At 35.7% G+C, this 72,089-nt stretch overlaps 2 protein-coding genes and 1 long non-coding RNA gene across 3 annotated transcripts; all 3 read right to left on the minus strand.

The window, feature by feature from the left end:
* Window positions 1-2,470: 2,470 nt before the first annotated feature.
* On the minus strand, window positions 2,471-3,603 carry LOC140761060 (uncharacterized). Its single transcript, XR_012104542.1, has 2 exons — window positions 3,220-3,603; window positions 2,471-2,656 (listed from the first exon to the last, which is right to left on the minus strand). It is a non-coding gene; the product is annotated as an uncharacterized lncRNA (long non-coding RNA).
* A 28,865-nt stretch (window positions 3,604-32,468) lies between these two features.
* LOC140762150 (uncharacterized) lies at window positions 32,469-36,385 on the minus strand. Its single transcript, XM_073099777.1, has 2 exons — window positions 33,257-36,385; window positions 32,469-32,968 (listed from the first exon to the last, which is right to left on the minus strand). The coding sequence occupies exons 1-2, from the start codon at window positions 36,354-36,356 to the stop codon at window positions 32,655-32,657; spliced, it is 3,414 nt and encodes a 1,137-aa protein (XP_072955878.1). The 5' UTR covers window positions 36,357-36,385; the 3' UTR covers window positions 32,469-32,654.
* A 17,016-nt stretch (window positions 36,386-53,401) lies between these two features.
* On the minus strand, window positions 53,402-56,391 carry LOC140760351 (uncharacterized). The gene has a single exon (XM_073097286.1). The coding sequence runs from the start codon at window positions 56,337-56,339 to the stop codon at window positions 54,180-54,182; it is 2,160 nt and encodes a 719-aa protein (XP_072953387.1). The 5' UTR covers window positions 56,340-56,391; the 3' UTR covers window positions 53,402-54,179.
* Between the last annotated feature and the right edge of the window lie 15,698 nt (window positions 56,392-72,089).

A 72,089-nucleotide genomic window follows, 5' to 3' on the forward strand; every position in this document is an offset into this window, starting at 1 on the left:
ATGGAGTAGATGCAGTTGTAAATAGGGCTGTCAAAATAATCGAGCTGGCTTGAGCTCTGCTCGAGTTCGGCTCGATAATGCTCGATCAAGCTCGGCTCGAAAATAGACTGAGCTAAGCTTGATCATTAAAACTAGGCTTGAAATTAAATTTGAGCCTTGATCCCGAGCCGGATCGATCGAGTCGGCTCGATAAGGCTCGAATGTATATATATATATAATATGAGTAATATCAAACTAATATGAACCATCAGATCAAAACTCTTTCACCCATTTAGAATTTCAGCAATTATTTTCTAACACAATTATTTTTATTGTTTGTAATTTATATTTTGGTTGCTTGTAGTTTTTTGACACAATTATCTTTGTTATTTGTAATTTATATTTTGGTTGCTTCTCGTTTTCTAACCCATTTATTTTTATTGCTTGTAATTTATATTTTAGTAATATTTATATCTTTATAGTTGAATTAGGTTTTATTTCAAGTTTGATTCAAGCCTAAATTAATTCAAGCTTGCTCATGCTTGAAAATGATTTGAAACTGATAAGGCTTAAAATTACTAATTGAGCAGCTCATTTAAATTCGAAATTGGCTCAAGTTCGAAATTAGCTCGGATTGAAATTGTTTCAATTCAAGTTTAATCATAGAGACAGGCTCGAAATTAATTTCAATCCAAGCTTGATTAGAACCAGGCTCGATCAAGCTCGGCTCGTTTACACCCCTAGTTGTAAATGGCTCAAGCAAGCAATGCATGGAGCAGATGGACATTTCTGATGAGTATCATCAAATTTCTCTAGAGGTTAGCTGTGACCTGAGAAAATTTGCTTGTAATTCTCACGGTTACCATTAATTGCAGCTCCGACTGCATTTTATAAGACTTTTGTTAATTACCTTTGGACTCTCTATTTTCCTTCCTTTCTCTATGAGGCATGTCCTCCAGCCATTGGAGGTTTTGCTTACTTTGCTGGTGTTCATGCTGCTCCACAATGAAGACCCCATGCAGTCTGGATATCTGAAAATTATTTCTCTTCCTCTCATGGCATCAAATTTGGAGACCTATTCCCTCTTAAAATACCCATTCTGATTACATCATATTTGTTAAGGACATGGTGTTTATTGTCTTCTAGTAATCCATTTACTTTATTATGGCAAATATAATTTTGGAGTTGCAGTGTTTTGAAAGTTTGAATGCTTGTTGTCTTCTAGCAAATATAATTTACTTTATTTTATGGCATTTGTCTAGGTATAAGTAGACAAATGATAATGTAATTTCTATTATTTGGTGCTTATTTCTCACTCTTGACTTATTTTCAGTAGAATATTTATGCTGAATTTAAGAATATGTCATTGAAATATAGTAAGTATAACTTGTTGAATTAATATAAAGATGTTTAGATTAGAAATTATTGGTTTTCTTACCTATTATAAATTCTTCCACGAGTTGGATTACTTTGTTTTTTTATATTATTTTTCAAGAATTTTGGTTTAAATGTTTACTAAAGATGTTTTCATTTGTGTTTACATTAAATATATATATATATATATATATATATATATATATACATAATTTGAAATATAGCAGTTTGATTTAATGGCCTAGACCTAGGCATTGTACAGGTATCAACATACAATGCATATTTAGGACAGTTTCTATATATTGGAATTTTAGCTGTTTTTAAGTTGCAATAGTAATGCGTTAACTACCTACCAGCAAGGAATGCATACGTGATCGACCGTCATAGTAATGTAAGCTACTAGGTGCGTAAAGTATGGTAATGCATAACTTACCTATCAACGGACAATGCATATGTAAGCGATCACTATAATAATACGTATTGTTAGGTGCATTAAACATGATAATATATAATAATTATAATTTTTGATACATGCATTGCATACAAAGAATTTAGTACTCTTCTCTTTATCAATCCTATTAATCTAATTTAGATCAAATCGAAGAGTATTTCAATAATTTTTCTTACACTTTATATCACATCAAAAGTAATTATTACACTCTTATTTCAGAACACAAATAAACATAGTCATAGTTATTTATAAAATAAATTTCTCATTTTGCTAATAACAAATAGGAATACTATTTCTATTTCACCTCTATTCCATGTGTGAATAAAGCCCAATATAAAAATCATCCCTCTAGCTCAAGACTATCCCATTACAGTTGTAATGCTAACTTGTGCATGGTTGGAAAACTAATAACTTACAAATCCTTCAATCTAGTGCTTAAATATGCATTGTATATGAATTTGTGTTGTTTGATTTATGATTGAATACTTAAAATTATTATCTTTGTGTTGTATAAGTTTTGAGTTGAAAAATGATGCCTAATTGTTTAAGTTCTTTCATACTTTATGTTGTTAAATCAAAATATTTGATCCCAATTCAAAAGTCTACCAAAAATATAAGAGTAAATTATAAAAGCCAATTTTACTATCTAAAATAGACATAAGGAATAACACTAAAGTACACTGAGCAATTTAATTATAAAATATTATTATAATTAGGAGGTAAATATATTTGCTCACAATATTGACATAATGTGCTCACTTATTCTTTGTAAAGCTAGCAACCAAGAGAACTACGGTGGGAGACCAATGGAAGCATAATAGACTTTTGATCTTTAACACCAAGGAGTGCTACCTGAAAATTAAAATCATAGAGGATATGATTAGAAAAGTTAGAACATTTTAAAAGTAAAAAACTGAGGTGCTGTTTAACTTTAAAATGTTAGGCCATCTGAAAACCTTAGGCCCATCTAATTAAAATCATTAAATTGGGTCCTACTATCATATTTGGCCTTTTGGGTGTAAATATTTTAAAAGTTCTTTACTTTCCTGTATGCATGCCTTCTGAACTATATATTTATGTTAAATGAATCAAATTTTAACTCCCAAGGATATCAACTTTGCTATTAGGGGAGTGAGTAGAGAAGAAATTATAAAATATATTAGAATATAAAAGTCATGGTTCTTTTATAATTTAAAGTTTTAGAGTAGTTAGTAAATTAACATAGTTTTAGTGCCAAAAATCATAAGTTCAAATCATGTTGTACCTATCTTTGCATGAATATGTAAAGTTTTACCAAGCTCTAAGTGTGAGTGTTTGTGTTAAAAGTTATTATTTCTCTACTCGATTAAAATTTAGAGTAATTAATAAGTTAATATAATAAAATGAGTGTGCATCTATGTGTTTGTACTACTGACCTATCGTAGAGATTTTCTTCTTCTCCTTAGCGGTTGTCTAAGGAGGAGGAGGAGGAGGAGGCGCGGTTGTCTGACGAGGAGGACGACCATAACGAGGACGCCGAGTGTATGGTTCGCCCCTAGGGTTTGAGTATCGCACCCCAGGTTGAGTGTATGGTCCACCCCTAGCATGCCATGGTGGTGGCCCCGGACTGTATGGGAGTCCCGAATTAGCAACGGATGGACGCGGAGCTCTCACAGGAGTGACGAGGTCTCCGATGACAGCCAAGAGAAGGATCACAAAAGTAAGGAGGATCTTCTTGAGAGCCATTAAAATTCTATGGAAGAGAGGGTGTGGTGATAAATTTTACATGCTCGAGTACACACCACTATTTATAAGCACAAGGGATAACTGTTGCTTTGCTGAAAAATATCTACACGTCCAATCCGATTTCATAATTAAATTTATATGTGCTCATCTCTTTTTTAGTGAAGCTGGAGAGAAACACTATAAATTGTCTGTCATTTTCTATGACTAGTAGAAGATTCGTTATGCGTACCAACAAGACTTTGAGCAAGTCGTTTGTTCTACAATCAAGTCTAGATCTGATTTGTTTCACAATATTTTCTACGGTTGACCAAGACTTCTAAGCAGTGCAACTCCAACAAGTCAACATCATATTTAGACATAGGACCTCAATTAGATAACTAGTAATCTAAGAGGTACAGGAAGAAATAAATGAGGAAAAGTTAGTTAATAGGAGACTGGTTAGGAAAGAAAGAAACCGAATTATCACAAACTTTAAACATATCCGAGATTAGACCAGATGAAGTTTGTTTACTCACTTGAAAACTATGTTTTTTATTTTTTCAGATCATCCACCAGATTATTGCTGAGAGAAAATCTGGGATATAAAAGTTTTCGTCAAGAAGATCTGCGAGTAAGAACACTAGGCCAAGAGATGAGAGGTAGATTCGGTAGATTCTTCGGAACTAAAATTCTAAGTTATTAACTTATGGTTGTCTATACTATTACTAGTGATGGATAATGATATTTGGAAGAACAAAACTGCTACTTATATACAACTACACAATGAATACTATTTAGTGTTCAAATAGTTTTTGCCACCATCCAATTTGTATCCTAATTTATTTGGATAATTCCGGTGGAGTTTTATATTTTTCAAGCAAAGATAGCTATAACAGGATTTAAGCTTATGATCTCTCATACACTTTGTTAGAGCCTTCTCTTATTACATTAATTGTTTATTTTTATTAAAATAAAATTCTTATAGGTCGCATTCGAACACAGAAGGGGTCGCATTCGCACATATAAAGAACGTCTTTTGTGCGTTCGAACGCGATTGGACGCATTCGAACTCGATCGGCGGGATTCCACTAGGATTAGGGTTATTTATTATTATTAGGGCTTGTGGGCTAATCTCCTAGAGCAGTATTTAAAATTTTTAATTGGTATCATTGCTGGCTCTCTTATTTAAAGAGCGACTTTTAAGATATGGACTTTTTGAGAGAAAGTCAATCATCACTAAGACCTCTCTTATTAATTAGATGGAGGCAAAGATCCTTATTGGAAAGCTAAGATGAATGATTTTTTAGAGACCGATGATGACAATGATATGGGTCCTAAGTTGATGGGGTTCTTTATGAAAATAATTAAGAATTTTATTTATCTAAAAGTGGTTCAAGCAACAAGTCTAAGAGCAGAAATGAAGGGAACTTATCCAAAGTTATGAAGACAATGTTTTTTGGCATATGGATCATTTTAAGAGGAAAGGCATAACTGTAAAGGATACTTGAGATGACTCGGATTAATCTTCTAATAATGATGACTCCGAGATTAAACAAGGAACCTCTGTGGCATTTACCACTTCCATTTTGTCTCTTGAACTTTCTAATAATTCTTTCAGTGTAGGTGAGATAGAACTTGAATAGGTCAAACTCCAAAGATGATCCAAAAATTCTCAGAGCCTACAATAAATTGTATCAAGAATCCTACAAACTCTAGTTTGCAAGTTACCGTAATCTCAAACTAAAAATAGTTTTCGACTTACAAAATTATGGAGAGTCCAAACCTAGTCTTAGAAAGGGATTCCAAGGAGCATTTGGGGTCCCGAAAGTATTTGCGGATGTCGGGGTTATGAGCTAAATAGTGATTCGACCGTTGGAATTGGATGCTATTTGGGGATTTGGTAGAACAGGGATGGAGGAACTAATCTACTAGAATGGATTGTGATGGTGGTAGCCGAGTGGTGGATGTGGTGGAGCTCGGCTAGGGTTAGTGGAGGTGAAGTAATGGTGGTGTATGTATGCTTTGCAGATCTAGCAATGAGATATGTACTTGCCATGGCCAAGACTAGAGAATCCTCCTCTACGACGGCAACCACGCTTGGAACCTCCTCGACTCGACTGTACAAATGCAGCTCCTTTTTTGGCAGTGTATGCAGTGAGCAAACCCACAGATTGATCAAGAGATTTGATAAAGATTTCAAAGCTTTCAGCTTTGGAAACAAGATCTTAAAGGTAGGAAACAGAGTAAGCGACATTTGGGTAGTAGAAAAAATTGTGAAATCTAGACCAAAACCACAAAGATACCAATTAACTTTGTCGTTATCATCAATAGGTCTCTCGATGGCGGCGAGTTGATCGCATAAAGCCTTGACGGAGTGGGAATACTCAGTGACAGTACGAGTTCCACGCTTCTATAGATCATCCTTAAGACATATTTCACGAGTCCTAGATTTGTGACTAAAGAAGTTTTCTAACGAGACTATAGACTAGTAAAGTCTTCCACGTAGTGGTGCCCAAGTATGCGTGCATAGAGATCTCTACTTGAATGTCCTCCTCCATTCTCTAGCATATAGAGGCCCTTTTTACATTGACCAATTGCCACCACCTTTCCAATTTTGTGATTTGGGATAGTGAATGCAGAGTTAGTAAATTGAACAGAGAGTGGAAAATCAGAGGTCAATTTAATAATGGATAATAAGTTTTTGGTTAGGCAAGGCACAACCAAAACATCTAAGAGTTCAAGAGAAGGCTATATGAGCTCCATTACCTACAACCACACAGTCCTTATCATCAAATGTTTCAGCTTTTGAAAGTTGTCCGATGTCATGTAGGCTAAAGATCCGCTATCAACATACCAAACTGAACTTTGTCCATCAGTAAGAGAACAAGAACACAATGCCTCAGTAAGGTTAGCACAAGGATCAGCCCGGGCATAGCAATCGGCGGTATGCTTTGCAGATCTAGCAACGAGATATGTACTTACTGTCGCCACGACTAGAGGATCCTCCTCTACGACGGCAACCACGCTTGGAACCTCGTCGACACGACTGTACAAATGCAGCTCCTTTTTTGGCAGTGTATGCAGTGAGCAAACCCACAGATTGATCAAGAGATTTGATAAAGATTTCAAAGCTTTCAGCTTTGGGAACAAGATCTTAAAAGTAGGCAACAGAGTAAGCGACATTTGGGTAATAGAAAAAATTGTGAAATCTAGACCAAGACCACGAAGATACTAATTAACTTTGTCGTTATCATCAATAGGTCTCCCGATGGTGGCGAGTTGATAGCATAAAGCCTTGACGGAGTGGGAATACTCAATGACAGTACGAGTTCCACGCTTCTATAGATCATCCTTAAAAACATATTTCACGTGTCTTAGACTTGTGACTGACGGAGTTTTCTAAGGTGACCCAGACATCATGGGAGGATGTAAGCCCAGCAACCTCAGCCAGTGCTTCTTCCGTGAGGATAGAATGAGACTGAATATATGATTTTGTGTTTCTATTCAGCATATTTGAGATTTGGGACAAAGAACTCACCAGAGATAATGGTTGCAGCAGGCATAGGAATGGTGCCATCAACATAGCAAAGAAGTTCATGGCATTGTAATAATGGTGTAAGCTAAGAATGCCAAAGCTGAAAGTTGAAGGAAGAGAGTTTAATGGTGATGATGTGCACCATTGTATTGAAGGAGAGGACGAAATAGGTTTTGGAGGCCATGTGGATCAGGAGATGCTAATACTATGATACCATAATAATGTTTTGGAAATCTCAGACCAATTGGTGTTTAGGCATTCACCATATTCCACATATAAAGAGATTACACGTACACAATTTTTGTAACAAAGTTTGTTATATGTCCTATGAGCTAGTGAAACTTGTTTAGTTTGTTACTATAAACTAGGGAAGCTTTTTAGGCTTGTTACAGATCCTACAAGCTAGGATAACTGATGAAGGCTGTTATCCTTGAGTACCCTTGACAAGCTCCAAGAGAAAGATGTATAGGCTATTCTGGATGAAAAAATAAACTAAACCCTAGTCCCGATTTTCAAACACTTTGCTTAAGTAAATAAAAATATAGAATAATAATCAAAGAAACAAGCAAAGATGAACACTAAGTTTTTACGTGGAAAAATCTTAAACTCGGATCGAAACAATATTAATAAACTGTAGCAGTTTACAAGACTGACTTATAAACTCCCCATTGATCCTCATGACTCTATTTGAAACAGTGTTAATTGCTCGACCCCACGATTTATTGTTTTTCGTAAATGATTTTCAATCTCAATAACCTTCGAAATTGGTCTTTCTTAACCCTTAAGATTAATAGTTTTGTGTGATGAAGATGGTTAAAGCCTCTGTCATTGAAAATTAATTTCTATTCAATAATGTCTTCTCAATGTAATAACCAATACACTAGGGTTAGGACATACTAAAACTTTTATACCTTTTTAAGATAAGTCCAAATAAGGTCTCACAGATTTCCAAAATTTTCAAAGATTCATGATCCCATTCGAGTGAAAGATTGCCCCCAATCGAATGACCTAATATGTGTCTTTATATCTTCAAATGACTTCGAACGGCCGCCAAGGTGCATTCAGACAACTAAATATGCTCATCTCATCTTCGAACTGCTTCGAACACCTACCAGGGTGTGTTCGAACAATAAAAAATAAACCTTTGTATCTTTTAATGACTGTTAGGGTGCATTCGAATGCCCATTAAGTGGCTTGACTTATTTGTTTCAAAATTCAAGAAATTTCAAACCAAATCTTAACAACGCTTATGTATATGCTCATTTATATAGATAAAAATACTTAGAATATTTTGTATATATTTGCTAATACTAAAAATCTAACACTGAACTTTATGACCATCATTTGAACTTTAATTCATTACCTCAATTTTATGTCTATTTTAGTCCATACAAAGGGCGATGCTTAAATGATAGTGAAGCTCCATATTTCTCAAGACCATGAATTCATATGATAACATGTACTTCAGTTCTAAGATTATGACATGTATTTAAGCATCACTTGTATTATTGTTTTGCTTTTATTTCTTATACTAAATTTAAAGCACGCAAAGAGGGAACTCGTATTTGGTGTTCACTTTCCACCTAGCAAGAGAAGTCAAGGAAAATGAGTTTGCTCCTCATTTACTTCAGCTAGTTCAGTAATAAACGCAAAACAAGTCTTTCTCACTCCCACCAAAAAATAAATTAAGTGTATTTTGGTCTAAAAAGAGTGTCATCCTACAAGAGAAACCAAAAGTTAAAAGTAAATATAAGCAAAATAATTTTGGTCCTTGGTGCAAATTGTTAAAATGAAAAAGACCGTCTCCCTCCAGCCTCGGCTGAGAAAAGAAAATAAGAAAAAGATTAGATAGTCATTAGATGCAAAAGCTTATTGAATTGATAACCGATTATGATTCCCAAATCGAGTTTCCACACCTTGCATTATCAACAAGATCTTTCTTTTGTTTTTATACTACTTAGAAGAATAAAGTTAAAATATATAAGCACAGCTATAGAGAGAAATAATTCGTACTCCTAAATTGATGTACAAGTATGTTTTCCATGCGGTACATTAGGATACAATATGACAAGATCAAAGTAATTAATATCAATTGAGGATAGGAGGCATCCGGAGAGCAGATAGCTGTTGAGATACATGTTGCATTGTTGGTCGACATAGCGGATTAGCTTCTAAACATTGAAGGGTTATCTTGACTACTGTTAAAATTTGACTTGCAACTTCAATTGTAGGGAGTGATAGACGTGGATCCAAGATATCATTCAGTAGTGTGAGTTTGATAGTAGTAGATGATAAGGATGTAATCAAATCTCCTAGATGAGCTCCCATGAGCACTTCAAGTGCCACCACTCCAAAACTATATACGTCGCATTTCTCGGTCACTACCATTATATAGGCAAGCTCTGCAAAGTATCAAAAGAAAAGGTTTCGGCAAACTAAGCTTAATTATATTAAAACTCATAAGAAAATACTAAAAAGTTATGAAATATGATAGATAAATAGTTATGCCCAACTGTTATTATGGCACTACCCTAAAAATCTGGTTATGGCATGCAATTATATCTTAATATTTTTGACCTAAGATAGGGGTCAAATAAATAATATATTAGGTGTATCTTCGTACTATTGAAAGCAAGTATATGACACATGTATGAAAATACACTTTAAGAAGTATCAACACAAACTTTCTGAATTCGAATAAATAAAGGCATTTACCTAGTGCGATATAGCCCCTTGTTCCTACAACCATTGTCCAATTGGATGAGTCAGTCTTCAAAATTCTAGCTATTCCAAAGTTTGACGCACAAGCCCTAAATTTTGAATCAAGTAAAACATTGTTGCTTGTGATATCTCGATGAACTATGGGAGGAGAACAATCGTGATGCAGGTAAGATAAAGCATGAGCAACATCTCCAATAACATTCAACCTTTTGATCCAATCTAACTCAATGGCATATGCATCATGTGTAAGAATGGCTGCTAAACTTCCTCTCTCCAAGTACTCACAAACAATAAGCCTATGCTGATCAGTTGAACAGTAGCCATAAAGCTTCATGATATTCCGATGTCGTATTTCAGATAGTGTTTGTATCTCACAATAAAAAAGGTGGTTGTCTATCAATCTTTCTTTTTCCGTTTGATGAATTTTCTTCATAGCAATTATATTTTCTTTTGGTAGTTGAACTTCTCCTATTCTTACTCCTCTTGGTAAGGTAATTTTGTAAACACTTCCATATGCACCTGTGCCAATGCAAAACTTTTCATCAAAATTCTCTGTTATTTCAATGATATCCTTATATAAATCTTTTCCATCAATGTTTCCTAACAAGAACCCACTTTTATCAATCTCACTTATATTGTGTTTAGAGCTTTGCTTCCTTTTCCGTAAGAATACGACAAACCCTACGAAGAGAACCAAGGATCCAAGAATAGATAGATCAACCAATGTAATAACCTGACTTTGTTTACTTCTAGAACTTCTACTTGAAGGGCTAGAACCACATAGAGCCAAGCCTGACGCCTCACCGCAAAGATCTTTATTATGGGTAAACCACTCCATCGGCGCTGTCTTGAAAACTTGGCTAGCAGGAAGAGGCCCCTCCAGTTCATTATAGGATAAGTCTATATTTGTTAAGCTAGCCATATCTTGAAAGGATGTGGGGATAGATCCACTCAATGCATTGTGTGAGAGAGTCAAAACTTCTAGCATAACTAGTTCACTTAGTTGGGATGGTATGCTTCCAGAAAATGAATTATGACTAAAATCTAGTAATTCTTGTAGGTTTACTAGACCTCCAATTTGAATGGGGATGCTTCCATTTAAATGGTTGCTGCTCAACTTTAAAAATAGAAGTTCACGACAACCCCCAAAATTGCCTTGAATCGATCCACTCAGGTTGTTAGCTGATAGATCTAAATTCTGTATGTTGAGTAGGTTTCCAAGCTCTTGAGGTATCTCACCAAAGAGTAAGTTATTACTCAGATCCAAGTAGTACAATTGAGACAACTTGCCTAATTCTATTGGAATCTCCCCTTCCAGGTTATTGGATGAAAGATCAAGCACCTAGATTTTAGATAGTTGTCCAATGCTTGAAGGTATCTGTCCGTTGAGCTCATTGTTGGAGATTCTTAAGCTCGTCAAATTGTAGCATTCTCCCCAATGGTGCGAGAGCATACCAGAGAACCTGTTGAAGCTCAAATCCACATATACCAAATTGGGATACACTCCAAAGTCAGAGATATCTCCCTTAAGTTGATTTCCATCAAGTCGCATTCTTTGTAAGCTTGTGATATTTGCTAGTTCTTGAGGTAAAGAACTAGTACTTAAATGATTATTGGCTAGTCCAAGGTATTGGATGTTGCTCAAATTACCAAATGATGGAGCAATGGACCCAGATAGCTGATTACCACAAAGGTTTAAAAAAATGAGCTTTCCCAAGTTCACAAGACTTGAGGGAATTGGGCCTATAATGCTACTGTTGGAGACATCTAAACCAACCAGATTTGCCAGCTTTCCTATCTCATGAGGGATGATACTAGTGAAACTGTTATCATCGAGGAACGTGGTCTCAAGCATGGTCAAGTTTCCTAAACTTCTCGGAATAGAACCGGTTAATTGGTTAAGAGAGAACTCTAAGTCCTTCAAGTTCACTAGATTCCCTATTTCATGAGAAATGGAACCAGAGAGCTGATTATCCCAAAGGTATAAGATAGATAGCTTGGTCAAGTTACCTAAACTTGAAGGTATTGGACCAGTTAGGCTATTGTTGCTGACATCTAAAACAACCATAACTGTTAACTTTCCTATTTCATGAGGGATGACATCATTGAGCTTGTTACTATATAGGTACATGGTTTCAAGCATGGTCAAGTTCCCTAAATTTTTTGGGATGCGACCTGTCAGTTGGTTATCTTGGAGTTCCAAGTCCTTCAAGTTCACTAAATTACCTATTTCACATGGAATGAAATTAGAGAGCTTATTACCCCAAAGGTTTAAGGTAGTGAGCTTGGTCAAGTTCCCCAGACTTGAAGGTATTGGACCTGTTAGGCTATTGTTGCTGACATCTAAAACAACCATAACTGTTAACTTTCCTATTTCATGAGGAATAGAACCAGAGAGTTGATTACTCCAAAGGTTTAAAAGAGTGAGCTTCGTCAAGTTTCCCAGACTTGAAGGTATTGGACCTATTAGGCTGTTATTAGGGAGAAATAATTCTTTCAAGTTAGAGAGATGTCCTATTTCATACGGAATAGAGCCACTCAAGATGTTCAAAGACAAATGCAAGCTTAATAGACTCTGTAGGTCTCCTAATTCTTTTGGGATGGGACCTGAAAGATTATTTTGAGACAAGTCTAAGATTCTAAGATTCGTCAAGTTATTGAGAGAAGGAGGTATGGAGCCACTTATCTGATTCATAGAGACATTTGCTCCTGTTGCTAGATTAGAGTCTATTTGTATACTGCTTGCCATTGCTTGTCATTTAAAATTTAAATTGTTTCAAATGGATGTTAAAAGTGCTTTCTTGAATGGTATCCTGAATGAAGATGTTTATGTGGAACAACCTAAGGGTTTCGAAGATCAAAAATTTCCTTCTCATGTTTTTAAATTGAAAAAGGCTCTTTACGGGCTAAAACAAGCTCCAAGAGCTTGGTATGAGAAGTTGACCACCTTTTTAGTGGATGCGGGGTTCACTCGAGGGGGAGTGGACAAGACATTATTCATTAGACGTGAAAACAAGAGTTTAGTTGTGGCACAAATATATGTGGATGACATTGTCTTCGGGGCGACGAGTCAATTATTAGCTAAGGAGTTTGCAGATCTCATGCATAGTCATTTTGAGATGAGTATGATGGGTGAGTTGAAGTTCTTTTTAGGGCTTCAAATTACTCAATTGGAGAGAGGGATTTTTATCGCTCAAACCAAGTATGCTAAGGATCTTGTGACTAAATTTGGTTTAGAAAATGCAAAACATGCTAGAACTCCTATGAGTACAACTATCAAACTAGGTAAGGACATGTCAGAAAAAAGTGTTGATCAGACAGTGTATAGGAGCATGATTGGTATCCTTTTGTACTTAACTGCTAGTAGACCTGACATTGCGTTTAGTGTCGATGTGTGTGCTAGGTTTCAATCTGAACCTAAGGAGTCACATTTGTTTGCTGTGAAACATATCATAAAATATGTCAGTGGCACAGTTGATTTAGGTATTTGGTTTACTTATGACTCGGGTGCTATCATATCGGGATACACGGATTCTGATTGGGCAGGTTCATGTGATGATAGAAAAAGTACTTCAGGTGGATGTTTTTATGTTGGAAACAATCTGGTTGCTTGGCACAGTAAGAAACAAAACTCGATATCTTTATCTACTGCGGAGGCCCAGTACATTGCAGCAGGAAGTTGTTGTTCACAGTTATTATGGATGAAACAGATGGTCAAGGATTATGGCATTGAACAAGATACTATGGTGCTTTATTGTGACAACATGAGTGCTATTAATATATCGAAAAATCCTGTTCAACACTCGCGTACAAAACATATTGATATCCGACATCATTTTATACGCGAGTTAGTTGAAGACAAAACAATAGCACTAGAACATGTTGAGACGGAGAAACAGTTGGGTGACTTGTTTACAAAACCTTTGGATTTACAGAGATTTGAGTATCTTCGTACTTCTTTAGAGATTTGTGCTTTGGACTGATTTTATTGGGATTCGTGTTCTTTTTAGTTTGCGAGTTTCTTTCGTTTCGTTTTTTTTAGGTTTTCTTTTACTCTGAAATTTTCTTTGGTTTTAGTTTCAGATTTGTCGAGAGTTTTTGTCATAAAAAAAATTGATGCACTCCTAGATTCAATAATATACTCTTGACATAAAAATATGATTTTTCTTTTGATTATGAGTTCTTATAGTCAATTTTGTCATCTTGTAGTATATTGTTTCAATTTTGATTTTGTCACTCCCTCGACTTCTATAATAATAAATTTTTAATGCACTCATAACGTATGTGTATTCTTGTGTGAGCATGATATCATGAATTTTTTTTTAAATAGCTCTCTATTAACTTTGATTTGCACAGTTTGACCTCATGCTTAGTTATCAAAAATATTTTTATAAAAGATCAATGAAAAGGGCTACAATGAGTTAGAGTGAAAGCCGTCTTGTTTCGAGTCCAGTTTGACTCAGTACATTATTTGCAAATTAAAAAAAATGATATATGTGAATTTCTTCTTGTACATTGTTTGATTTGTACTACAAGAAAAGGGCTACCTACTCATGTGTGAAAGCCATCATTGCACATATATGTTTCAGTAAAAAAAAATAATACAGGAAAAATTTCTGTTATTTTATGAAGAATAAGTCGAAAAGTGAAAAATTTCAATACTAAGTCAGTTTGACTACAGTGTTGCATCATTGTTTATATAGTAAAGTTTGTTTAAGAAGATTGGTTCATGTTATCTATTCTCATCTTGCATATGCATATCGTTATGATCAATCAAGATTAATTTAATTTTAAGTGATGCATTCGAATTGATTATAATATGCTTTTGATGATTTGATTGATCTGTGTATGACTTATTTCATTTGATTGTCATATTCTATGTCTTGAATATATTTTGAAATTCTAGAAGTGCGTCTCCAAAAAGATTTTTGATTTGTTTTAGTTTAAATTTTAAAAAAAAAATCCAAATCTTCAAGATCTTCATTTTTTTCATCAAAATTTTCCCTTCAAACCCTTTTAGAGGGTAGTTCTCCTCTGGATCTAAAGTCTTTTGGCCGAAACTTCAAGATTTTCTTCACTTTTTGCGAGGTATGATTATTCATCAATTTTCTTATTTTTTATTCAATTAAGTCTCTTGATCTTGATTGATTTCGTGCGGTTTCGAGTTGTGATCACGTTAAAGTTAATATCTTGATGTTTCTTATGCGATTGAACGTGATATCTTAGCGTTTTCAAGTGAAAGATGGGTTTTATTTAGGGCCTTCATGGTTTCTAAAAACCGTACTTGATTCTGTGTTGACGATTCTTCATCGTCAGTTCTCTCTGAGTTCCTAGTCTTTGGCATTTGTGTCAAAAAGGGGGAGAGTGTCTAGGTGTCTAGGTGTGTAGGGGAGTATGAAAATAGGGGGAGTTTATTAGAGTTTATTAAAGTCTTGCTTATAACTTTGCTTGGAGTAATTGTGATCTTTGTCTGCTAAGTATTTTTAAACTTATGCTCCATTTATAACTTGTGTTTGGATTGCTTATTCATTTCAAGTTATTTTCACTTGATCTTCGATTGGTATATGTTTCTTTGCAGGGATTGATGTGCAAAATATTCTAGACTTGTTGATTGCTCAGTTTGAAGTCTTTGTAATATCTTGTAACCTAGGTGTTTTGTCACAAATTGCCAAAGGGAGAGATTGTTAGGTTTTTATTTGTTGGCAATTGTGTACAAAATATTCTAAGTGTATTTTTTCATGTATATGAGCTTTACACAAGTCTAGAATATCTCTGGTTTGAAGAATTGCAAGATTAGTGGAGAAAAGCTGTTGAGTTCACACCGCGTTCACAAACGCGTTCGAACGCGGTGCGTTCACAAACGAGTTCGAACACGGATACTGCGTTCACACAGACCGAGAGCAGCGTTCACAAACGAGTTCGAACGCGGGTACTGCGTTCACACAGACCGAGAGCAGCGTTCACAAACGCGTTCGAACGCAACCTGAAGAATTCAAGCTGTCGCGTTCGAATGCACTTGGGCCCGTTCGAATGCACCTGAGATTAAGTCAGGCCATTCGAACGCACCCGGGCCGCGTTCGAACGCACCTATGAAGTTTGCAATTTATTGGATTTTCGTGAGTACGAATATGACTTAGATTTGGCTCTATCTTGGAGATCATATATAAGGATAGTGTTGCCCTAACCTAGGGGAGTTGAAGAAGATTATTCAAGGAGACTTTTTAGAGGCTACATCGGTTCTTCAACAAACAAGGTCCTTCGCATCTACAAATCTTAATCTTTCGTCTTAAGGGCTATCTAGACGAAAGATCAATCTCGAGGGCTACTGAGATTGGACTTCAATCACAAGAAGCAGTGAATCATGGGTTCTAGCGATCAAGACTGAGAGGAACAAAGTCGTTTGGATCGACGGGTTGTTTTGTGAGTCAGTCTTATAACTGCTACTATCATAGTGATTGGTTTTGATCCGAGTTTGGATCCGTGGTTTTTTCCCGTTTGGGTTTTCCACGTTAAAATCTTGGCGTTCATCTCTACTTTCGTTCTTTATATTTCTTCGATCTTTTACTTAAGTAAACGAAAAATATCATTGCCTAGTGTTTAGATACATACGTGTGTCTAGGGGTTTTTTCAACTTGTATTAAAAAAAAAAGATTAAGAGATAGAAAAAAATAACGGTACCAAAAGAAGAGAAATAAATAATAACAAAATAGAAGAAGACAAAGAAGAAGAAGAAGAAACAGTAACAGCATAAGAAGAAGAAAAACTAGGTATGAATCATTTCTCTCTTACATTATCCCAGTAGCATTTAATGAGTACTAAATGGCAGAAGGGCAAACTTGGAAGAAAGAAAGGAAACAACCTCATATGCAATAGAAACAGGAAACAACCCTCACTCATCAAAACGAAAACCAAGTGGTTTTTTGTTGCAGATAACCCAATTGTTAAAAAAGCATTCTTGGCGATCCGAAGATTTTAGAAAGATAGGATTCATTAGAGATTTCGAATCATTTTTATTGGGTTATTTCTTGGAGTGAGTTGTTGTCTCGAGGGTTACTGATACAGGACATCCGATGTTGAGGGTCATTGAGATTAGTTTATCAACCATTTGAAGCAACTTATCTAGAGAGCAAGAGAACTTCAAATATAGTTGTAGGCTAGGGTTCAATAGGTGGTCTGTAAGTAATTTTTGTATTTGCAATATTTGTTAGTGGTTGATTTGATCATAGAAAAAATGATACATAGGTTTTATGAGGTTTTCCACATAAAATTCTTGTCATCTTTGTCATGTTTGCCTTGCTTTCTATTTAAAGTTATTTGTATATTATTGAGTATTTTCAGTAAACATTCATCTCCTAGATTAGGTTAGTGTAAATTTTCAAAACTTATTAAAGTTAAATATTGGTCTTGGTATTTATATCTTATTTCTACTTAGAAAATGGTTATGCTAAAGGTTTTTTTATTTATTTTAAATTTATTTCTTTTGATATTGATTGTTTTATATGTTATTTGTTCAGGGAACTATAAATTAATGTCTGATCATTTTAAGAGTTTCGGACTATAAAAACTTATTTGGACTCTGTGGGAGGTGTATATAAGAGGTTTTAATCTAATATTATGACATCTCTTTGATCGTTTTTTGAGAGACTTTTAGATATCATATCACGACTTTGGAAGGCTTTGTGACCAAATGTGCTAAATAGATTTTCTATATATCTTATCTATATTAGATTTTGAAAGACTTCGTCTCGAGGGTCATTGAGACGGCATCATCAACCTCAAGGGTTATCAGGTTGATGTTGAGGGTTCTGAACCTAAACAAGAAAATTATGTAGCAGCTACCGCTTTTATTTTATCCGCTAAACTTTCTAATGATTTTTTGAGTATAGTTGAACATGATTTAAATAGGTTGAATGTTGAAGATGACTTAGAACTATAAAAAGCATGCAATTTAAGAATCCCGCAAGTTGGAAAAAAAACAAACAAACTTGTCTTTGAATATATAGGATATCAAGGAAAAGAAGAAATGAGGATGAACTGTGAAGTACTTCTAAGTATCAAAACACTTGGAAAATGATATGTGACCTGAACTGTTAAATCTTTTGATATGTGAACTATTTGTAATTTTGAAAATTCAAACTTATAGCGATATAAATTTCTTAGAATTTGGATTGATATTTTTTATTGCAGAATTGGGCTTGGAATATTTTTATACATTTTCTGGATTATCTAGTTGAAAAATTGATGATGAAGATTATGATGCTACAGGGGAGCATGGATCTTTGAATGGGGTAGATAGATGAGATTGCTGGCAAATATTTTCCTTCTTAATACATTCTTTATCAATTTATAACATAAAAAAGGGCTTGGAGTGCTTTGGAGGTGGTTGTCCGTCTTTGGTTCATTGGTAGGTTTGATATTTCAATACTTTGATTTGACTTATTATTCCGATATGCATCTGTGTGGTTTCCAATGAGGCCACCACTACTACTACTACAGAGAAGCTGCCAATGAGGCCTTTCCCCCTCCTCTATTTTCTTCTCTTCTTCTTCCTCTCTCTCTCTCCCTCCCTCTTTCTCTTTCTCTATCTCTATCGTCGGAACTGAACAGCCGGCGGAAGGCCGATCGCAAGCTAGCCAGCAGCAGCCAGGCCCCTCGTCGACTTGGTTTCCCCTCCCTTCCCTTCTCTTCTTATCTTCTTCTTCTTCTCCTTCCTTTTCTTCTCTCTTCGTTCCCCTCTCTTTGTTTACTGCAAGCCCAGCACTGTAATATAGAGATTTTCTCTCCTTTTTAATTATTTATTAGATTTAATTACACAGTTAATTATTTTAAAAAATATGTACTCACTAACATATTTATTAGCAAAGTATGATAAGCATGATAATTAACTAATTATAATAATTATACATATATAGCTTATATTAGGTTGATACATATACCTTAATTAATAACAATCAAATTCATATATCTTATGTTCATGTTCTTATATATATATACATACTATTTTGTAAAAAATATAATACTAAGCTTACATACTTTTACATAATTAGATTGTGACTATTTTATATATAATTAATGATGAGTTAAACAAAGGTAAGAATCACCGAATAGTTATTGATTAGATTTTGTTTATACTTATATTTTTGTTTATAAAATCATATAAGTAGCTGTTTTGTGTTTTATATATGTTAGGTTTTATTTGTACTTATGTAATTGGCAAATTATATTTCAGAATATAATTTATATTTATGTATTGTGTCTAGATTTTATGTATGAGCATATGCACAAATTATGAGATGTTTGATGAAGACTATTGAAGTAAATAATTAATTTTGAAGTCAAAGTATTAGAAACGATTTTAGAACCATTACTGAAGTGCTTAAATGATGTCAAAATGGTTGAATAAGTATGAAATTTTATCAAAAGGTAGAGAAACAATTACTCTGTATTCAACTGTCTAGTCTACCATTTAAATAGGCGTTTGAATACACTTTGGGGCTATTCGAATGCACCTTGCAGTCGTTAACACCATGTTCGCATATACAGAGAGCTTGTTTTGGCCGTTCGAACGCACCTTGCAGGCGTTCACACATACAGAGATCCATATGTGGTCATTAGCAGTGCGTTCACACTTCAAGTCACCATGTTTAAACGCATTTGGGTTGCATTTGAATGCACCCATGTAATTTGTAATTTTTGGAGTTATGTAATATTTGATTTGACTTGGATTTGGTTTTATCTCTAAGAACTATTTATCTTATCTCTAAGAGGCATTTATCTTATCTCTAAGAAATATGTAAAGATGTTTAATCTAACTCTAGGAGAGAGAGAGAACCGTCAAGTATTAATTTGGAGATCATCTTTTAGAGAAGTTGATCAATATTTCAAGATCATTTTTTGGCTCAATTCTCAACTTTAGACGAAATGTATTGAATTGTTCTCATCTCAATGCATTTACATCAGATTTGGAAGTACTACGTCTCGAGAGTCATTGAGACGAAATGATTAACCTCGAGGGTCTCTGAGGTTTGAAAACCTATCACGGGAAGCAATGCATCGCAGGGTCTAGCGAGCAAGGTTGGTACAAATTGAATCCTAGGAATCGATAAGTGATCTATAAGCGTCTTGCTAACTACTATAAGTTTTAGTGATTAATATCGATCCAAGTTTGGATCTATTATTTTTTACCCAGTTTTAGGTTTTTCTCCATAAAAAATTGTGTTTGCGATTATCTTTTTGACACTTTATTTTTCACATATTATTATTAATAGTGTGTAATAGATCTCTATCTCCTAGGGCGTTTCTTACATTTTTTAATTGGTATTAAAGCATATCTAAGGATTCACGTAAGTTTTAGTTTTTTAATTGGTACAGGGTAGGATCTCTTAGCTTAGAGAGAGATCATTTAGAAGATAGATTATTTGAGAGAAGGCATTGATAAACCTTCCATGTTAGATAGATCTAAAGATTCATATTTAAAAGATAGGATGTATGTTTTTAAGGAGTCTTATGGGAATTGTGAGTTGCTCCTTGATATCATGGATCTTCTTGTAAAAAAATTTGAGAAATTTTAAGGAAATTGAAAAGTGCCACAGACAACAAGCTTGAGAGCAAAGTCATAGAGAAGATCAAAAAAATCTTGTGAACCCTTAGTTAGCCCTAGTTCTAAAGCCTCAAAACTTAGGAGCAAAAATTAAGGGGGAGTCGCTAAATGTTATGAATGCCAAGGGCACGACTACTTTAGTCATGAATGTCCAAATCGCCTAAAGAAAAAGTGCAAGGCTTTGCAAGCCACTTGGGATAATACTGATGATTCTATTGATGACAACTCTGACCCAAAAAAAGAAAATAATTATGTACTTTCACTACTTCTTTGTTATCTATTAAATTTTCTAATAAATCTTTGAGTGCAGATGAATAGGATCCAGATGTGACAAATTCTGAAGATGATTCAGAATTACAAAGAGCTTACCATGAATGTACAAAGAATTCTACAAGAGTAAAAAGATTAATCTAAAACTTGCAGAACAACTGAAAATGACAAAAAAATAGAATGCCAAGATGATGGAGCATCATGTGGACATGTTGAAAAATAAGTAGCATCTCAAAGAAGAAAACCTAAATCTCCAAGAAAAATTAGATAACACTATTTTAAATTCAAACTCTTTAATTTCTAAAAATTCTTCTTTTTGAGGTAAAATTAAATTTTTGGAGGTTAATATGCATAAGAGAATTGTTCTTAAAGAGACTTTACTTGAAAGGGTCAATTGTCTTAAAGCTATATAATGCTAAGATTGCGCTTGACAAATTTTCTGTTTGGTCCAAAATTTTGAATTAACTTCTTAGATCACAAAGGAAGGAAAAAGAAAAGGAAGGATTAAGATACGAAGGCAAATGATCAAATACCCCATCTTCAAAAGTGCAATATAATGTATATTCTTCTCCTTTTTTTGTTCAATTATCTTGTCATTACATTAATACTTTTCATATTGATTATAAGACAAATGTTAAGAAATATAATAAGAAGTGTAATGTGAATGCTAAAATATATAGGAATGGATTTAATGGTAGAATTTATATTCCTAGTTGTCATCATTGTGGAGTTAAAAGGACATATTAGGCCGTATTATATGTTTTCTTTTGCAAAACCTAAATATGTGTTTTATTATTTATAGAAAATTAAGAAAGTTCGGGTTAGGAAAAAAGATCTTTTGGCACAACTTTGGGGTGGTGCTATTGAGTGATCTCTGTTAGGTTTTTAGTGTTGGCAATTGTGTACAAAATATTCTAAGTATTTTTATATATGTACATGAGCATTTATACAAGTCTAGAAAGTATTTGGTTTGAAGAATTATAAAATCAAAGGAGAAAAGTTTTTGAGTTCACATCGCGTTCATAGTGCATTCGCATAGACAGTGACTGGTGTTTTCAAGCGCATTCGAACGTGAATGCTGGCGTTCGCACAAATAGTGAGTGGCATTCACAAGCTTGTTCAAACGTGAATGCTGGTGTTCCCACAGACAATGAGTGGCATTCACAAGCGCGTTCGAACGCGAACGCTGGCGTTCGAACGCGAACGCTGGCGTTCGAACGCGAACGCTGGCGTTCGAACGCGAACGCTGGCGTTCGAACGCGAGCACAGGCGTTTGCATAGATAGAGAGTGCTATTTCTGCACGTGTTCGAATACAGTCATGGGCCGTTCGAATGCACTCTACTACATCACGTTCACACATCTAGAGGAGTGTACTTGCCCGTTCGAATATAACTGTGAAAATCAAGCCGCCGTGTTCTAACGCACTTGGGCCCGTTCGAACGCACCTGAGATCAAGTCAGGCCGTTCGAACGCACCTACGAAGTTTGCAATTTTTAGACTTTCGTGAGTTTGGATAATACTTGGATTTGGCTCTATCTTAGAGATCATATATAACCCTGGTTGGGCTAAACCCAACCCAAACTGGGTTGGCCCTAACCTTGACTAGCGACAGTCGAGGGAGGAGAAGTGGCAACTATTGGCAAACAGTCACTTTAGCTGAGATCAATATGCCAATTGACACCCACAGTAGGGATAGCACACGAAGTGTGAGCCCGACTAGAAATGAGCATGGATCCACCGCAACGGAGGATCTCAATGGCGAGAGTGGATTGTCAACTATCTACGCCATTAACTGTCCTAACCCATACCCGACACGACACACATAGACCGTATGAGGTGGTGCGCGATTAGTTGAGGCGGCCGATGATAATTGGGCCCTATATTGTCGGTGGCTAGGAAGATGTGTCGCCTGACAAACCTAGCCATAAGGGCACCGAAGGATGACATCGAAAGCTTCTCCTAGTGTAGAGGAATGTTTTCGCCTTGACGATGAGAGGAGATGGTGAACCGAATCAATCCTCAGATTCCAACTAGGAGAGGCTACTTCGTGTGGTTTCTTTCAAGGGTGAGGAGAGCCCATGAAGGGCAACAATTGAGAGAGCTTCATATGGTGAGGCTCCCCGAAGTGGAACGGCATCAACACGAGGTCACCTTTGAGAAAAGCAACAATGGGAGAGAGAAAAGATCTATTGACCATATCTATTCTCCTCCCACTGCTCCAATCTAAAAACCCAAAACCCCACCAAAATCCCCCAAATCCCAACTCCTATCCCTATTCTCCTCTTTGCTACTATTCTCATCTCCAGAAAACACCGATCTCTTCTTTCTATAGCTATGGCCTCTTTCTCCTTCTTCTTGACCACCAAACCATCTCTCTATGGCTTCTCCCATGGCAGTAGACGTAGCTCTTTGCCCATGGCATTCATGAGCCTCTCGACCAAATTTGCGTCTAGGTTTAAGCATGTTTGATTTTTGTGGATATATGTATTATTTGAGGCAAAGATGGCCATGCCATGCCACCGTCAGCACAGGGCGTGCCACTGCCACGTATTTATAATATTTTTAATAAATATTTTGGAATATTTAAAGATATTTTTAGGTCTTCGACATGTCAATTTTTGTTTTTGATTTAAATATATGCACTAAAACCTACATTATAGTAATTTATCTTTAGATTATTTTTATAGATGACCTATTTTATTAACAATAAAGCAATATTTAAATATAAAGATTATTCAACATATAATATGATTGAATACATTCATTAAAAGTAATATTAATGATTGAATACTCCTAATATTGATTGAATATCCATAATGTAATTGAACACATAATAACATTCCACAGATAATATTAATTGATAATAGTTTAATAATTAAAACTAATTTCTAGTTGAATGTAGAATGACGAGGAGGATCAAAAATTTTATTTGTTAGCACAAGAATAACATGAGAATATTGTATTAAATATTATCGATATTCATCAAAATTGATCAACTAATTATATTGCTCATTGTAACGTCTCACATAATCTTCATATAAATAGGAATTTTCTAATTCTCCTATAATATAATATTGATATTGAACATACACGAAAACGATCGGTGCTGGCACAAGCACAGGCACACTATAAGTATATATGCAGATTATGAATATAGAGTATAATAAGGGTGTTGTAGCTTTGGTGTGATGCTAACTGGGTCAGATCGAATCACATCAAGGGTAGATTTAGCTCAATAGATTGAGTCTAGTTATCTTATCTGCTTATTTGCTTTAATTAGAGTCTTATTAGATTAGAATTTATTAGTTAACTAATTCAACTCCGTGCAGTTTTGGAAAAATATTCAAAAGATATTCTGGAGAAATTAAATATTACAAAACCACTTGGAGAAGATCGAAAACATCCTGATCTACAACTTTTGTATTCAAGGTTTCTCCAGACTCGGACTCTATCTATGGTATAAAGAAGAATCAATCCGAGAAGGATAAGAAAGGCTAATTTAGCTAAGTAATCTTTATCTTTTATGTAATGCCTTAAGGCAAGTCTAATTAAGTCATGTAAGCCACTAAAGTAAGTTCAATTAAGTCATGTAAGCCTCTAAAGCAAGTCCTAGTTCGAGTCATATAAACTTTTAGAATTAGTCTAAGGCAAGTCCTAGTTCGAATAGTATAAGCTTTATATACTTATAGTGTGATTACTAGGCACTAGTGAGCAACTTAACAAAGTGAGATACTTCTTTTTCATATAGGAGCTTGCTTACTTCTCAAATTTCTTTTGTTAGCTGTCAATAAAGCTAGAATGCTTAGTGAATGTCTAGTTAGGTGGTAGTGCAGTTGTTCAAGAATATTAATAGTACTGTTTGAAGTTCCCTGTGAGGAAGTAGAGTATAAACAGATAAGGTAGAATTCCTATTTGTATGCAATGATAATTGCAACTTAGAGAACTTCCTGCTATTAAGGAGACGAAAAGCTATTTGTTAATTTGGCTGTAATATGTTAAAAATAAGTAGCAAGTGATCCAACATGCAAAAACGTCACCCATATATAACTTTTAATTGATGACATCTCAGGTTACATCTGTCTTCATAATTTATAACAAAGAGATGTTTATATAAGTTAGTCTATCTCTAGTCAGTACATATGAGCTTCTACTTGTAGCGTTCAAATGTAATCCAACAAGAATTCCATATGTTAGTTTCTTGTATGAAAACTTTTATATGTGACCTTCACTGCAACTTAATATTTATCTAAAATAAGTGGAGCAGTTGAATATTCTAATGTTCACCAACTCGTAGTAGATCATGTTCACTAATTCTTTTTATCTTTTCTGTCTTAGTTATTTACATTCACTTTTATTCTTTTTGGTTGTTGGATAATAAAACAGAAGGCTGGTTCGCTTATTTCAAATTATTTATAGTTTATAATGGATTAGATGTTGGTGATGAACTTGAAACTATGGTGTAATTGTCATGCGATTATTAGATTTAACAATTGGAACTTAGAACTAAAAATAGTAGCTAAATTTATTTATTTAATATTGATTGTTGGTGGTTGAATTGGTATATGAATCTGTGTTATTTGATTTATGGTTGAATACTTAAAATTTTTTTTTTTTTGTATTGTATAAGTTTTGAGTTAAAAAGATACCATTTTATTTGTGTAATAGACCACTTATATAGAATAAATCAGTAAATATTGATTATTATAGGGTAAAAATTACTGTATTATTCGTATCGTGTTATCGTGTTGTGTTAAACAGATTATCGTTTTGTGTTAATACGACCCGTTTATTAAACGGGTTATATGGGTCATGTTACCCGTTTACTAAACGGATCGTATTCATATTTACTAAATACAATCCGTTTAATAGTCGAACTATATTCATGTTAGGATAAAGTTGACCCGATCAAAATCTGACACTATCTAAATCGCTTAAACCCGATTGCCACCCCTAACTTTCATTAATTAGAAAAATTAAAAGGGCCTGATATCTATGAATATTCTCTATAGATATATTTTCATATAAATAGATCACTTGGTTCTACTTTAGTAATTAAAAATCAATTTTAGTGGTCATTAAAATGTTTAGAATTTAGTATAACTCATTTTAGGAATGACACTATTTAGAATTTTTGCCTAGGCCATACAAATGATCTGACTATTTATAAATTACTATATTTTAATAATTAGTTTAATCTGAATTTAAATATGTGATTTTTTTTTTGTTTAGTTTTGAATTTTTCTACGTAAAAATTTTGGTGTTCTTTTTTTCTTATTTATCTGCTATTATTTCCTATTATTATTTATGCTAAGTAAGGTTTGAGAAATGATGCCTAATTGTTTAAGTTCTTTCATACTTTATGTTGCTAAATCAAAATATTTAATCCCAATTCAAAAGTCTACCAATTTTTTCTTTTTTTTGGTGCAAATAAGAATAAATTATAAAAGCTAATCTTACTATCTAAAATAGACATTCAGCTGGACACATACATATGCATACGAGCACATAAGGAATAACATTCAGCTGGACACATACATACACTGAGCAATTTAACTATAAAATATTACTATAATTATTCTTTGTAAAGCTAGCAACCAAGAGAACGACGGTGGGAGACCAATGGACGCATAATAGACTTTTGATCTTTAACACTAAGGAGTGCTACCTGAAATTTAAAATCATAAAGGATATGATTAGTAAAGTTAGAACATTTTAAAGATGAAAAACTGAGCTGCTGTTTAACTTTAAAATGTTAGGCCATCTGAAAACCTTAGGCCCATCTAATTAAAATCATTAAATTGGGTCCTACTATCATATTTGGCCTTTTGGGTGTAAATATTTCAAAAGTTCTTTACTTTCCTGTATGCATGCCTTCTGAACTATATATTTACGTTAAATGAATCAAATTTTAACTCTCAAGGATATCAATTTTGCTATTAGGAGAGTGTTTAGAGAAGAAATTATCTAATATGTTAGAATATAAAAGTCACCGTTTTTTATAACTTAAAGTTTTAGAGTAGTTAGTAAATTAACATAGTATTAGTGCCAAAAATCATAGGTTCAAATCATGTTATGCCTATCTTTGCATGAATATATAAAGTTTTACCGAGCTCTAAGTGTGAGTGTTTGTGTTAAAAGTTATAATTTCTCTACTCGATTAAAATTTAGAATAATTAATAAGTTAATATAATAAAATGAGTGTGCATCTATGTGTTTGTACTACTGACCTATTGTAGAGATTTTCTTCTTCTCTTTAGCGGTTGTCGGAGGAGGAGGAGGAGAAGGGGCGGTTGTCTGAGGAGGAGGACGACCATAACGAGGAGGATTATTTATTATTATTAAGGCTTGTGGGCTAATCTCCTAGAGCAGTATTTAAAATTTTTAATTGGTATCATTGCTGGCTCTCTTATTTAAAGAGCGACTTTTAAGATATGGACATTTTGAGAGAAAGTCAATCTTCACTAAGACCTCTCTTATTAATTAGATGGATGCAAAGATCCTTATTGGAATGCTAGGATGCATAATTTTTTAGAGACCGATGATGACAATGATATGGGTCCTAAGTTGATGGGGTTCTTTATGAAAATAATTAAGAATTTTATTTATCTAAAAGTGGTTCAAGCAACAAGTCTAAGAGCAGAAATTAAGGGAACTTATCCAAAGTTATGAAGACAATGTTTTTTGGCATATGGATCATCTTAAGAGGAAAGGCAAAACTGTAAAGGATATTTGAGATGACTCAGATTAATCTTCTGATAATGATGACTCCGAGATTAAACAAGGAACCTCTGTGGCATTTACCACTTCCATTTTGTCTCTTGAACTTTCTAATAATTCTTTCAGTGTAGGTGAGTAGGACTTGAATAGGTCAAACTCCAAAGATGATCCAAAAATTCTCAGAGCCTACAATAAATTGTATCAAGAATCCTACAAACTCTAGTTTGCAAGTTATCGTAATCTCAAACTGAAAATAGTTTTCGACTTACAAAATTATGGAGAGTCCAAACCTGGTCTTAGAAAGGGATTCCAAGGAGCATTTGGGATCCCAAAAGTATCTGCGGATGTCGGGTTAAGAGCTAAATAGCGATCCGACCGTTGGAATTAGATGCTATTTGGGAATTTGGTAGAACAGGGATGGAGGAACTAATCTACCAAAAAGGATTGTGAAGGTGGTGGCCGAGTGGTGGATGTGGTGGAGCTCGGCTAGGGTTAGAGGAGGTAAAGTAATGGTGGTGTATGTAAGCTAGGGGTGCTATACAAGGCAGAGAAGAGGAGGGAGAGAGAGGGTCATTTCTCGAGGATGAGAGGGGCAACCAAACGAAAAGGGAAGGAGCTTAGCCAACAATAGTGGTAGACTAGATGGAGAGAAGGTTGAGGGAGAAAGAGAGACGAGATGAAGAAGATTTGATTAATTCCAAAAGTGACTAATCAGGTGCGCATCACAACTATTTGTAGGTGGCTACTTATGACTCGGTCGGCCTAACCTAAGTGGTTTGATCCGACTCACACTAACTAGAAGCTCATAAACAAATAACATGACCCGCAAGGTCTAACGTAAAATACATCAAATGTATAAGCAACTAAAGAGCAGAAAGCAAATAGGATAAAGATTGGGGACCAAAGTGTAATCCCCTAAGCATTGGGTGCTCAACCCAATATGTCGAGTCCCAAAGTGATGTAGCGGCTTGCTCCAATATCTCCACCACCATCTTGGAGATGACATCCTTATGCACATGTAGGTACCGGTATGGCCTTACATTCACTAGGGCAGCCCCTAGAACAATCTTAATTTGGTGGTCGGCACTCCTAATCAGTGATTGCCTTTTGTGTTTCTCAAACAGTCAAGCATATTCATCCAATAAATTAGATAAATTAATGGTGATACCTAGACATGCATTAGGCCCGTCCTCTGCTCATCTCAACTGAAGAAAGTAGGGGAATTCCCTTGCACACAGTAGCCCCACCATCGGCTGCATTGTCGAGCTTGCTGGCGCGCGAACTGCATCAAACCGCACCTCTTGGCTTCCTTATTTAAACTTCATCAACATGCTTCGAAAGTCAAAGGTGACAGGTCTCAAGCTTTGCAAATACTGAGTGTCGAGTACAATATTCGCTCCTCGTAGTGCCAAAGAGTACAAATCCATGATAATGTCGCGGCCTTGCACCCAAATCTCAACCCAGCGGCACAAGCTATCCACTTGTTGCTTTGTGCCATTAGCAACATCAAATCCCGGGGTCAGTTTAGCATTTAATTCCATTTACCTTATCAACCTCTTGTCTAGAAAATTATATGTACTTTCGGAGTCAATTAGGATATCTATACAATGTTTTCTAACGAGATTATAGACTAGTAAAGTCTTCCGCGTAGTGGTGCCCGAGTATGCATGCATAGAGATCTCTACTTGAATATCCTCCATGCTCTCCTCCTAGACCTCCTCAACATGCTCTCCATCTCCAACATCGACCTCAGCCTCATCAAGATCGTCGATGAGCATTACACTCCCGATCAATTTGGAACACTGATGATTGGGCGTGAAATATTCATCACAACGGAAAAACAACCTCTTCGCCCTTCACTCCTCCACCTGGACAGGTGTGAGAGTTCGAATGGGGTATCATGTGCCTCCTCTAACATCCAAAGATGGTCTCAAAGGTGGTCTCAGTCCATGCGCAGTAGCTCTTGTCCTCAGTCTCTCTCCAGGTCTAGCTATCGCGTAGTTTGCATATTGGCCATCTTTGCCCGTCCAGCTCATCCTCGTTGCTTGCCTCAAAGTATTGTGCTTTTGCTCCATCCTCACAGCCTTCTCAAAAGCCTTTTCAAGTGTAAGTGGGTTAAGAGCTTGCACATCTGCACTAATTTCCTCCCACAACACCGAAATGAAAGTGTTTTTCAATGTCGGGTCCGGCCAAGGTGGTACGTAGTGGCTGCTCATCTTTCAAACTCCACTTGATACTTTGCCTCTGTAGAGTAGCAACAAAGTCCTCATAATGTGAGGTGCCAAGCCTGTTTATGATGCTTCTTGACCATGCTCTAGCACATAGAGGCCCTTTTTACATTGACCAATTACCACTACCTTTCCAATTTTGTGATTTGGGATAGTGAATGCAGAGTTAGTAAATTGAATAGAGAGTGGAAAATCAGAGGTCAATTTAATAATGGATAATAAGTTTGTGGTTAGGCAAGGCACAACCAAAACATCTAAGAGTTCAAGAGAAGGCTACATGAGTAATAGAAAGATTTGCTCCATTACCTACAACCACAGAGTCCTTATCATCATATGTTTCAGCTTTTGAAAGTTGTCCGATGTCATGTAGGCTGAAGATCCGGTATCAACATACCAAACTGAACTTTGTCCATCAGTGAGAGAACAAGAACACAGTGCCTCAATAAGGTTAGCACAACGATCAGCCCGGGCATAGCTATCGGCGGTATGCTTTGCAGATCTAGCAACGAGATATGTACTTACTGTTGCCACGACTAGAGGATCCTCCTCTACGACGGCAACCACGCTTGGAACCTCCTCGACACGTCTGTACAAATGCAGCTCCTTTTTTGGCAGTGTATGCAGTGAGCAAACCCACTGATTGATCAAGAGATTTGATAAAGATTTCAAAGCTTTCAGCTTTGGGAACAAGATCTTAAAGGTAGGCAACAGAGTAAGCGACATTTGGGTAGTAGAAAAAATTGTGAAATCTAGACCAAGACCACGAAGATACCAATTAACTTTGTCGTATTCATCCATAGGTCTTCCGATGGTGGCGAGTTGATCGCATAAAGCCTTGACGGAGTGGGAATACTCAGTGACAGTACGAGTTCCACGCTTCTATAGATCATCCTTAAGACATATTTCACGAGTCTTAGACTTGTGACTGAAGGAGTTTTCTAAGGTGACCTAGACATCATGGGAGGATGTAAGCCCAGCAACCTCAGCCAGTGCTTCTTCCGTGAGGATAGAATGAGACTGAATATACGATAATCTTGGTGTTTCTATTCAGCATATTTGAGATTTGGGACAAAGAACTCACCAGAGATAATGGTTGCAGCAGGCATAGGAATGGTGCCATCAACATAGCAAAGAAGTTCATGGCATTGTAATAATGGTGTAAGCTAAGAATGCCAAAGCTGAAAGTTGAAGGAAGAGAGTTTAATGGTGATCATGTGCACCATTGTATTGAAGGAGAGGATGAAACAGGTTTTGGAGGCCATGTGGATCAGGAGATGCTAATCCTATGATACCATAACAATGTATTGGAAATCTCACACCAATTGGTGTTTAGGCATTCACCATATTCCATATATAAAGAGATTACACGTACACAATTTTAGTAACAAAGTTTGTTATATGTTGTCCTATGAGCTAGGGAAACTTGTTTAGTTTGTTACTATAAACTAGGGAAGCTTTTTCGGCTTGTTACATATCCTACAAGCTAGGATAACTGATGAAGGCCGTTATCCTTAAGTACCCTTGACAAGCTCCAAGAGAAAGATGTATAGGCTATTCTGGATGAAAAAATAAACTAAACCCTAGTCCCGATTTTCAAACACTTTGCTTAAGTAAATAAAAATATAGAATAATAATCAAAGAAACAAACAAAGATGAACACTAAGTTTTTACGTGGACAAATCTTAAACTCGGATCAAAACAATATTAATAAACTGTAGCAGTTTACAAGATTGACTTATAGACTCCCCATTGATCCTCATGACTCTATTTGAAACAGTGGTAATTGCTCGACCCCACGATTTATTGTTTTTCGTAAATGATTTTCAATCTCAGTAACCTTCGAAATTGGTCTTTCTTAACCCTTAAGATTAATAGTTTCGTGTGATGAAGATGGTTAAAGCCTCCATCATTGAAAATTAATTTCTATTCAATAATGTCTTCTCAATGTAATAACCAATGCACTAGGGTTAGGGCATACTAAAACTTTTATACCTTTTTAAGATAAGTCCAAATAAGGTCTCACAAAATTTTCCAAAATTTTCAAAGATTCATGATCCCATTCGAGTGAAAGATTGCCCCCAATCGAATGACCTAATATGTGTCTTTATATCTTCATATGACTTCAAATGGCCGCCAAGGTGCATTTAGACAACTAAATATGCTCATCTCATCTTTGAACTACTTCGAACACCTACCAGGGTGTGTTCGAACAATCAAAAATAAACTATTATATCTTTTAATGACCGTTAGGGTGCATTCGAATGCCCTTTAAGTGGCATGACTTATTTGTTTCAAAATTCAAGAAATTTCAAACCAAATCTTAACAACGCTTATGTATATGCTCATTTATATAGATAAAAATACTTAGAATATTTTGTATATATTTGCTAATACTAAAAATCTAACACTGAACTTTATGACCATCGTTTGAACTTTAATTCATTCCCTCAATTTTATGTCTATTTTAGTCCATACAAAGGGCGATGCTTAAATGATAGTGAAGCTCCATATTTCTCAAGACCATGAATTCATATGATAACATGTACTTCAGTTCTAAGATTATGACATGTATTTAAGCATCACTTGTATTATTGTTTTGCTTTTATTTCTTATACTAAATTTAAAGCACGCAAAGAGGGAACTCGTATTTGGTGTTCACTTTCCACCTAGCAAGAGAAGTCAAGGAAAATGAGTTTGCTCCTCATTTACTTCAGCTAGTTCAATAATAAACGCAAAACAAGTCTTTCTCACTCCCACCAAAAAATAAATTAACTGTCTTTTGGTCTAAAAAGAGTCGATCGGGTCATCCTCCAAGAGAAACCAATTATGATTAGATAGTCATTAGATGCAAAAGCTTATTGAATTGATAACCGATTATGATTCCCAAATCGAGTTTCCACACTTTGCATTATCAACAAGATCTTTCTTTTGTTTTTATACTGCTTAGAAGAATAAACTTAAAATATATAAGCACAGCTATAGAGAGAAATAATTCGTACTCCTAAATTGATGTACAAGTATGTTTTCCATGCGGTACATTAGGATACAATATGACAAGATCATAGTAATTAATATCAATTGAGGATAGGAGGCATCCGGAGAGCAGATAGCTGTTGAGATACATGTTGCATTGTTGGTCGACATAGCGGATTAGCTTCTAAACATTGAAGGGTTATCTTGACTACTGTTAAAATTTGACTTGCAACTTCAATTGTAGGGAGTGATAGACGTGGATCCAAGATATCATTCAGTAGTGTGAGTTCGATAGTACTAGATGATAAGGATGTAATCAAATCTCCTGGATGAGCTCCCATGAGCCCTTCAAGTGCCACCACTCCAAAACTATATACGTCGCATTTCTCGGTCACTGTCATTATATAGGCAAGCTCTGCAAAGTATCAGAAGAAAAAGTTTCAGCTAACTAAGCTTAATTATATTAAAACTCATAAGAAAATACTAAAAAGTTACGAAATATGATAGATAAATAGTTATGCCCAACTGTTATTATGGCATGCAATTATATCTTAATATTTTTTAGCTAAGATAGGGGTCAAATAAATAACATATTAGGTGTATCTTCGTACTATTGAAAGCACGTATATGACACATGTATGAAAATACACTTTAAGAAGTATCAACACAAACTTTCTGAATTCGAATAAATAAAGGCATTTACCTGGTGCGATGTAGCCCCTTGTTCCTACAACCATTGTCCAATTGGATGAGTCAGGCTTCAAAATTCTAGCTATTCCAAAGTCTGACACACAAGCTCTAAATTTTGAATCAAGTAAAACATTATTGCTTGTGATATCTCGATGAACTATGGGAGGAGAACAATCGTGATGCAGGTAAGATAAAGCATGAGCAACATCTGCAATAACATTCAACCTTTTGATCCAATCTAACTCAATGGCATATGCATCATGTGTAAGAATGGCTGCTAAACTTCCTCTCTCCAAGTACTCACAAACAATAAGCCTATGCTGATCAGTTGAACAGTAGCCATAAAGCTTCATGATATTCCGATGTCGTATTTCAGATAGTGTTTGTATCTCATAATAAAAAAGCTGGTTGTCTATCAATCTTTCTTCTTCCGTTTGATGAATTTTCTTCACAGCAATTATTTTTTCTTTTGGTAGTTGAACTTCTTCTATTCTTACTCCTCTTGGTAAGGTAATTTTGTAAACACTTCCGTATGCACCTGTGCCAATGCAAAACTTTTCATCAAAATTCTCTGTTATTTCAATGATATCCTTATATAAATCTTTTCCATCAACGTTTCCTAACAAGAACCCACTTTTATCAATCTCACTTGTATTGTGTTTAGAGCTTTGCTTCCTCCTCCGTAAGAATACAGCAAACCCCGCAAAGAGAACCAAGGATCCAAGAATAGGTAGAACAACCAACGTAATAACCTGACTTTGTTTACTTCTAGAACTTCTACTTGAAGGGCTTGAACTACATAGAGCCAAGCCTGACGCCTCACCGCATAGATCTTTATTATGGGTAAACCACTCCATCGGCGCTTTCTTGAAAACTTGGCTAGCAGGAAGAGGCCCCTCCAGTTCATTATAGGATAAGTCTATCTTTGTTAAGCTAGCCATATCTTGAAAGGATGTGGGGATAGATCCACTCAATGCATTGTGTGAGAGATTCAAAACTTCTAGCATAACTAGTTCACTTAGTTGGGATGGTATGCTTCCATAAAATGAATTATGACTAAGATCTAGTAATTCTTGTAGGTTTACTAGACCTCCCATTTGAATGGGGATGCTTCCATTTAAACGGTTGTTGCTCAACTTTAAAAATAGAAGTTCACGACAACCCCCAAAATTGCCTTGAATTGATCCACTCAGGTTGTTAGCTGATAGATCTAAATTCTGTATTTTGAGTAGGTTTCCAAGCTCTTGAGGTATCTCACCAAAGAGTAAGTTATTACTCAGATCCAAGTAGTACAATTGAGACAACTTGCCTAATTCTATTGGAATCTCCCCTTCCAGGTTATTGGATGAAAGATCAAGCACCTGGATTTTAGATAGTTGTCCAATGCTCGAAGGTATGTGTCCGTTGAGCTCATTGTTGGAGATTCTTAAGCTCGTCAAATTGTAGCATTCTCCCCAATGGTGCGAGAGCATACCAGAGAACCTGTTGAAGCTCAAATCCACAAATATCAAATTGGGATAGACTCCAAAGTCAGAGATATCTCCCTTAAGTTGATTTCCATCAAGTCGCATTCTTTGTAAGCTTGTGATATTTGCTAGTTCTTGAGGTAAAGAACTAGTACTTAAATGATTATTGGCTAGTCCAAGGTATTGGATGTTGCTCAAATTACCAAATGATGGAGCAATGGACCTAGATAGTTGATTACCACAAAGGTTTAAAAAATTGAGCTTTCCCAAGTTCCCAAGACTTGAGGGAATTGGGCCTGTAATGCTACTGTTGGAGACATCTAAATCAACTAGATTTGCCAGCTTCCCTATTTCATGAGGGATGATACTAGTGAAATTGTTATCATCGAGGTACATGGCCTGAAGCATGGTCAAGTTTCCTAAACTTCTCGGAATAGAACCGGTTAATTGGTTAAGAGAGAAGTCTAAGTCCTTCAAGTTCACTAGATTCCCTATTTCATGAGGAATGGAACCAGAGAGCTGATTACCCCGAAGGTATAAATAATTGAGCTTGGTCAAGTTCCCCAAACTTGAAGGTATTGGACCTGTTAGGCTATTGTTGGGAAATTCTAAATCAACCATGTTTGCCAGATTTCCTATTTGATGAGGGATCACACCATTGAGCTTGTTACTATATAGGTACATGGTTTCAAGCATGGTCAAGTTCCCTAAATTTTTTGGGATGAGACCTGTCAGTTGGTTATCTTGGAGTTCCAAGTCCTTCAAGTTCACTAAATTCCCTATTTCAGGTGGAATAAAATTAGAGAGCTGATTACCCCAAAGGTTTAAGGTAGTGAGGTTGGTCAAGTTCCCTAGACTTGAATGTATTGGACCTGTTAGGCTATTGTTGCTAACATCTAAAACAACCATAAATGTTAACTTTCCTATTTCATGAGGAATAGAACCAGAGAGTTGATTACTCCAAAGGTTTAAAAGAGTGAGCTTCGTCAAGTTCCCCAGACTTGAAGGTATTGGACCTATTAGGCTGTTATTAGGGAGAAATAATTCATTCAAGTTAGAGAGATGTCCTATTTCATACGGAATAGAGCCACTCAAGATGTTCAAAGACAAATGCAAGCTTAATAGACTCTGTAGGTCTCCTAATTCTTTTGGGATGGGACCTGAAAGATTATTTTGAGACAAGTCTAAGATTCTAAGATTCGTCAAGTTATTGAGAGAAGGAGGTATGGAGCCACTTATCTGATTCATAGAGAGATCAAGAGAGGTGAGCTTAGAAAGAGCAGCAACGGAAGTTGGAATGGATCCATCCAATTGGTTGAGGGTGAGGTTGAGACTTGTTAAAGTTGCCAACGTCGAGAAATCGAGGACATCCAGCATCCCTACAAGACCCATCCCTGGTAGAGATATCGTGGTGATCATGCTCAACCCTGAATGCGTGGCACTACTGCATGTGATGCCAGTCCAATTGCATGGACTAGTCTTAAGATTCCATGAGGCTATGGCTTCATCACTCTTAAGGCTTGTTCTCCATTGGAGGAGGGCTCTCCCTTGCGAATCAAGTGATGCCAATTTTGCAACACTTGGGAGAATTGGGAGTAGCAGTAAAACCGACGAGAGGAACGTTAGGATAGACAACAAGGGATTCATAGCTAAATCTAACTGAAAGGCCAAAGACAGTTAATTTTGTTGTTGTAAAAACTCAAAGAGTTCTGGGGTTTATATAGACTTACCACTCACTTAGGGTCATTTCAAAGGGAAAAACTATCAATAACGTCTTCAATACGTCGTTTTGATATTGGAGTGTGAACTTCCAAGGTACCCTTTAAAGCATGCCTTGGAATTCTCTTGTTTTGCCAAGAGAACTTCTCTGTGCTCCACCAGACACTTAAGAGAAGGACCAATTTCCACATGACTTGATGTATAGAGAAGAGTCAGAGTCGTCTCTCTAAATTTTTCTTTTAACCTTTGGAAAACCAACAGAATGAGAGGTGGACACCAACAATAAGATCCAATAGTCTACATGTTAAAGTCATCCCTCTAAATTTTTCTTCTGATAGGTGCAAACCCTGCACCTCTTATCTTTTAGACCATTTTCCTTCGGACCGAGGAGCACTTTCCTCTTTGTTCTTCTTCTTCTTCTTCTTCCACGTTACTGTTTTCCCAAATTAAACCGAATTCATAAATAGTATTATATCTTTGTAGTTAGTACAAGTCCTTATAACAACTATAATTGTTATAAATGCGATCTTTGATTGGATAATTCTTAGATTAGTATTATTATCTTTAGTACTAATTATTTTATATATATTATTCGAAATTCTTTTCAGCTATTTTACTCTAATATTAGACTAATAATTGTAATCTATATAACTTGTTATATTCTCGTATCGGCAATTTGTGTACAGAAAATCTATTTGAATCGTATTTAAAAATACTTTGTAAGAGCATGACTATAAAATATTTGAATTTCTATGTATCACAAATTTTATAAGAGTTGAATTGAGTTGGGTTTTTGCATAAAAAGCCCACCTGGTTTTTAAATTTGGTTAGTCAGGTCTATTTTTGGTTTCTATTCTGTTATTTAGTGCATCATGAAGTATTTATGGGACACTAAAAGAGGGAAAAATAACCTTGTACTCTTCTTCATCTTCTCCATCTTCTACTTCATATAATAAATTCTGCAATGCTATTTATCATTCTTTTCCTTCTTCTTTTATCTCTTAGTCTTTCTTTCTATACAAATATGTATAATTACTGTTTAATTAATAAATTAGAGATTGATCGGAGATAGTGGTGAGATAATCATAATTAATTAAGTAACTAAAAAAATATAACTTTGTATGATTATTGTTTGTTTTTACGTAAATTATAATGGTAAAATATGTAAATTTTGTAATGTATAAAAAGTGTATAGAAAAAATAATAAAAATTATTTTTATATCTGCGAAAGTTGTTAATATGTTTTCTTTTTCCTTTTTTTTTTTCTTCTTCTTCTTCTCTTTCTTCTTCTTCATCTTTCTTTTTGTTATTGCTTATGCTTGTTCTTTTTCTTCTTCTATCTCTTAATTGTTCTTTTTTTTTCTATATAATTCTATCTAATCACTCTTTAATTAATAAAGTAAGAGATTAATTACAGATAGTGGTGAGATAATTATAATTAGTTCAATAACTAAAAGTATGATTCTATAAATTATTGTTTGTTTTTGTGAAAATTGTAACTGTGTAAATTCTACAATGTATTAAAAAAATAATAAAAATTGTTAAAAACAATAAAAGTTATCATTATATTTGTGGAAGTTGTTAATATATTTTCTTCTACTACTAACTTTTTGTTGTTATTGCTTCTTCTTCTTCTTTTTTTCTTCTTCTCTTACTTTATTAATTAAAATGATGAAGTATGTAAATTATGTAGTCTATAAAAAAAACAACGAAAGTTGTTATTATATTTAAAAATAATTTCTTTTTCACCCCCTGAACTATCACCCATTTCTACACCGACCCCCTGAACACACTAACCTTTTGAACTATTAGAAATAACTCACTTAGCCCCTTCCATTAGGGTTCTGTTATATATTTCTAATTAGTCTCTTACTTTATTAATTAAAGAGCGATTAGAGAGACTTGTATTAAAAAAAAAGATTAAGAAAGAAAAAAATAACAGTAGCAAAAGAAGAGAAATAAATAATAACAAAAAAGAAGACGAAGAAGAAGAAGAAACAGAAACACCATAAGAAGAAGAAAAAATAGGTATGAATCATTTCTCTCTTACATTATCCCAGTAGCATTTAATGAGTACTAAATGGCAGAAGGGCAAACTTGGAAGAAAGAAAGGAAAAAACCTCATATGCAATAGAAATAGGAAACAACCCTCACTCATCAAAACGAAAACCAAGTGGTTTTTTGTTGCAAATAACCCAATTGTTAAAAAAGCATTCTTGGCGATCCGAAGATTTTAGAAAGATAGGATTCATTAGAGATTTCGAATCATTTTTATTGCGTTATTTCTTGGAGTGAGTTGTTGTCTCGAGGGTTAATGATACAGGACATCCGATGTTGAGGGTCATTGAGATTAGTTTATCAACCATTTGAAGCAACTTATCTAGAGAGCAAGAGAACTTCAAATATAGTTGTAGGCTAGGGTTCAATAGGTGGTCTGTAAGTAATTTTTGTATTTGCAATATTTGTTAGTGGTTTATTTGATCATAGAAAAAATGATACATAGGTTTTATGAGGTTTTCCACATAAAATTCTTGCCATCTTTGTCATGTTTGCCTTGCTTTCTATTTAAAGTTATTTGTATATTATTGAGTATTTTCAGTAAACATTCATCTTATGTTGCCATATATGCTTATGTTGCTATATGTTGTCATATTGATATTTTATGAGCAGCATGATATATAGTTATATACTTTTGATATGCATATTTATTTTGTTACCATACTTGCTCTTCACTTAGTATATGGATTTGAGTGTTTACAAGATTATTTGGTAATCTGATAACAGTTGTGACATGCTTTGTTAGGAAGTTGTAATACATGAGTTTAAATATTTTTACTTTAGGCGACGCTTATTTTGTCACAAAATTGTCAAGGGATAGATTGTAAGTTTTCTGTAATTGACAATGTGTCTCTAAAGTCTAAATTGAGAAAAATCAATATTGGCCATTGGAATTCGAGCGGACTAACGGGATGAACAATTCTACATAAACAGTGATGGACGAAAAGTACAGATGAGCAGTGACAATGAACAATTCTAGATGAACAGTGATAGATAGACAATAGAACAGTGAGCAATTGTAATAACCCAGCCCTAAATATTAAATAATAAATAAATAAATAAATAAATAATGATAGTAATGAAATAATAATAATAATAATAATATATGAAATAAAATTAAAATTAATAATAAAAAAAGAAGATAGGAAGAAAGGGTAATGCATGGCATGACGTGGCATGGTCGGCTGAACTGTGGCAGACGATGTACCATGCAACATCGCGCGCTGAGGGCGCGACGCACTCGTGCCTCCCACTTCGACTACTCTTCGTCTCTATTTCTCTTTTCTTCTTCTTCTATGCTGGGATTCGCGAAGAGCAGCACCTTAGGATGTTCATGACCGACAATCCATTCTATAGTTTGTACTAAATTACTTAGTACGAACGCACATCTCGGCCGTCGGGTAGCTGCCCACCATTTCTCATGAGGAATGGAAAGAAACATTCTCCTTTTCCAATGACGAGGAAGAGGGTGCAGGGGAGGTCTTCTTCTTCTTCTCTCTTTTGTTCTCTTCTTTCTCTCAAATTTCTCTCCTCGGATTCTTACTCCTGTCGTCAGAACTATTGCTACCACTACTACTACAGAGAAGCTGCCAATGAGGCCTTTCCCCCTCCTCTATTTTCTTCTCTTCTTCTTCCTCTCTCTCTCTCTCCCTCCCTCCCTCTTTCTCTCTCTCTCTCTCTCTCGTCGGAACTGAACAGCCGGCGAGAGGCCGATCGCAAGCTAGCCAGCAGCAGCCAGGCCCCTCCTCGTCGACTCGGTTTCCCCTCCCTTCCCTTCTCTTTCTTCTTATCTTCTTCTTCTTCTCCTTCCTTTTCTTCTCCCTTCCTTCCCCTCTCTCTGTTAACTGCAAGCCCACTGTAATATAGAGATTTTCTCTCCTTTTTAATTATTTATTAGATTTAATTACACAGTTAATTATTTTAAAAAATAAGTACTCACTAACATATTTATTAGCAAAGTATGATAAGCATGATAATTAACTAATTATAATAATTATACATATATAGCTTATATTAGGTTGATACATATATCTTAATTAATAATAATCAAATTCATATATCTTATGTTCATGTTCTTATATATATATATATATATATATATATATATATATATACTATTTTGTAAAAAATATAACACTAAGCTTACATACTTTTACATAATTAGATTGTGACTATTTTATATATAATTAATGATGAATTAAACAAAGGTAAGAATCACCAAATAGTTATTGATTAGATTTTGTTTATACTTATATTTTTGTTTATAAAATCATATAAGTAGCTGTTTTGTGTTTTATATATGTTAGGTTTTATTTGTACTTATATGATTGGCAAATTATATTTCAGAATATAATTTATATTTATGTATTGTGTCTAGATTTTATGTAACGCCCCCGCCCGGCACGGGCACGTGCACGCCCACGCGCCCGCACGGCACGCGCGACGCACGCGACAGGTTGGGCGGGGCCCGTCACACACAGATACTCTCCTATGCACATATAATCATGATATCATCAAATAAAACCTGCTAACCTATTCATGATTACATATTCCATCACCAAATAAATCATACTCTTAACCAAATAAACCTGTTAACATATGAATATCAAAGTCCACAATAATATACACTAGACCGCTACATAATCTGGCAAGACCCACACAGGCCACAACAAACCATCAATATACAACTAAAATAACTAATACAAGAGTACACTATGATCCGACCTGTATTATACAAATCATCGTTTAATACAAAAGAGTACAAATATCAAATACTGGTACAACTCAATTTCTATATAAACTATCATCTATACCATCTCGCATCTATAGCTCACATCATCATCGCTCTAAAATATCTTCTCAAATCGCTATCACGTACCACACATCTGAGGGGGTTAGAAAAGAAATAAAGAGAGTCATAAGCAAAATACTCAGTGAATAGACCTTACCCCGAATCAGTGATGCCAAACAGAGAGTAAATTATGTACTGGATAATATGAATCAGAAAGAGTATCATGTCATGAATGAGTAAATGAAGGTGTCCTCAATAATACATAAATGAAATATAAATAACATGTTATAACTGATAAGAATACATAATCCTCGACAATGAATAAACAGGTCACCACGTTATATGATCATCATAACTCTTTATCAAATATGATATATGATGCATGCCGACCATGACAATGCTATGATATCAAATGCAATCATATGCGATGTATATACTGACCACTCAATAATCAGGTATGTCAGACAATAATGAAATCATATGTATTTCTCAACATCACGATCATCACCGATATCTCGGTATAATATCATCATACTAGACCACTGTGCACAGTCAATACCCGGTACCCGGTCTCAACATCATGTCCAAAGGCTCAGAGCATACTCCGCCACCCGCAAGAGTATCTCTAATATAACCATACCCCACCACCCGCTAGGGTATCAACATCCATCCAGACCGGGCACCCACATAGTTGATAGAAACCTCGTGAGGATAACTTGCCACATATGCCCTAGCGAACGGCATGTGAGCAACTTAACGAAGTGAGATACTTCTTTTTCATATAGGAGCTTGCTTAGTTGTCAAATTTCTTTTGTTAGCTGTCAATAAAGCTAGAATGCTTAGTGAATGTCTAGTTAGGTGGTAGTGCAGTTGTTCAAGAATATTAATAGTACTGTTTGAAGTTCCCTGTGAGGAAGTAGAGTATAAATAGATAAGGTAGAATTCCTATTTGTATGCAATGATAATTGCAACTTAGAGAACTTCCTGCTATTAAGGAGACTAAAAGCTATTTGTTAATTTGGCTGGAATCTGTTAAAAATAAGTAGCAAGTGATCCAACATGCAAAAACGTCACCCATATATAACTTTTAATTGATGACATCTCAGGTTACATCTGTCTTCATAATTTATAACAAAGAGATGTTTATATAAGTTAGTCTATCTCTAGTCGGTAATTTAAGTGGAGCAGTTGAATATTCTAATGTTCACCAACTCGTTTGTAGATCATGTTCAGTAATTCTTTTTATCTTTTCTGTCTTAGTTATTTACATTCACTTTTATTCTTTTTGGTAGGGTCATGATTGTTGGATAATAAAACAGAAGGCTGGTTTGCTTATTTCAAATTATTTATAGTTTATAATGGATTAGATGTTGGTGATTGAATTATGAATTTGAAACTATGTTGTAATTGTCATGCGATTATTAGATTTAACAATTGGAACTTAGAACTAAAATTAGTAGCTAAATTTATTTATTTAATATTGATTGTTGGTGGTTGAATTGGTATATGAATCTGTGTTACTTGATTTACGGTTGAATACTTAAAATTGTTTTTTTTTTTTGTGTTGTATAAGTTTTGAGTTAAAAAGATACCATCTTATTTGTGTAATAGACCACTTATATAGAATAAATCAGTAAATATTGATTATTATAGGGTAAAAATTACTGTATTAATCGTATCGTGTTATCGTGTTGTGTTAAACAGATTATCGTTTTGTGTTAATACGACTCATTTATTAAACGGGTTATATGGGTCATGTTACCTGTTTACTAAACGGATCGTATTCATATTTACTAAATACAATTCGTTTAATAGTCGAGCTATATTCATGTTAGGATAAAGTTGACCAGATCAAAATCTGACACTATCCAAATCGCTTAAACTTGATTGCCACTCCTAACTTCCATTAATTAGAAAAATTAAAAGGGCCTGATATCTATTAATATTCTTCATAGATACATTTTCATATAAATAGATCACTTGCTTCTGCTTTAGTAATAGAAAGCCAATTTTAGTGGTTATTAAAATGTTTAGAATTTAGTATAACTCATTTTAGGAATGGCACTATTTAGAATTTTTGCCAAGGCCCTACAAATGTTGAGCTGACCATTTATAAATTGCTAATTGTTTGAAAAATGATGCCTAATTGTTTAAGTTCTTTCATACTTTATGTTGCTAAATCAAAATATTTGATCCCAATTCAAAAGTCTACCAAAAATATAAGAGTAAATTATAAAAGCCAATTTTACTATCTAAAATAGACATTCAGCTGGACACATACATATGCATACGAGCACATAAGGAATAACACTAAAGTACACTGAGCAATTTAATTATAAAATATTATTATAATTAGGAGGTAAATATATTTGCTCACAGTATTGACATAATGTGCTCATTTATTCTTTGTAAAGCTAGCAACTAAGAGAACGATGGTGGGAGACCAATAGATGCATAATAGACTTTTGATCTTTAACACTAAGGAGTGCTACCTGAAAATTAAAATCATAGAGGATATGATTAGAAAAGTTAGAACATTTTAAAGATGAAAAACTGAGCTGCTGTTTAACTTTAAAATGTTAGGCCATCTGAAAACCTTAGGCCCATCTAATTAAAATCATTAAATTGGGTCCTACTATCATATTTGGCCTTTCGGGTGTAAATATTTCAAAAGTTCTTTACTTTCCTGTATGCATGCCTCCTAAACTATATATTTATGTTAAATGAATCAAATTTTAACTCCCAAGGATATCAACTTTGCTATTCGGGGAGTGTTTAGAGAAGAAATTATAAAATATGTCAGAATATAAAAGTCACTGTCTTTTTATAACTTAAAGTTTTAGAGTAGTTAGTAAATTAACATAGTATCAATGCCAAAAATCATAGGTTCAAATCATGTTGTGCCTATCTTTGCATGAATATATAAAGTTTTACTAAGCTCTAAGTGTGAGTGTTTGTGTTAAAAGTCATCATTTATCTACCCGATTAAATTTTAGAGTAATTAATGAGTTAATATAATAAAATGAGTGTGCATCTATGTGTTTATACGACTGACCTATCGTAGAGATTTTCTTCTTCTCTTTAGTGGTTGTCTGAGAAGGAGGAGGACGACGACGACCAGGAGAAGGAGTGTAGGGTGCCCCCCTAGCAGGATATGGGTGTGGCCCTATAGGGTATCGGTGTCCCGGACTATCAGCGGGTGGACGCGGAGCCCTCACAGGAGTGACGATGTCAGCCAAGAGAAGGATCACAAAAGTAAGGAGGATCTTTTTGAGAGCCATTAAAATTCTATGGAAGAGAGGGTGTGGTGACAAATTTTACATGCTCGAGTACACACCACTATTTATAAGCACAAGGCATTACTGTTGCTTTGCTGAAAAATATCTACACGTCCAATCCGATTTCATAATTAAATTTATATGTGCTCATCTCTTTTTTAGTGAAGCTGGAGAGAAACACTATAAATTGTCTGTCATTTTCTATGACTAGTAGAAGATTCGTTATGCGTACAAACAAGAGTTTGAGCAAGCCGTCTGTTCTACAATCAAGTCTAGATCTGATTTGTTTCACAATATTTTCTACGGTTGGCCAAGACTTCTAAGCAGTGCAACTCCAACAAGTCTACATCATATTTAGACATAGGACCTCAATTAGATAACTAGTAATCTAAGAGGTACAGGAAGAAATAAATGAGGAAAAGTTAGTTAATAGGAGACTGGTTAGGAAAGAAAGAAACAGAATTATCGCAACTTTAACCATATCCGAGATTAGACCAGATGAAGTTTGTTTCTCACTTGAAAACTATGTTTTTTTATTTTCAGATCATCCACCGGATTTTTGCTGAGAGAAAATCTGGGACATAAAAGTTTTTGTCAAGAAGATAGTGAAGAATTAATTGCGAGTAAGAACACTAGGCCAAGAGATGAGAAGTAGATTCGGTAGATTCTTCGGAACAAAAATTCTAAGTTATTAACTTATGGTTGTCTATACTATTACTAGTGATGGATAATGATATTTGGAAGAACAAAACCGCTACTTATATACAACTACACAATGAATACTATTTAGTGTTCAAATAGTTTTTGCCACCATCCAATTTGTATCCTAATTTATTTGGATAATTTCAGTGGAGTTTTATATTTTTCGAGCAAAGATAGCTATAGCAAGATTTGAGCTTATGATCTCTAACTTTGATATCATGATAACTCACCACTACTCTAAAAATTAGGCTATCTGTCCACTTGATCTCTAAGTGTTGTGCACTTTCTCATGCTATACCCAATTACAAGTGTTGGACATCAAGACTCTTTTAAGTATTTATAATGTGCACCAAAGTTCTACTTGAACGGTCCATATTCGAATAAGCATTTGTTATATATAGTAAGTGCTGATGGGAGATCTAAGCAAAGTGTTTTAGGGTAATGAAGACAAAACACCATATGAGTAGGCATATGAGTTTATATATGATTTCTATGGATTTAATAGTTGTTATTGGCAATATGTTTCAACATATTCTAAATATGTAAAAAAGAAAAATATATTTAAAATCTCTGTATGAGCATTTGAACAAGTAGCTATGACGGCCTACGAAGAAAAATGGAAGTAAAAGACAGGTTTTTCAGAAAGCATGTTCGAACACCACTTTGAATGTTAGCAAATACAAACCTTTTCAATTTACAAAAGTTTGAAGTTTGATTCGAACAAAAATTGTGAAACGGAGAAATAGAGGATTTTTGCCTTTAGCATTTAAACACCCTTTACACCATGTTCAAATGCCAATCCCACAGCGTTCGAGTGCCTATATGATTTCAAAATTTTTGGCTTAATTCTAAGGAATTCCTAGATAATCTTTTAGGGAAACCTGGACTTTTTGGAGAGCTATATAAGGGGTTTTAACCTAAGTCTAGATAGCCAACATCATTATTATTGGAGAGACTTTTGAAAGACGACGGCTTCATATGGATATTAAATATTCCCTCCCTACTTAAAATGGAACATGCTAAATCATCTTTCTACATAATGTATTTATATCGGATCTAGAAGAACTAGTGTTGAGGGTCATTGAGACAAGGATCAACTACTGGGGTCATTAAGGTCAGGATACCGATCATGAGAAATAGTGTATTGTAGGTCTAGTGAGCAAAGTTGTTCTAGATTGAGTTGTGGATATTACTAGATGAGTTGTAAGTTTCTTGTAATTGTTATATTATTAGTAATTATTTTTTTCGGGTTTGGATCTATAATTTTTTTGGTTGGTTTGGAGTTTTTCTGGATAATAATGCTTGTGTCTATGATTCTCATTTCATGATCTATTTTTTGTATTTATTTTATTAATAACATGTGCTAGATCTAATCTCCTAGAGCAGTATTTAAAATTTTTAATCGGTATCATTGCTGGCTCTCTTATTTAAAGAGCGACTTTTAAGATATGGACTTTTTGAGAGAAAGTCAATCTTCACTAAGACCTGTCTTATTAATTAGATGGATGCAAAGATTCTTATTGGAAAGCTAGGATGCATGATTTTTTAAAGACCGATGATGACAATGATATGGGTCCTAAGTTGATGGGGTTCTTTATAAAAATAATTAAGAATTTTATTTATCTAAAAGTGGTTCAAGCAACAAGTCTAAGAGTAGAAATTAAGGGAACTTATCCAAAGTTATGAAACAATATTTTTTGGCATATGGATCATCTTAAGAGGAAAGGCAAAACTATAAAGGATACTTGAGATGACTCAAATTAATCTTCTAATAATGATGACTCTGAGGTTAAACAAGGAACCTCTGTGGTATTTATCACTTCCATTTTGTCTCTTGAACTTTCTAATAATTCTTTCAGTGTAGGTGAGTAGGACTTGAATAGGTCAAACTCCAAAGATGATCCAAAAATTCTCAGAGCCTACAATAAATTGTATCAAGAATCCTACAAACTCTAGTTTGCAAGTTACCATAATCTCAAACTGAAAATAGTTTTCGACTTACAAAATTATGGAGAGTCCAAACTTGGTCTTAGAAAGGGATTCCAAGGAGCATTTGGGGTCCCGAAAGTATTTGTGAATGTCGGGGTTAAGAGCTAAATAGCGATCTGACCGTTGGAATTGGATGCTATTTGGGGATTTGGTAGAACAAGGATAGAGGAACTAATCTACGAGAAAGGATTGTGAAGGTGGTGGCCGAGTGGTGGAGCTCGGCTAGGGTTAGAGAAGGTAAAGTAATGGTGGTGTATGTAAGCTAGGGGTGCTATACAAGGCAGAGAAAAGGAGGGAGAGGGTCATTTCTCGGGGATGAGAGGGGCAACCAAACGAAAAAGGAAGGAGCTTAGCCAACAATAGTGGTAGACTAGATGGAGAGAAGGTTGAGGGAGAAAGAGAGACGAGATGAAGAAGATTTGATTAATTCTAAAAGTGACTAATCAGGTGCACATCACAACTATTTGTAGGTGGCTACTTATGACTCGGTCGGCCTAACCTAAGTGGTTTTGATCCGACTCACACTAACTAGAAGCTCACAAGAAAATAACATGACCCACAAGGTCTAACGTAAAATACATCAAATGTATAAGCAACTAAAGAGCAGAAAGCAAATAGGATAAAGATTGGAGACCAAAGTGTAATCCCCTAAGCATTGGGCGCTGAACCCAATATGTCGAGTCCCAAAGTGATGTAGCAGCTTGCTCCAATATCTCCACCACCATCTTGGAGATGACATCCTTATGCACATGTTGGTACCGGTATGGTTTCACATTCACTAAGGCAGCCCCTTAAACAATCTTAATTTAGTGGTCGCCACTCTTAATCAATGACTACCTATTGTGTTTCTCAAACAATCAAGCATATTCATCCAATAAATTTGATAAATTAATGGTGATACCTAGACATGCATTAGGCACGTCCTCCGCTCATCTCAACTAAAGAAAGTAGGGGAATTCCCTTGCACACCGTAGCCCCACCATCGGCTGCAATGTCGAGCTTACTGGCGCACGAACTGCATCAAACCGCACCTCTTGGCTTCCTCATTTAAACTTCATCAACATGCTTCGAAAGTCAAAAGTGACAGGTCCCAAGCTCTGCAAGTACTGAGTGTCGAGTACAATATTCGCTCCTCGTAGTGCCAAAGAGTACAAATCCATGATAATGTCATGGCCTTGCATCCAAATCTCAACCCAGCGGCACAAGCTATCCACTTGTTGCTTTGTGCCATTAGCAACATCAAATCCCGAGGTTAGTTTCGCATTTAATCCCATCTATCTTATCAACCTCTTGTCTAGAAAATTATATGTACTTTCAGAGTCAATTAGAATAGTAAAGTCTTCCACGTAGTGGTGCCCGATATGCATGCATAGAGATCTCTACTTGAATGTCCTCCTCCATGCTCTCCTCCTAGACCTCCTCAACATGCTCTCTATTTCCAACATCGACCTCAACCTCATCAAGATCGTCGATGAGCATTACACTCCCAATCAATTTGGAACACCGATGATTGGGCATGAAATATTCATCACAACGGAAACACAGCCTCTTCGCCCTTCACTCCTCCACCTGAGCAGGTGTGAGAGTTCGAATGGGGTATCATGTGCCTCCACTAACATCCAAAGATGGTCTCAAAGGTGGTCTCAATCCATGCGCAGTAGCTCTTGTCCTCGGTCTCTTTCCAGGTCTAGCTATCGCGTAGTTTGCATATTGGCGATCTTTGCCCGTCCAGATAATCCTCGTTGCTTGCCTCAAAGTGTTGTGCTTTTGCTCCATCCTCAAAACCTTCTCAAAGATCTTTTCAAGTGTAAGTGGGTTAAGAGCTTGCACATCTACACTAATTTCCTCCCACAACTCCGAAATGAAAGTGTTTTCAATGTCGGGTCTGGGTAAGGTGGTACGCAGCGGCTGCTCATCTTTCAAACTCCACTTGATACTTTGCCTCTGTAGAATAGCAACAAAGTCCTCATAATGTGAGGTCCCAAGCCTCTTTATGATGCTTCTTGACCATGCTCTAGCACATAGAGGCCCTTTTTACATTGACCAATTGCCACCACCTTTCCAATTTTGTGATTTGGGATAGTGAATGCAGAGTTAGTAAATTGAACAGAGAGTGGAAAATCAGGGGTCAATTTAATAATGGATAATAAGTTTTCAGTTAGGCAAGGCACAACCAAAACATCTAACAGTTCAAGAGAAGGCTACATGAGTAATAGAAAGATTTGCTCCATTACCTACAACCACACAGTCCTTATCATCATATGTTTCAGCTTTTGAAAGTTGTCCGATGTCATGTAGACTGAAGATCCGGTATCAACATACCAAAATGAACTTTGTCCATCAGTAAGAGAACAAGAACACAGTGCCTCAGTAAGGTTAGCACAAGGATCAGCCCGGGCATAGCAATCGGCGGTATGCTTTGCAGATCTAGCAACGAGATATGTACTTACCGTCGCCACGACTAGAGGATCCTCCTCTACGATGGCAACCACGCTTGGAACCTCCTCGACACGACTGTACAAATGCAGCTCCTTTTTTGGCAGTGTATGCAGTGAGCAAACCCACTGATTGATCAAGAGATTTGATAAAGATTTCAAAGCGTTCAGTTTTGGGAACAAGATCTTAAAAGTAGGCAACAGAGTAAGCGACATTTGGGTAGTAGAAAAAATTGTGAAATCTAGACCAAGACAACGAAGATACCAATTAACTTTGTCGTTTTCATCCATAGGTCTTCCGATGGTGGCGAGTTGATCGCATAAAGCCTTGACGGAGTGGGAATACTCAGTGACAGTACGAGTTCCATGCTTCTATAGATCATCCTTAAGACATATTTCACAAGTCTTAGACTTGTGACTGAAGGAGTTGTCTAAGGCGTCCCAGACATCATGGGAGGATGTAAGCCCACCAACCTCAGCCAGTGCTTCTTCCGTGAGAGAGGATAGAATGAGACTGAATATATGATAATCTTGGTGTTTCTATTCAGCATATTTGAGATTTGGGACAAAGAACTCACCAGAGATAATGGTTGCAGCAGGCATAGGAATGGTGCCATCAACATAGCAAAGAAGTTCATGGCATTGTAATAATGGTGTAAGCTAAGAATGCCAAAGCTGAAAGTTAAAAGGAAGAGAGTTTAATGGTGATCATGTGCACCATTGTATTGAAGGAGAGGACGAAATAGGTTTTGGAGGCCATGTGGACCGGGAGATGCTAATCCTATGATACCATAATAATGTTTTGGAAAACTCACACCAATTGGTGTTTAGCCATTCACCATATTCCATATATAAAGAGATTACACGTACACAATTTTAGTAACAAAGTTTGTTATATGTTGTCCTATGAGCTAGGGAAACTTGTTTAGTTTGTTACTATAAACTAGTGAAGCCTTTTAGGCTTGTTACAGATCCCACAAGCTAGGATAACTAATGAAGGCTGTTAACCTTGAGTACCCATGACAAGCTCCAAGAGAAAGATGTATAGGCTATTCTCGATGAAAAAATAAACCAAACCCTAGTCCCGATTTTCAAACACTTTGCTTAAGTAAATAAAAATATAGAATAATAATCAAAGAAACAAGCAAAGATGAACATTAAGTTTTTACGTGGAAAAATCTTAAACTCAGATCGAAACAATATTAATAAACTGTAGCAGTTTACAAGACTGACTTATAGACTCCCCATTGATCCTCATGACTCTATATTTAAATTATGGGGTCAGTATTGATTTATATAAAATTATTAAAAGACGTGTTGATTCATATAAGTTGCATGGTCGTCTAGTATTCAACTTGTTTAATCCCTTTGAGATCTCAACGTCATCATCAACAACGTGATCTTTTTATGATATATGCTGAACAAATCTACATCATCATGAATAGTTAATAGATAAAATAAGTAACAAATCTATATTTCAAATTTCAAAAATTATACATTTTCTTTATTTTATTCTCTATTGTTATTTTTCCTAGTTTATGTATATAATAGTGATGCGTGAAGATATTATTTGTAATCAAATAGGTATTGGAATTCACGTTGGACTAATAATTCAAGTTTTGTATCGCTTATTAGTCGTCACTAAGTCTTTTCGTAGAGTTAATTATATATGTGTCCATCTTAATTGAATTATTTTTATTTAGTTTTATATTTGTGTCTACTTCACGAATGTTCACGCAAAAAGTTATATTTCTATATAATTATTAGTGACAATCTTGTAAAATAGGCACTCTAAGTTATAATTGTTATGACAATTATTTTATATTGTCACTAGAAACTATTATTTATGTCAGGTTTTATATCCTGTCCTGAAAATTAAAGTAGTTGTGACACATTATATAATGGTCTTAATTAAGATATTTTATGTGTCAACCTAACAAAAAGTAATGCGAAGAAATTTATCTTTTATTTCACTTTTGTTAACAGTGATCAGTTGGACTAAGTTTTACATCCCTCAAAACTGATTATCTAAAAACATCTCCTCTCTTGCCTGGTGGTGCATCTCCTCCTGAGTGAAATGCAACATGGCCAACTTAAATGTGCAAATCAAGAGTGTCGAGATTGAGCTACTCAACATTCATACAAATCCTCACCTGGATGATCATGGAGAAGGTGATTGGAAGTATCATGGAGGACCTTTACCTTAAAATTTAAGGAGATCTACTGGAAGCAGGTGACTGAAATAGCAAGTTTTTTCATGCAAAAGCTACTACTCACAAGAGGAGGAATCATATTTTTGCTCTGAAGCAAGACTCTAGTATCTAGACTCATAATCCAAACATTATTCGAAACATATTTGTAAACTGCTTCAAAGACTTGTTCACCTCTTCAAACTTGCCCTCTGTTTTGGTGTTTGCGACAATAAATTAATGCCTCACAATAAGCTCGGCTGGGCTTGAGTGACCCACCCTCTCTCAAGGAAATTGATGCAAGCATGGAAAGCCATGGCCTAGATAAAGCTTTGCTCCCAGATAATTATAATGCTAGATTTCTTCTGTCATCATGGAATTTCTTAAAACTTGCTACCAACTCTACTATACAAAATTTCTCCTCAGGAAGTGGGATGCTGCCTCGACTGGCTACTACCACCCCAGCTACAAGATCGAGAAATGGAACAGCTCTAGTGGTAACTCCAGCAGCAAGGACTTGAGATGGAGAGAGAGAGCTGGAAGAGAAAAGGGGAACAACACAAAGCAACCCTAGAGGAAGGGGGAAAGGGAGAGAAGGGGAGAAAAATGGATACAAGCTTCAAGAGAAAGATGTATATTCTGGGCTTTGGGTCCATCATCTGAACTTTAATCCATTCCCTCAATTTTAGGCCTATTTTAGTCCATACAGGATGGCAATGTTACCTCAAAGACCATGAATTCATATCAGAGGAACATGTACTTCAATTCTAAGATAATGACATGTATTTTATCATCACTTCTATTATTGTTTTGCTTTTGTTTCTTCTATTAAACTTAAAGCACGGAAAGAGGTAACTCTTATTTGGTGGACTTGTCCAGAGTTTGCTCCTAATTTACTTCAGCTAGTTCCAAAAATGAATGCAAAACAAGTCTTTCTTTCCCCACCCAAAAATAAAGAAAGAGAATTTTGGTCTTAAAAAGGAGTCAATCAGGTCATCCTCACATATTTTGGTCCTTGGTGCAAATTGCTAAAATAAAAAAATAGAGATTGTTTCAGTCCAGCCACAGCTCAGAAAAGTAAAAAATGAAAAAGATTAGATAGTCAATTAGATACAAAAGAATATAGAATTGATAGCCGATTATGATTCCCAAATCAAGTTTCTACACCTTGCTTAATCGACAAGAACTTTCTTTTGTTTTTATACTGCTTAGAAGAATAAACTTAAAATATATAAGCATAGCAAGTGGGAGAAATAATTTATTCTCCTAAATTGATGTACAAGTATGTTTTCCATGCAGTGCATTAGGATACAATACGATATGATCATATTAGTTAATATCAATTAGAGATAGGACGCCTCTGGAAAGCAGATAGCTGTTGAGATACATGTTGCATTGTTGGTCAACGTAGTGAATTAGCTTCTAAACATTGAAGGCATTTACCTGGTGCGATATAGCATCGTGTTCCAGCAACCATTGTCCAATTGGATGAGTCACACTTCAAAATTCTAGCTATTCCAAAGTCTGACACACAAGCCCTGAATTCCAAATCAAGTAAAACATTGTTGCTTGTGATATCTCGATGAACTATGGGAGGAGAACAATCGTGATGCAGGTAAGATAAAGCATGAGCAACATCTCTAATAACATTCAACCTTTTGGTCCATTCTAACTCAACGGCATATGCATCATGTGTAAGAATGGCTGCTAAACTTCCTCTCTCCAAGTACTCACAAATAATAAGCCTATGTTGATCAGTTGAACAATAGCCATAAAGCTTCACAATATTTTGATGTCGGGTTTCAGATAGTACTTGTATCTCATGAAGAAAGAGTTGGTTATCTATCAATCTTTCTTCTTCCGTTTGATGAATTTTCTTCACAGCAATAATTTTTCCTGTTGGTAGTGTAACTTCTCCTACTCTCACTCCTCTTGGTAAGGTAATTCTGTAAACACTTCCATACGCACCGGTGCTAATGCAAAATTTGTCAGCAAAATTCTCCGTTGTTTCAATGATATCCTTATATAAATCTTTTCCATCAATGTTTCCTGACAAGAACCCATTTTTACCAATCTCACTTGTATTGTTTTTAGAGCTTTTCTTCCTCTTCGATAAGAATAAAGCAAAGCCAACAAAAAGAAGCACGGATCCAAGAATAGGAAGAACAACTAACAGAATAGTGTGACTTCGTTTACTCCTTGAACTTCTGCTTGAAATGCTTGAATTACATGGAGCCAAGCCAGGCACCTCGCCGCAAAGATCTTTATTATGGGTGAACCACTCCATTGGAGCTTTCCTAAAAACTTGGCTAGCAAAGAAGAGGCCCCTCCAATTCATTATAGGATAAGTCTATCTTTGTTAAGCTAGCCATATCTTGAAAAGATGTGGGGATAGATCCGCTCAATGCATTGTGTGAGAGATTCAAATCTTGTAGCATAACTAATTCACTTAGTTGTGATGGTATGCTTCCAGAAAATGAATTATGACTAAGATCTAGTAACTCTTGTAGGTTGACTAGACCTCCAATTTGAATGAGGATGCTTCCATTTAAATGGTTGTTGCTTAACTTTAAAAACAGAAGTTTATGACAACCCCCAAATTTGTCGTGAATTGATCCACTCAAGTTGTTAGCTAATAGATCCAAAATCTCTATGTTGAGTAGGCTTCCGAGTTCTTGAGGTATCTCACCAGAGAGAAAGTTATTACTTAGACTCAGGTTGAACAATTGAGATAACTTGCCTAGTTCTCTTGGAATCTCATCTTCTAGGTTATTAGATGAAAGATCAAGCACCTGCAGCTGAAATAATTGCCCAATACTCGAAGGTATTTGTCCATTGAGCTCATTGTTGGAGATTTTTAAGCTCGTCAAATTGTAGCATTCTCCCCAATGATGCAAAAGCGTACCAGAGAGCCTGTTGAAGCTCAAATCCATGTATACCAAATTGGGATACACTCCGAAATCAGAGATATCACCCTTAAACTGATTTCCAGCAAGTCGAATTCTGACAAAGCTTGTCATATTTGAGAGTCCCTGAGGTAAAGTGCCACTTAAATGATTGCCAGATAGTACAAGGTATTGGATGTTGCTCAAATTACCAAGACTCGAGGGAATTGGGCCTGTCATGCTATTGGTGGCGACTTCTAATGAAATCAGATTTGACAGCTTCCCAATTTCACGAGGGATGACACCACTCAACTTGTTATCATTTAGGCACACAAATTCAAGCATGGTCATGTTCCCTAGACTTCTCGGGATGAGACCTGTTAGTTGGTTCTCATAGAGCTCTAAATGCTTCAAGTGTACTAGATTCCTTATTTCATTAGGAATGGAACCAGAGAGCTGATTACCCCAAAGGTATAAGTTATTGAGCTTGGTTAAGTTCCCAAGACATGAAGGTATTTGACCTGTTAAGCTATTGTTGTTGACTCCCAAATCAACCATATTTTTTAGTTGTCCTAATTCATGAGGGATGACACCAATGAACTTGTTATCACCTAGGTGCATGGTTTCAAGCACGGTCAAGTTCCCTAACCATCTCGGAATAGAACCGATTAATTGGTTATCAAAGAACTCTAAGTTCGTCAAGTTCACTAGATTTCCTATTCCATGAGGAATGGAACCAGAGAGCTGATTACCCGAAAGGTTTAAGATAGTGAGCTTGGTCAAGTTCCCAAGACATGAAGGTATTGGACCTGATAAGTTGCTTATAGAGATATTTATTTTAAGGAGATTTGCCCACTTTCCTAATTCAGGAGGAATAGAACCAGAGAGTTGATTACTCCCAAGGTTTAAGAGAGTAAGCTTCGTCAAATTCCCTAGACTTGAAGGTATGGGACCTATTAGGCTATTGTTATTCAGAAATAATTCATTCAAGTTGGAGAGATGTCCTATTTCATACAGAATGGAGCCACTCAAGATGTTAAAAGACAAGTGCAAGCTTAATAGACTCTGTAGGCCTCCTAATTCATTCGGGATGGGACCTGAAAGATTATTCTGAGATAGGTCTAGGATTCTAAGATTGGTCAAGTTATTGAGGGGAGGGGGTATGGAGCCACTTATCTGATTCGCAGAGAGATCAAGAGAGGTGAGCTTAAAAAGAGCAGCGATGGAAGTTGGAATTGATCCATGTAATTGGTTGAGGGTGAGGTTGATACTTGTTAAGGTCGTCAACGCCGAGAAGTCGAGGATGTCCAATGTCCCTACAAGACCCATCTCCGGTAGAGATATCGTGGTGATCATGCTCGGCCCTGAATGCATAGCACTACTGCATGTGATGCCAGTCCAATTGCATGGACTAATCTTAAGATTCCATGAGGCTATGGCTTCATGGCTCTTAAGGCTTGTTCTCCAATGGATGAGGGCTCTCCCTTGTGAATCAAGTGATGCCAATTTCGTAACACTTGACAGAACTGGGAGTAGCAGTAAAACTGACAAGAGGAATGTTAGGGTAGACAACAAGGAATTCATGGCTAAATCTTATTGAAAGGCCAAAGACAAGAGGTTATTTTGTTGTTGTAGAAACTAAAAGAGTTCTGGGGTTTATATAGAAACTTTTGCCACGACTCACTTAGAGCATTGCCCAACCCTAATTGAAAAGATTTTTCTTGCTCACATTGTGATGAGTAATAACCATAATCTTCAGATTCAATACTTCTTTAACACGATGTTTTGATGGTGAAGTGCTGTGGAATTCTCTAGTTTTGCCAAGTGAATTTCTGTGAACTCCACCACACACTTAAGAGAAGACTTGTGTTGAATCCCTGCCCAATTTCCTCAGGACTTAGGGGGTATTGAGAGAGACTCAAAGTCATCTCTCTACTCCTGACCTTGCAATTCCCACACACTTGCAGTGTAATTACTTTTTATTGTAGAATGCTAGTTTGTCATTTCCCAAAAGGAAATAATATATATATATTTTTTATAAGAAGGATATACTTAAAAAGACTATGCATTTAAGATATATATATTCACATCAATAGGGAGAAAACCTTAATGTTATTTATTCATGGTACATATATTTCCAAAGATTCAGGATAAAGTTAACTAATATATTTGAATCGGCTTAACCTTCCTTTTGAAAGTTTAGAATGTTCAATATTTGTTATTAAGAATATAGGAAATATTGTGATAGTTGTATGTTAATCCAATCCTCTTGTTCTTTAATATGGACTACTATTAGAAAGTTTTTTTTTGACATGTTTCAAATAATGTATAACGGTAGAAAGTTAGATTGACTATGACTAATTAAATTGAACTGAAAGGATAACATTTTCAAAAGAATTTAATACTTTTAATGAAAACTATTATATTTTCAAATGTAATAACAACTTTGATGTTTGAATTTTCTTTTTGTTTCAATTTTGTAAGAAATACAAAAAAAATATCAGAATACTAAGGAAAAATTGTGAATGTCCAAAATATAAATCCGAACTTGACTAGATTAACATAAATATAAAGATTTAAAAGTCAAAGTCAAAGTTAAAGTCAAGATTAAAGACAAAGTCAAAGTCAAAGTCAAAGTTAAAATCAAAGTCGAAGCCAATATGACCGGCAAAGCCGAACTCAAAGTCTACAATTCAAAATCCAAATCAATCCATCTATGAAAATCAAATATTATTAGAACTAGAAAAGTCGAATACAACTTGAATCAAAATCAAGTAGAAGAAAGAAAACTGATTACAAGAAGGAAATGTAACATATTTCTTTTTAACATGGAAAACCTCTTTTAGGGAAGGGAAGAAAAAAGCAATGGATCTGTGTATACTAGATTACTCTATTTCACTTATATTGTGGAAGAAAATATTCATTTACAATGACTCCTACCGTATTATTGACGGCCATTGGTTGAGGTCCCTCTCTTGCTCGAACTCTTTCTCGATTAAGTACTCTATTAAACTAGATTGCTTCTTCGTCTAGTTTGTACCTAAGCTATGGATTATGTTAGAATTTTATAAATTTGATTTTTCTATTAATGACTTAAATATAGATTTGGATAACTAAAATAAAGAAAATTAATATTCGAGACATACAATTAAGCCATACTATTGAGTGATATTTAATTGGGATTATGAGCACTTATTTTTTTCTGTGTATGTTACAAATCAAATTTAGAACGATGTATTCGTAAGAAAATTATAATAATATTTTAATAGGAGGAAGCCTCGGAAGTCACAAATCTAATAGATTTAGTTTCACATGATTCCAAGGTCGTACTAAAAAGATAAAATTAAACCAATGGAGGAAGATCAAAATTGGACAGATTGGTAATTATCCGACGTTGCGGCAGTCGCCGAGGGTGGCCGATGGCCAAGGGTAGTTCTGAAAGTCGTAAGATAGGGTGGCCTCTAGAGTTGATGGTGACTATGGATTGGAGGTAAAATTAGGGTTCTAATTTAGATATACTCCTAGAAGAATAAATGGTTATAATTAATTTACTTCTACTCTTATATTATATTACTCTTACTCTTATGATAAACTCATGATTAAAATAATTTCTTAATACTTGAATGCTGGGATGATTCAACAAAAGAGCTCAACTCCACTATATATAGTGATCGAGTACAATGAGTCCTACTTATACTAGCCCTAAAGGCTTATACTAGGGTGGTAATCTAGTCGGGTTAAGCAGATTCGGATCAAATCAACTTTACCCTAACATAAACACGACTTGATTAATAAATGAGTTACATTTGGTAAACACGAACACATCCCAATTATTAAACAGGTAACACGACATGACTCGTCTAACCCATTTAATAAACAAGTCGTATTAATACGACATGATAACACGACACGATGACAAGTTTAACATGACACGAATAACGCAGTAACATTAACCCTACATAAAATTTAATATTTATTGATTTATCATATATAAATAGTGTATTATACAAATAAAATAATAGATTTACAACTCAAAAATCATACAACATAAAAATTACAACTCTAATAATTCACCATAATACAAATCTATACAGCAAATTTTAAATTTAGAATAAAGTTTCAACTTTAAAACCAAAATCCATACAACAAATTGTATAGAACAAAGTTTAGAACAATTAAAACATATACTTACGACAAATTTTCATTCCAACTCTCAAATCTAACAATCCCATGACAATTAGAATAAAGTTTAAAGTTTACAATTCATTTCAAATTATAAATAGCTTGAAATAAGTAAACAACAACATTAAGTCCTCTATTTTATTGTCCAAAGCTCATGACCCAGTCAAAAAGAATAAAAGAGAATATAAATAATTAAGATAGAAGATAGAGAGAAAGTCATACCATTAAATTAAATTAAACTAAAATGAAGTGAGATGTACTTGACTAGCAGATCTAACAAGAAATAAAAAAAATAATACAATAAAATAAGTAATTAAGCAATAATCAGTAATTAAACTCTTCAAACCAATTAAAAAGATCAAACACATTTCACTTATCCTCTGTAGAGTGCTATGTTCAATAAATTCCATGGACTCACTGAAGGTACCTGAAGAAGAGGGTTCAACTTCTAAACTCACCTGGCAGATGTGGCCCAACTTTTCACTAGCTTTCTAGCTATTAACTGGCAAAGAGAATATAAAACGATTACATTGAAACCAAAGACATGGAGGTAGACATCACCCATCCGAGCATGAATAAATGCATATAGATATGCAAGTGGAAATGAATTTCATAAAGTTGATACTTCCCCTCTACAATTTCATAGAGTAGATTCTAGTACGCTTACAGTAGAATATGCTAATAAGTAGATCTAAGTATCTAACCAGCAGATCTTACAATGTAGTAAAACATTGGAATATATAATGCTACTAACAAATTGGAACATATCAATGTAGTAAAACATTGCAGTAAATCAGTAATTAAGTAAATCTAATAAAACAATTAAAAAGATCTAAAACATTGTAGTAAAATTAATTGGTGAAAAATGTAGTCAGCATAACATAGAATATCTCAATGGCATCCTAAAAGCATGCAAGAATTTCTTCGCAAGCAAGAATTTCTTCATACTTGATGTACCGTTCCAGTTAAAAATCTCAATTCTGCCAATAGAGTTTGATCTACAACCTAGAACTTGAACTCATAAAAACAACAAAACCAATTAAGTATCTAATAAGGCCAGCATACCAGCCCTTCTTGATGGACTCAGCCCCTTCTAGGTGGAGTTGAAGAAGTGGAGGATGCGGGACTGGGAGGAGGCGATGACCATGTGGAGGAGTGGGAAGATCCAACGGCATGAGGAGATTCGACGGGCGACTAACATGAGGAGCGAAGAGATCTAAGGGTTTCTTTTGATGGGTGAGGATGATAATGGCATAAGGAGATCCGGTGGCGTGAGGAGATTCGACGGGCGACGATGGCGTGAAGAGTGATGAGATTTGATAGGCAACGATGGGGTAAGGAGTGATGAGATTTGAGGATTTCTTTTAATGGGTGAGGGCAACGACGTCATTATTCGTGATGTTACTAAGTGGCATGAGAAGATCCGACGATGAGATGGGTGAGGGCAACGATGGCGCAATGAGAGTGTGAGTGGCCTTGGGGACTTAGGTCTTAGGATTAGAAATTAGAAATATATATATATATATATTAGATTTGCGGGTTGGAGGGTCAATGGTATAAATTCGAACATGACCCGATTAATAATTGAGTCAGGCGGGTTGACTGGTTTATGACCTAAACCTAATTAGATTAAACTCAAACCCGATTAACAATCGAGTAATCGTGTCGGGTTATCAGGTTGGGTTAATTTTTACCGCCCCTAACTTATACAACTTGAACTAAATCTATCTTAGAGGCTTACATTACTTAATTGAACTTGTCTTAAAAACTTACAAACTTAATTGAGCTTATCTTAAAGACATATATGACTTAATTAGACTAACATTTTGAGGCTTACATGACTTAACTAGACTTGTTGTAAGAGCATATATAAGAGATAAGCATAAACCAATTAAAAAATAAATATACTTAATATGTCGAGCCTAATGTCCTCATAATGCTATTCGATTTGACCGGGTTCGTATCAACCCACCATGCTTCCGACATATATATGTTTGTAAAATAGACAAGAAAATCAATGTAAGTCAGTCATGAACTTGTGTTTTCCATAAAATCATCAAACGCATGAAATCTCATACGAACTCCCATGATAAGTTGGACTCAATAGGCCCAGCCATTTGAACACTTGCAAGGGTCGTTCAAATGCTTGAATGTCATTTCTGCTCTCGAGCAAACGCGTTCATGCATTTGTAATGGTTGTTCGAACGCTCGAATGGTTGAGTGAACAATTGAATGCAGGGTTATCGTTCTTATATCGTTTGGTATTTTTTTTCATATTACTTTAACCGTCATGACACTATTTGAGCACTTTACTAATCATTTTAAAATCATTTTGAATACTGTAACTTTAAAATTAATTTTTCAGTTCAATATTCTAATCACACATCTCCTAACTTGTGCATATATTCGTATATAAAATCTAAATACATTACATAAATAAAAATTATATTTTAAAACACAATTTACTAATGATATAAGTATAAATGAAACCTAATAAATCTCAATTCCATATACCCGGGAGATGTAACTCCAGAGAAAAAAAAAGAAAAAAAAAAGAAAAAGAGAGAGACATTTTCTAATCCTCCTATTGTTATGGGTGTAAACTATCTGAGCTAGAAGAGTGAGCTAAGGTCAGCTTGACACAAGACAAGACTTTGGTGTGCAGATCAATCAGAGAGTTTATAATTTATGAGATTTTCTGAATATGATCTTACTCTATGTCAGGAACATGGTCTGTAAGCTTTCATTAAGTTTGCTCTAATAGATTAAAAGTAATAATTCTTTCAAACTTACTACTCCAGAATTTATGCCTTAAATTTATTATCAGACATAGGAAAATATCCAAACGCATGTATCTCTACCTAGGTCTTTTTAATCTTTGGGATTTTGTAAAAATGATTCTTCTCTATATCAAGAACATGTCTATTAAATTTCATTTAAGGTTGGACTTATAGATTAAAAGTTATAATAAATCTGCTACTTTAGCAATTCTGCTGCAGACCTTTATATGCAAATTAGTCTAGACATTGCAAATTGAATGAAGAAATTGTTACCCCTCCACATCAAATCTTTGTCAAATATCTAACTCCACCCACCTCAAACACATCATTCCACAGTTAAAATCTGATGAGACATCCATCAAAGACCTTCCTACTTCTAGCTCTCGTCATTTGGATCTCGCTACCTCATTAATTGTCCCGTTGCTCACTATCGAAGACGCTATGTTCTCTCCCATTTTCCATGCAAACTCAAACACACTAAACCCTTTTCTTCCAATTGCTTCCACTACAGTAGCTAACCCTAGCCAAAACCACTCCCCCCATGCCTTGCACAACCTTTCCAAACCCTAGCGTCAACCTACCAGTGGTTAATATTGCTACTGTTGTTCAGTTGTCCACCCTCTCCCTTCGCCATGGAAGCTCCAGCTCTATAAAATCGATTCATATAATCCCTCTCTCTCTCCTACAGCCAATCCTAACTGAATCAAAGGAAAGAAATTTCCCTCGAACTCCCAAAACCCAAGTGACTATCTCTTCTCAATGTCCATCTGGATGAGGAATCCTCTTCGGTCGTGGTCTCAACCTATGAAGACAGCTCTTCCTCCTCTCTCGTGGTGAAGATTGTCTCACCACATAACCCCCAATAAAGGTTACTACTTAGAACTAACTACCGAGGAAGTGGAGGCTTCTCGACAAATTGTAACCTCAAATATCCTCCACAGCGCTCGCTCTTCTATCTCCTCTCTCTTCAAAACTAAGTGTGGAGAGCATGGCAAAGAAGATTTGAGCCTTGCTCCCCCTAAAATACAATCTGGTGATTAGCTCAGTTGGCCTTTCTAGTGGCCTCTGGCTGATTTGAGATGATAACGCCATTGTGGAGATCTTAGAAGCTAGCGGCAACATTTTTTTTTCTCATCGATGGCATCTCTTGCAACCTAGACTAGATCCTTTCGAGGCATTTATGGCAACCCCCACCACGGAGACAATGTCACTCTTTGGAACAAGCTTTTCCATTTTGTCGATAGTGTTATTCCTCTCTACTGCCTTGGTGATTTCAACTATGTGGCCTCCCCTAGAAAATCTCAAGACTTTGCTTTTAACTTTAAACTCATTTATCTAAAAACATCTCATCTCTTGCCTGGTGCATCTCCTCCTGAGTGAAATGCAACATGGCCAACTTAAATGTGCAAATCAAGAATGTAGAGATTGAGCTACTCAAGATTCATACAAATCCTCACCTGGATCATGGAGAAGGTGATTAGAAGTATCATGGAGGACCTTTACCTTAAAAATTAAGGAGATCTACTGGAAGCAGGTGACTGAAATAGTAAGTTTTTTCATGCAAAAGCTACTACTCACAAGAGGAGGAATCATATTTTTGCTCTAAAGCAAGACTCTAGTATCTAGACTCATAATCCAAACATTATTTTGAAACATATTTGTAAACCGCTTCAAAGACTTGTTCACCTCTTCAAACCTGCCCCCTGTTTTTGACGTTTGCGACAATAAATTAATGCCTCGCAATAAGCTCTGCTGGGCTTAAGTGACCCATCCTCTCTCAATGAAATCGATGCAAGCATGAAAAGCCATGGCCTAGATAAAGCTTTGCTCCCAGATAATTATAATGCTAGATTTCTTCAGTCATCATGGAATTTCTTAAAACTTGCTACCAACTCTACTATACAAAATTTGTCCTCAGGAAGACTTGAACATGGTATCAACAACACAAACATCATTCTCTTGCCAAAGAAGTGGGATGCTGCCTCGTCTGGGGACTACCACCCCATCTACAAGATCGAGAAATGGAACAGCTCTAGTGGTAGCTCCAGCAGCAAGGACTTGAGATGGAGAGAGAGAGAGCTGGAAGAGAAAAGGGAAACAACACAAAGCAACCCTAGAGGAAGGGGGAAAGGGAGAGGAGGGGAGAAAAATGGACACAAGCTTCAAGAGAAAGATGTATATTCTGGGCTTTGGGTCCATCATCTGAACTTTAATTCATTCCCTCAATTTTAGGTCTATTTTAGGTCTATTTTAGTCCATACAGGATGGCAATGTTATCCCAAAGACCATGAATTCATATCAGAGGAACATGTACTTCAATTCTAAGATAATGACATGTATTTTAGCATCACTTCTATTATTGTTTTGCTTTTGTTTCTTATATTAGACTTAAAGCACGGAAAGAGGTAACTCGTATTTGGTGGACTTGTCCAGAGTTTGCTCCTAATTTACTTCAGCTAGTTCCAAAAATGAATGCAAAAGAAGTCTTTCTTTCCCCACCCAAAAATAAATAAAGAGAATTTTGGTCTTAAAAAGAGTCAATCAGGTTATCCTCCAAAAGAAACCAAAAGCTAGGTAAACATGTGAAAAGCAAATTAGATAGGTCAGTCGTACAAACACGAACAAACACATAGCCCACCATACCTTGGGTACCTAGCCCAAGCCAACTTAAGTTGGACTTAATCCAACCCATCACTTGGGCTGGGCCACACCAAACCTAAGTCCACAACCTTGGGCAAGGCCACACCTAGTCCAAGCCACACCCTGGTTGGGCTCAACCCAACCGAAGCTGGGTTGGCCCTAACCTTGACTAGCGACAGTCGAGGGAGGAGAAGCGGCGGCTATTGGCAAACACTGCCACTTTAGCCGAGGTCAATATGCCAGCTGACACCCACAATAGGGATAGCACACGAAGTGCGAGCCTGACTAGAAATGAGCATGGATCCACCACAACGGAGGATCTCAAGGGCGAGGGTGGATTGTCAGTTATCTCCCCCATCAACTGCCCCAACCCATACCCGACACGACACACATAGACCGTATGAGGTGGTGCGCAATTAGCCGAGGCGGCCGATGATAATCGGGCCCATATTGTCAGTGGCTAGGGAGATGTATCGCCTGACAAACCTGGCCATAAGGGCATCGAAGGATGACATCGAAAACTTCGTCTAGCGAAGAGGAATGTTTTCGACCTGACGATGAGAGGAGATGGTGAAGCGAATCAATCCTCAGAATCCAACTAGGAGAGGCTACATCGTGTGGTTTCTTTCAAGGGTGAGGAGAGCCCATGAAGGGCAACAATTGAGAGAGCTTCATATGGTGAGGCTCCCTGAAGTGGCACGGCATCAACATGAGGTCATAGGGGTGAAAACGGGTCGGATTAAGTCCAACCCGACCCGCTATCCGATCCGGATCGGATCGGATACGGATAGGAAAATCCTATCCGATCCGGATTCGGATACGGATATGGATAGCTATTTCCAAAAATATCCGGATACGGATAGCCTTTTAGAAAAAAATCCGGATCCGGATACGGATACGGGTTTAGTTGATTTTATCGGATACGGATTCGGATAACGGATATCTGTTTACTCGCTTAATAAATACCCAACTAAAGTTAAACCCTACCTCTATCTCTCATCTACTCACCATCTCCCCCAAATCTCCATCGACCGCACTGCTACCCGCGGCGCCGCCCTCACTGCTAGCCCTCACGGCCTCACCGGCTCACCCATTTTCACCGCCTCCCTCCTCCGACCCTTCCTCGTCGACCTCGGCTCTCCTCCACCGGCCCTCCCTCGTCGACCTCGGCGCTCCTCCACCGGCCTCACTCCACGGACCACGGGTCCTCGATCCCGTCGCCTCCATCTAAAATTAGCCCACCACCCTCACCGCCATCACTGCCTCCATCTACTCACCATCTCCCCCAAATCTCCATCGCCCTCACAGCCTCACTGCTAGCCGCGGCACCGCCTCCATCTAAGGACAAAAATCCACATCGCCCTCACAACCTCACCTGTTTTCACCGCCTCCCTCCTCCGGCCCTCCCTCATCAAACTCGGTTCTCCTCCACCGGCCCTCCCTCGTCAACCTCAGCTCTCCTCCACCGGCCTCCCTCCACGGGTCCTCCTCCTCCACCGCCACCGACCCTCCCTCCACGGGTCCTCCCTCCTCCACCGCCGTCGGCCCTCCCTCCACTCCATTGGTCAGGTATATTAATGCATTCATAGACATTTTTAACCTTTGGCAAGATTGGGAGTATATTGACTATCTTTTTGGACCTAATGAATTTATCTCATTTAGTGATTATATTCTTCCTTAAAGAATGCACTTAGTATGTAAGCATAGGAGATCTTGTGTCAACTCATCCTGACGTTCCAAAGTTACTTACTGCTATTATCTAAGAGCAATTTACTGATAAAGTTTAACAGGACTCTTTGAATGGTTAATTTAGTTTCATTTATTTTGCAGATGCACTTGAAGAGGAGGGTTGTTTGAATGGTTGGATGTTTTGATGTTTTGTTCCTCTAACTTTGGGATATTGATACTTTTTAAACTTAGTTAATTTTATTTGTTGAAGTTCATGTAAACTTGTGTCAACCCTAAACTTTATTTTGATGGATATTTTAATTGCTTTTGTGGTTGATAATGTGAACTTGTGTTGGGATAATTTATTTACTTTTATGGTTGACAATGTGAACTTGTGTTAGGATAATTTATTTACTTTTATGGTTGACAATGTGAACTTGTGTTAGGATAATTTATTTACTTTTATGGTTGACAATGTGAACTTGTATCAGGATATTATATTTGCTTTTATGGTTGACAATGTGAACTTGTGCAACAATGTTATATTTGCTTTTATGGTTGACAATATGAACTTGTGCAAAAATATTTTATTTGTTTTTATGGTTGAAAAAGTTAGAATCTCATTACTGTTGTTGTTGTAATTTTTTGATCAAGGTTTAGATCATTAGTTTATGCACATTATGTTTGTTTAAAGTTTATAATTTCTTTTATTTTTTCTTTTTGCACCGTTACTATCTTTTTGCCGATGAATCAGTTCTCAAATACTTTAAGTTTTGTTCAAATTGTATTTGAATGATTTTAGACTTGATTGATATTCGTAGTAAGTTCATATTAATTTGTTTAAAATTTGATACGTATTTGTTTAAGATCCGAAAATTTATCCGAACACTATCCTATCCGTATCCGAAACTATCCGATCCGTATCCGAAAACTATTTGATCCGTATCTAAAAATTATCCGTATCCGTTTTCTTAGTATATGGTTTTAATTTTTGCTATCCATCAAATATCCGTATCCGAATCCATTTCCGGATAAAAAATATGGATCCGGATATGGGTTGAGCACTATCCGAGCCGTATCCGATCCGTTTTCACCCCTATGAGGTCACCTTTGAGAAAGGCAACAACAAACGGGAGAGAGAAAAGATCTACAATCTATTAAAATGGAATTAAATAAAGAGAAAAATATAGGACTCCCACATGACATGGATCACAGAGTTGGCGAGCTCCGATGCTGCTCCAACATAGTGGGAAGAAAAAGAGGGAAAACAGCTGTGGGGAGGGAAGAAAAGGAAGAAAGAAAAGAAAAGAGGGGAAGAAAGAAAAGAAAAGAAGAGAGGGGAAGAAGAAGGCAACACACGTGTAAGGCACATGCGTTCAATTTTTTTTTATTTTTTAAGGGAATGTTGCATTAAGTTTTGAATTAAAACTTAATTAGTATTTGAAACTACCTGGTTTGTATAACTGAATGTTATTTGTGCTTCACTTTACTTGATCAGATCATTATGTTATGCTTATTTTATCACTATTATCTTATCACATTTGTTTTCCACACTTGCTCTTCACCTGGTCTTGGCTTGTTTATTGGGTCCACATGTATATATTCTTTAGTAAATCTTAATGAGTTGTTATATGCTCCTTTAGGATTGAATGTAATGATGTAATGGTTTGATATTTTGCCACAAATTGCCAAAGGTAGATGGTATGGGTTTTTGAGTTGCCAAACATGTACAAAATATTATGTGTGTTTATCTATGGAATATGAGCATACATACGAGAGTTTTTAAGATTTAGATCGAAATTTTTCATGTTTTGAAGCAACTTAATCCATGGTGTTCAAATGCACCCTAGCTGATGTTCAAATTTACATAGATATATAAAAGACCATTTGAACGCAATTTGACAGTCGTTCAAACATAATTTGGCAGTCGTTTGCAAATATAGATAGTTTTGTAGACTTTAGTCAAGCCGTTTGAACAGGCAACCTTATGTTCCAATGGCATCACATATCTCCACAAAATATGCTACTTCTTGAAATCTTTTTGTAGATCCATTTGGACTTATATTGAAGAAGTATTTAAGGGTTACTGTGCCCTAACCCTAAGATGAGTCGGTGATTAATTTGGAGAGACTTAATTGAGGAAACAACTTCTTCCAATAGAGGTTCTCAACTTCATCATTTTAAAAATGTTTTCTTCTTGAGGATTATTAAAATAGTAGATCAATTTTGAGGGTTAATAAGATTGAAACCATTCAGGTGAAGCAGTGAATATCAAGATCTAGAGAGCAAGATAGTTCAGCTAGAGTCATGGGTATCAATGATAATTTGTAAGTCAATCTTCTAATCTCATGGACAGCTTAATAGCTCAGCTATTGATGTGGTGTCTAGGGCCCACTTAGAAAGGGATCCCATATTTTCCAAATACATATAATTTACTATATATATATATGTGTACTTTTATTAGGGTTGGCAAAAATTGACCCAACCCAATAATCCGACACAATAACCTGGCACTTAATTGGGTTTGGATCACCAATGGGTCAACCCATCTAACCAGTTTAATAATTAGGTTGTGTTCAAGTTTAGATCTGTTTTAATTCATTTGACTCATTTAAGTATGCGGGTCAAGTCGGATCAATCTGTCAACCTGCCAACCCATTATATATATATATAATTACCTCATTCACACTCTTAGCCTCCACTCTCCAGCTGCCTCCCACTCCCTCTTCGAAAATCTGAAAAGGGATTCCCAAACCCTTTCGGCTTTCGCCCCTATCTAATGCGGTGTCACTCGTCGCCTATCGTCCATCGCCTAAAACGCCATCATCGAACCTCCTCATGTCAATATCCCTCATCGAAACCCTCGTTAGATCTTCTCACGACCATATCTATTCTCCTCCCACTACTCCAATCTAAAAACCCAAAACCCCACCAAAATCCCCCAAATCCCAACTCCTATCCCTATTCTCCTCTTTGCTACTATTCTCATCTCCAGAAAACATCGATCTCTTCTTTCTATGGCTATGGCCTCTTTCTCCTTCTTCTTGACCACCAAACCATCTCTCTATGGCTTCTCCCATGGCAGTAGATGTAGCTCTTCGCCCATGGCATTCATGAGCCTCTCGGCCAAATTTGCGTCTAGGTCTAAGCATGTTTGATTTTTGTGGATATATGTGTTATTTGAAGCAAGGATGGCCGTGCCATCCCATCATCGGCACGGGGCGTGCCACTGCCACGTATTTATAATATTTTTAATAAATATTTTAGAATATTTAAAAATATTTTTGGGTCTTCGACATGTCAATCTTTGATTTTTGATTTAAATATATGCATTAAACCAACATTATAGTAATTTATCTTTAGATTATTTTTATAGATGGCCTATTTTATTAACGATAAAGCAATATTTAAATATAAAGATTATTCAATATATAATATGATTGAATACATTCATTAAAAGTAATATTAATGATTGAACACTCATAATATTGATTGAATATCCATAATATAATTGAACACATAATAACATTCAACAGATAATATTAATTGATAATAGTTTAATAATTAAAACTAATATCTAGTTGAACGTAGAATGACGAGGAGGATCAAAGACTTTATTTGCTAGTACAAGAATAACACAAGAATATTGTATTAAATATTATAGATATTTATCAAAATTGATCAACTAATAGTATTGCTCATTGTAACGTCTCACATAATCTTCATATAAATAAGAATTTTATAATTCTCCTATAATATAACATGGATATTGAACATGCACGAAAACGACCGGCGCCGGCACAAGCACATGCACACTATAAGTATATATGTAGATTATGAATATGGAGTATAATAAGGGTGTTGTAACTTTGGGGTGATGCGAACTGGGTCAGATCAGATCACATCAAGGGGAGATTTGGCTCAATGGATTGAATCTAGTTACTTATTTGTTTTAATTAGAGTCTTATTAGGTTAGAATTTGTTAGTTAACTAATTCAGCTATGCGTAGTTTCAGGAAAATATTCAAAGGATATTCCATAGAAACTAAATATTACGAAATCACTTGGAGAAGATCGAAGACATCCTAATCTACAACTTCTGTATTCAAGATTTCTCTAGACTCGGACTCTATCTGTGGCATAATGAAGAATCAATCCAAGAAGGATAAAGAATGTTGATTTAGCTAAGTAATGTTTATCTCTTATGTAAGACCTTAAGGCAAGTCTAATTAAGTCATGTAAGCTAGTAAGGCAAGTTTAATTAAGTCATGTAAGCCTCAAAGGCAAGTCTTAGCTCGAGTCGTATAAGCCTTTAGGGTTAGTCTAAGGCAAGTCCTAGTTCGAGTCGTATAAGCCTTTAAGACTAGTCCGAGTAGGACTAATTATACCCATCTCTATATATAGAGGGCTGGGCTTCTTTATTAATCAATCCAAAGAAACCAACTAAATCCAAGCATTGAGAATTAATTGAGTTTAGTTATTTTCTTTTTATCGCATTTACCATTTTATCATAGCCATTAGATCGTCTTTATTTTTCCAGAAGTAGATCTAAGTTAGAGACCCTAATTCTACCTCCAACCCATAGCCACCATCACCTCCAACAGCCACCCTATCCTATGGCCATCCACCATCCTCCGACGACTGCTGCAACATCGGATATTTACTATTTTACCCCATTCTGACCGTGCTCCACTATTTTAATTATATCTTTCCATCTAGACATCCGATTGTCATGAAATAAAATCCATGAGAACTCTATCTCGTGAGACTACTACCATCTAAATTTTCATAATCATCTTACGAACGGATCGTTCCAGATCTGGTTCGTAACATGGTGGGAGTGATTGATATTATGGTAATGATGATGAACTCATATCATCTTGTAAGCGTATCTCTCGGTCCCTTTCTTTTCTTCTATCTCTAATAAATTTGACCTTAGGGTTGTTTAGATTTGGCCCCATGGTCTTGATCTTAGGTTGCATATGTGATGTTTTCCTCCTCTGTAAAAATAATAGCTCTCTGAGAAGATTGTGTAGTAAAGACGCATGTCTCATTTCCATATCACTACCACCGGATTGAGTTTCATCCTTGGAAAACAAACTTATAACAACTTGCATTCTCCTTCAAGAGTGTGAATATTACTTTGTGTTTGTTATGTTTTAATCCTTCAGGAATATAAAATATTAACTAGATTTCTTGATTTTATTCTTTGTAAGATAAATTATAGAAGTTTTTGCACCTTTTGTTCTTGAAGCCTAGTTAGACATGAATACATGATGATTCAACATACAGATGAATGCATGATGCGTGAACTTGTGCAATTTTCGTATCTCTAAATCTCAGGCACTCCCCAACTCTATTTTGTGAGAAATTTTAGGAAAATTCAGCATCTTTTTTAACATTGCTGGGATTACTAGGCACTAGTGAGCAACTTAACGAAGTGAGATACTTCTTTTTCATATAGGAGCTTGCTTAGTTCTCAAATTTCTTTTGTTAGCTGTCAATAAAGCTATAATGCTTTATTGAGTTAAAAAGATACCATCTTATTTGTGTAATATACCACTTATATAGAATAAATCAGTAAATATTGATTATTATAGGGTAAAAATTACTGTATTATTCGTATCGTGTTATCGTGTTATCGTGTTGTGTTAAACAGATTATCGTTTTGTGTTAATACGACTCATTTATTAAACGGGTTATATGGGTCATGTTACCCGTTTACTAAACGGATCATATTCATATTTACTAAATACAATTCGTTTAATAGTCGAGCTATATTCATGTTAGGATAAAGTTGACCCGATCAAAATCTGACACTATCCAAATCACTTCAACCCGATTGCCACCCCTAACTTTCATTAATTAGAAAATTAAAAGGGCCTGATATCTATGAATATTCTCTATAGATATATTTTCATATAAATAGATCACTTGGTTCTACTTTAGTAATTAAAAATCAATTTTAGTGGTTATTAAAATGTTTAGAATTTAGTATAACTCATTTTAGGAATGGCACTATTTAGAATTTTTGCCAAGGCCCTACAAATGTTGAGCTGACCATT

Source organism: Typha angustifolia, chromosome 1, assembly GCF_048772165.1.
Source record: "Typha angustifolia cultivar Huaian chromosome 1, ASM4877216v1, whole genome shotgun sequence".
NCBI classification, from domain to species: Eukaryota; Viridiplantae; Streptophyta; class Magnoliopsida; order Poales; family Typhaceae; genus Typha; species Typha angustifolia.

What these genes read in the sequence shown, in the direction of transcription:
- LOC140762150 (XM_073099777.1), bottom strand. Translation starts at nt 36,356, where the DNA reads ATGAATCCCTTGTTGTCTATCCTAACGTTCCTCTCGTCGGTTTTACTG. An exon ending in AAGGGGCTACATCGCACCAG is followed by an intron (nt 32,969 to 33,256) that starts GTAAATGCCTTT and finishes GATACTTTGCAG; the next exon opens with AGCTTGCCTATATAATGACA.
- LOC140760351 (XM_073097286.1), bottom strand. Translation starts at nt 56,339, where the DNA reads ATGAATTCCTTGTTGTCTACCCTAACATTCCTCTTGTCAGTTTTACTG.